Raw genomic sequence first — 72,089 nt, 5'->3', positions numbered from 1 at the left:
CAGTGGTCTCTCCTCCTGCCGGCCTTCAGCCGTTCAGGTATCCCTGCACGTCTCTCTGACAGCCTGCTCTCCTGAACCGCGGTATGCATACTTCTCATTGACTTTGCTTATGTATTGCATATCTAGCTGGACTGAGTTGTGTTCTCCTCTGGAGTCTCCTATCCACTGAGACTATTGCTACCATTGACTTTGTTTCCTATTGCCTGGATAGTTATTGTGACTTTGTATATTTAAGCAGTGCTGCTCAGTTATCATTGTATTGTGGATATCATCGTGGGATCAAGTCCTGTGTGCCCCGTGTATACTCTGCATTGCATTCATCTCCTCGTGCCCCTCCTCACTTATATATTGCAGTGGTACAACTTGCTGATGCAGATCACTGACTCCTGTTCCCTGTGACACCAGTTTCAAGTATCCTCTCACATAAGCAGTGGTACAACTTGCTAACGCAGACCACTGACTTCCCTGTTACCTACCTTCACCTGGATTCCATTCCTTCACCTAGACAGCGGTACAACTTACTATACGCAGACCGCTGACTCTCACCTCCTCCTCGCTGCTCCTGGACATTCCTCCTCACTATAGCAGTGGTACAACTTGCTATACGCAGACCACTGACTATCCTCACGTTTCCTTGTCCATCTAGTTCCTCGTGTACAGTCATCTACTCATTACCAGTGCTGCTAGTCATAGACTTTCCTCGAGCATTCTCTCACCATCTGCTGTTTCTCCTGTTCCGTTGTCACCCTGCTACCAGAGTACCATATTACTAACTATATTACTCTGGTAAGTCCATCATCTGGTGATATCCTGGGTAAAGACTCCTAGTGCCCGTGACAGAAACCTTGGGTCCTGGCATGCATGGGGATGTTACTTTGACACATACCACCTACCTAGGCATTGTTGGAGAACAAGTACACGCCTTCATGACAATGGTAATCCCTGATGACAGAGGCCTCTTTCAGCAGGATAATGTGCCCTGCCAGGCTGAAAAAAACAGTCCAGGAATGGTTTGAGGAACATGACAATTAGTTCAGGGTGTTGGCTTGGCCTCCAAATTCCCCAAATCTCAAACCGATCTGGCATCTGTGGGATGTGCTGGAAAAACAAGTCAGAGCCACGGAGGCTCAAAATCGCAACTTAATGGACTTAAATAAACAGCTGTTAACGTATTGGTGCCAGATACCACAGGATTCTTGTGGAGTCAATGCCTCAGCGGGTCAGAGCTGTGCAACTTCACAGGTCAGAGCAGTACGAGGGGGACCTACGCAATATTAGGCAGGTGACTTTAATGTTGTGGGAAACTGGTGCATATATATATATATATATATATATATATATATATATACTGTATTTATGTTTCCAAAGGGGGAAACATAGCTGCAACAAGTTTAGGTCCGTCCATCAGGAATACAAATCCTCAGGAAGGTGAAGGGCATGAAATATGCCTTTCTTTTGATTCAGACCACGGAGGGAGAATCCCCACATAAGAGGTATGTTGTTTTTGCATAGAAAGTGAGTGTAAGTGTTGATACAAGGGTAACATGAAGTGCCCCGCGTAACTCTTACCTTTGGGGAGGGCACTACCTAAGGATATGGGTTGCTGAAAGTTTTGTCATTTTACATATTGCAAAAAATACTAAAGAAACTAAGGAAATAAGTGGGGGAAAATGGGAAGTGAGCAACAGTCTGATGTGTCCTCAGTGGGTGACATGGTGGCACAGTGGTTAATATTTCTACCTCACAGTGGTGGGTAGCGTTTGTTTCTCCTCCCATGGTTGTGTTGGCTTTCTCCACCTACTCTGGTTTCCCACCACCATCGAAAAAAATCACTGGCAGGCAAATTAGCTGATGTGAATGAAGCATGAGCAGGGCCCGCTCTACCCTCTGTTGCACATCTCCTAAGTCAATCTCGTATGTACATTTTTGTTTTCACGTTTGATTTGTATTTTGTATGATTTGTCATTATGATTGTCAGACACTGCCTAGTTTCTTGGCGCCTTGCGAAAATGACTATGAATAAACATTTGGTGATTGTACAGCGCTGTGTGACATGTTGCAGCTATTTAAAATAAGGTAAAATAATGTTGGAAGGCATGATGTAAATGTTGTATATGTCATTTACATATAACATCGTAAGTTGTTTAGCATGTAACAAGTGACATGTGTATGTTGACTTCTGAATAACAAACTGCTATCCGACAAATAAAGATAAGTGAACTTCACATACCTAAAATTAAATGTTTGTGTCTATTTAAGTCAAAGGACACAACATCTCTGCACTGGAATGTACCATATGCGCAATGGTAGACATTATCTCTGAATGCAATTTCCTAGAAAATAAAATCGTACCATCATCCACTACAGATGTATTACAATTCAGTACATAACGAAAAAACTTCAGATGGTTTGAGCTGCTATATTCATACACAGATGACCAAAATCTTTTCAAACTCTCTAACCTTTCTTTCCACTATGCTTAGGGTATCACCAGCACTTTGTAATGTATTGCAGTCCACTTTAAAAGTGATTGGGTTGCTATTAATTACTGACTGACACCTTCCTTCTCTGAGTGACCTCCTTCCCTGACAGGCTGAATGTAATCTAAAAGTGATACTAACACTCATTTCCACCTGAGAGATCCCCACCAGCTCATTGTGAAATAACTTCCATGTAACCTCATCTGTTCAAAACACAGCAGGAAAGTATTACTATGTAGCCGCTTTTGGCATCATCTATCTATTAACAATATAACGAAGTCTTTTAAAATGGGTTTTCAAGGAAATGTCACCATTAACTTTTAGCTTTATTTGTTGAAGTTGTTTCAGCAAAACCTTTACTATCTGTTATGGCTAAAAAGTTATATTTTAGATTTGAAATGCTTGTGCAAAACACTTGCATGTTAGTAAATACAATCATTAAGGAAAAACTATTGAGTTTAATTTGGAAGGAAATGAAAGGTAAAATTCTCTTAACATGTATCGGTTATTTATGCTGCCCACGTATGGTGCTTTATATGAGTCCGTGGCCTGTTGAGGAACAGCTGCGTTCACTAACATACTAAACAAAGAATATACATCTTCTGTATTATATTATTAAATACTGGTGGACCATAACCACAAGAAAACACAAGTCTTTGACTATACAACTGATTTCAGTCTCTGATTAAATCTCAAAATTAATCTCTCTGATTACATCTCACAATTAAACACTTCAAGGAAAAATAGCCGTCCTGTGTTCTCTATTTCAATAAGCAATTTCTGTTCAGATGATTTCATTTAACTGTATAGATTCCAAATCTGGAGGTCATGTGACTCAACATTGCACAACTGAAGGATATCATCAGACCCCCATAGTCCTAGAGGTTATGGTCTGTCCAGCATCCACTATGACCAATGTGTGCAGTTCTTTATAGCGATCCAAATCATTTCTACCCTGCATTCAGCTGGATAGATCACAGGAAAATCCCAAATGCTGTGTGTGCCTTTAGATATTCAAAGGCATGAATGCTTATTTAATGACATGTTGCATGAGGTTTAATCAGTCCAGCTCATGATATACAAATAAAAACATGTATTATAAACATCTTGCATGGAACTGACTTTTTTAATTATATTTTTCATTTTCCATAGTGCCAACTGACAAATGGAAATAATAAAAATCAAAATTAATAGAGGTAAAATACAAGTAAAACTGAGGGCATATTATAGGTTTTATCATGGCCATTGTTACTGCTGCACAGTCCAGCAGCCTTTAAGGCACAGATTGCTGAGGAAATACAGTATGTATTAGAGCCAATGTTCAGTTCAGGCACCTGTGTCAGATAGGCATATATGTAATTAGTGCATTGCTGTTGTTTTGGAAGTCCTACAAAAAGATGCTTTTGAATGAGTATGTTCTATGGCGTTCCTCAGAGAACTCACATAATCCCTCCACACAAAGAAGTTCAAGATTCATAGGGATACTTTTTGCTCCTATTTCAAATATACTTGTTATATCAATGATCCCAGAACATGATGGGTTTCCTCGCATGTAAGATCTGTCTAACCTCTGGATGATTTCACAATAACACAAACACAACTTTAGGATGATACAGATTTTAGAAGGTGGGTTTACTTACATTTCTGCCACTTTTTCAGTATTTTACTTGAGTACTTAAGTTAGTTGAGTTGTATCTATGTGTTACTAAACATGTGGTTATATAGTACTTATGAGAGGTGCTACAGTCTGGGTTCCAAAATAATTCATTTTGTTTACACTGGTAAAGTTAGGGACAAAAGTCATCCACCAAGTAAAACAAGTATGTTTGTAGTTTACAATATAGAAGTTGCAGAGAACTCCTGTGTGCTGCCTGCAGAAGCCATTCAACAATGCAAATTTTCATTATAACTAGTGGTCGACGTGGGCCAGTAAACAGTGGTATGACATACCGCCACTTCTTTTACGCTTTTGATTCTAGAACTATCAAATTCAATTACATTTTCCATAACATAATTTCTAAATTTACACTTAGACCACTGATTAACACTTAATAGTTTAGATAGATCAGACTGAAATGGGCTCATCCATTCCTTCACTGAAATAGTGTTAATGTAAATGTTGCAATTTACACCCATAACAGCGGGGGGCAGGGTCACGATGACGGGATTTGCTGTGAATAGTGTAATTAAGTCCCACCCACTTGATTAGCAAAGTGGGCAGTCTAGAAGACCTCCTAGACAGTTGGGAGTTTCTGGGAGAGTAGACAACTATGGGTATACTTCTACCTCCTTAAATGATGTCCGATGACAATGCAGGCATACATAAGTGTAAACTGTAATTATGAAATGCCCAGTCATTGTGTGGTATTGTTAACTACACACATTTACTGTAAATACCAACAAACATTACATATGATGTCTATCATTATGCAAAGAAGATCTTAGTGAACTTATCTACATGAGATTATGTTTTGAAATTTTAAACCTGAATAAAACCTTTTCATCTCCTGTAACTGTTCCCATGCATGTAGATGCTGTACACAAAATGTAACGTAACCAAGCTAACAAAGCAGAGGATTGACAAAAAATAACAGTCAGCTGCGTTCCCAGAATGCAATTAGCTTTCTGACATGCTCTGAGGGGTTTCATTGGATGGCTTAGAACATACACATTTTGTGACTGAATTAATCTCTGCAACAAACAAAAGCAAACCAAGAAACAAACATTGCTCTTTTATGATAGGTTATAAATCTATTACAAATATATGTATAGTTATTTCATTTTATAAAGCTGCCTCAAATTTATTTCAATATACTTCCTATGACAAACATATTAGGCTCTCCAGCATGATCCCTTCCACCTGGTACATGCTCTGTAACCGGACTTCCCACTTAAAGTTATATTGCAGTTACCTGTGCTGAACCATCATTGATTTCTTAACCATTAATTAGTACAGAACAGGTAAATGTAATGTTCAATTATGAAAAAAATAAAAAACTATAACAAGAAACATGGAAAAGTGTATTTTTGCTAATGGTGCCTGTTTTACCATAAAATAAATTTAAAATAAAAAGTTATTCATTTTACAAAGCTAGTAAAAGAAAGTCCTGTAAAAAAATATTCTTGGTTTCACTAAAACATGAAATGTTGTCTAGGCACAGTGATATAAAATAAACCCAATCATGATGGGATCAAAGGCCAACTAAACTGACAAATTGAAATGTTTATACAGTAGATGATTTATAAAAGTAAAATGCTGTTAGCCTTACATTTCACTCCAGCTTTGTTACACAGTGTAATAGGATAATTATTGCCTCTCCATTACAAACAGAAATAAACAAACCACAGTTCTTAGCTACTGACAAAAAAGCTGCTGATACAGACACTGCATGTCGGTAACCTGCAGTTATATTACTGGCCATGACCCTGCATTTGAGTCCATCAAAATTAGAAAGTTCAAAAATGCACCACAACTGCCATTTACCCAGTTTTTGCATCAATTCCTCAGGTATTATGCAACGATAATTGGTTTTACAATTGAAAATGGTGTTGTTTGTCAGGACACAAAATTTTGCATCTTGTATTGGGAATAGCTAGGCAGATTGGGGTGTTCGGGATAGGCACATGAATGTGTCCTTTGGTATTTATATTGTATCCAAGGGGTAGAGAGGGCATATTTAGGTTAGGGCTCCCTGTTTAATTAAAGATGAGGAAAGAGGAAACTTATTTTGCTTAATTTCTTATGACCTTTTATTGTATAGATCATTTTGCTACCTAAACACTGCAAGTAGGTAATTAAACACAGGTTTCTACACTGCCTCACAAGTAGTAATACAAGTCAGAGAAGCTTTGTCCTTAGTCCACAACGGAATTTAAATCACCTATACAGAATGGAGGGATCCATTCCTAACAATATTGATAAGAATGTAGACTATCAATTCACAGGGTACCAGTGCTCTATGAATATTAGTGAAAAAGTCCCTCAATTATACCACAGGCTCCAAGGGAATAATATGCTTAAATATATTTCTTTTAGTATGAGGTTACTTGAAGAAATGGTAAGACTGTGATGTAGTTTGGTTTCGATAAAATCAAGATTGAGTACGAGGTCATTGAAAGTTTATAGCTGGTTGAAATGCCATTGGTGTTTGGACTACTATTCTTTAAAGTATTGTTAAGGGGCAATTTTGTTAATATCCATTATGCATTAGATAGGGATGCGATGACCAGCCTGGATGCTGGTTAATAAAATTAGAATGGGACAAGTTTGTAATGAAAAGAAATATGGCTGTCTCTGCACTATTTTATTATTATACATGCCCCTCCCTGGACTGCTAACACTTACATGATTGCATCAGGCAGATGAATGGATGAAGGTGATGTTGAAAAGTTGACAGGTACTGGCATATTTATGGGTGTGGTTTAAAGATGCCTGGTATCCCAAAATCAAGAAACAAAAAGACTGCAAAATACTTGACTGCCATCATGACACATAGAGCTCTTCTATTCAAAAGGTATATGTGTAGTACAGTGCAATGCACATTGTAGAATATAAACCTGTAGTTGAGGTTCTTTTTTTTTAAAGAAAACTTGGCACATAGCTAAGGAATTAGTGGCGAAAATATGCTAAATTGTGACACTTATAGGATTAATTTAGCTACAGTTAGGTTGGAAAACTCAACTGAAAGCATTGTCTGTGCCATGGTACACTGTTCATTACAATAAACTATATATATTATAATTGTAAATTATGGTATTCACCAAAAAGGTAGAATGGGGTCCATGAAAGTTTTGCCCCTATGCCAATTCCCATTCTATTATGCCTATTGCAGTAGGACTCTCACCATCCATAATGCTGTATTTGCTCATAAGCTTAGTCACTTTGTTAAAAGATACTTTCCCCCATCCTGTAAGTAGTCAATGTCTGAAGTACTTCTAATACAAGCAGCATGACAATGCTTCCCTGTAACTAGAATAAGTTCAGTAGAATGGAAAATGGACCTCCTCACATGTGTGACCATGTGAGGAAACCACATTCTGATCGTTTGCCACACAAGATCCTTAAACTGATTTGCAGGCTCTCAATCACCTCACTCATCTCTACTGATTGTAACGGATTATAACTTTTCCATGTATACATTATCCTGTCTAGTTCTCCCAGGAATTTTGAAATGAAAAAGAAGCCAACCAATGGGATGTGATATTTGTCAGGACAAAAAATCAACCGCATACATCCCTTTAGATAAAGCAATTAGGAACTTATACCCAATGGTCCCAATGGGTTCATCAGGAGTTTAAACTATAGTCAAATAAGTATTGTGAGTTAAATATTTTAGGTAGGAAAAAGAAGGACTGTCCTGAAAAAACTGGACACATGGGAGCCCTGTGTGCTGAAACGTAGGTGCGGAGTGGTAAAGAATTCTTTTAAGTCAGCTTATATTCTCTTTAACCAAAGAAAGTGAAACCTCAGTATGCTTCTGATGGTATTCATATTGGTGGTGCCACAGACATTGTGGGAGAACAGACATTAAATTCAAAATTGTGCACCCCCCACCTCCATTCTTTTTACAGGGAAAATGTTGGATTGTAAAAACTAAATAGCAAAATGTCAACAGGAAAAACCAATACAATTTATATAAATCAATCTATGTGCTGCCCTGTATTCATGCTAACTGAAAACTAAATAGTGCATGACTTCTTATAATGTATTATGAAACATAATGGCATAGAGGAAAACTATAGTTTCACTTTGTAACAGGATAGCTTACAGTGAGATAGGTATTGCAAAAATGCTAATATAAGCATATGATTATTTTTTTATTTAAAAAGCTTTTACATATGTGCTCATAGTTATAACAAAGTCTTATCTCATGATACTTCAGATTTTCTTAAAGCATTTGGTAACGTGCTATACTAGGTATAACTAGCATATGGTGGTTCATGTTCTGCATCTCTTCTAATCTAATCATATATATTCTATATATCTATAAGGCTACTGGCAAAATGCTTGCACGCAGGTCTTTTTCTGGAGCAGATTAATCAAACAGAAAATAGGAACCATTGTTATGTAAAAATGGGCATCGGGGCACAGCTGATGTGTAAGAACATAGCATGCCTTCTTTTGCCACATTCTCACCCAGCAATTTGTTTAGCAAAGTGAGCATGTACGCACCCTCCAGTTATCAGACCACTTTCTCCAGTCTGTCAGCCACAGCAAGAGTAAGATGAAATAAACATGCTGTCAGAACAGCTTCAGTAGAAGTAATGTACAGAATTGTGAGTAAAAACTAGTTCTGCAATTACTTTAAACTAAAGCTATGAATACAGATGGAGCAGTATTGTTTTAGAAGATGGAGTGATTTAGTGCTTGTGATGAGGCACATAATTATCAGTACCACCTATCAATAGGTAAGCTGCATACATATCTGTATGTCCGTTAGTGGATTCTCTTCACTCTGACATGTGCCCATTCTTGATGTCTGCCAAAAAGAAGGTTGTTTCACCTGCCAATAATCTTGAATCTATAAATCCAGTTTATTATGGAAAACAAAAAACATAATAATAAGATTAGCTCAAAAGTTCAAAAAAGTGCCTCAAGGATTCTTCTTGAATAAACAGACCCACATAAAGAAAATAAGTAATAACACTCCTGTTTCTGTTTTACTCCCTTTCAGAGTAAAAACATTTAATGGAATATGAAATGTAGAAGCCATGATTAGATTTAACAGAAATATTATGAATTTTATATAACCTTCAAATATAAAATATTTTATTCTTTACTTTGTCTAAAATGTGTAATTATTGTCTTATACATTTCAATAGTAGTTACCAAGATAATTCATTGTTTATGTCTGATGTTAATGAATACTTATTTGTAGTCACATCTAATTTGTAATCACAGACATAAATATTGTATCTTACATAATAATATCATTATATTGTATTAACATGGTGCAAACAACAGAAATGTAGTAAAACACTTAGCAACCTGTAATAGGTGTTCTAAGACATTTGCGGATGCCATACCTCATTGCCATACACATAGGGTAGCTTCGAACTGTGTAACACCCCCTAGTGCCATTTTAGTAAACCCTGTACCCCAGTGAATACAGGAGGGATCACCTAGAGGGCAAGCTAGGTGTTTGTAAAAAAATGAGACAAGCTGGTTGCTATGGTGACAACCCATCCCAGTCTGCTAGTGACTGAGAAGAAGGAGGGGCTGTAGAAAGGGGGGAAAAAGATTTACAGAGAAGACAGGGAGAGAAGAGACTTAGCTGAAGACCTGGGAGCTTCCTCCCAGGCTCCCCCGGTATTGCCTGGGAGTGTGGTGAGAGCGGTGACTGTGCAAGGGTAAGTACTGTGTGTCTGAATAGGGGGAGAGTCCCCAGAGCAGAGACCGTTGGAGAGAAGTGGCCGCATGCATACACTATGGGATGTAAGAGCTGCATATGTGTTGGAGATAACCTATACTGTGATTCTGGCTGTACTGTGAGTAGCTGTGGAACTACTGTGACCAGGAGAACCTGGTATGTACTGTGATAACACCAGCAGTGTGGCTGCATATACAGAGGGGAGGAGTCCCTAATCCCAGAGAGGAGGAGAACCCCATGCCACTAAAGAGAACCCGAGAGAGAGCGGTACGATTTTACATGGAAGAGACCCTGGTAGAGAGGTTTGCTGCAGGAGGCATAGTAGCTGAAGTGTCAGAGTCAGGGGCTGAGAGTACACAGAGAGAAGTTTCAGAATCCAGAGGAGAAATCATCTTCCCAGAGGAGGAGTGAGTTGCAGTTGAAAGTTACACCTGTTAGCATCCATGTGAGTGCCCCTGCAGAGAAGGATGAACTGCAGTGAAGTATGGACTACTGGAGTGTAAGAGACCTGTGAACTGTGTTATGTTACATCTAGATAACATTAAGAACAGCGCAGGAAGAGGAAGGAGCTGTATATATATATTTGTTTATTGCTGCAACCATTATGATTATCGTGCTGGAGGAAGAGAAGTGTATTTAAAGAGTTCAGTTTGTGATAGAGATGGTCTGGCGCCCAAATTATTCTGAAGTTTATTGCACTGCACCACAGACTGACATCTCCTGTGTCCCACTACTTACAAAGAAACACCCCCTGGTCATTTACACCCATGGCCATCAGCTACCCAGGGCTTGAGAAGGACGTGCACTGTGTAACCTTTGCACCCCACACCACACACAGTGACAGGGGGTTACAACTGTAAAATCCAGACAGTATATTTTCACAAGATAGTTATATTATAAGTGAAATTATTTTTGACGCTACCAGTAGTATAAATGATATTGTATGATCATTTTAGAATTTGGGAATACAATTGATCAGATGGCACCCAAAGGTGAAGGGGGATGTCCTAGGGTGCCCGGAAGGCATACACTAGCCCTGCTCTTGTGTATGAAACCACTAATTTTTGTATAGATTTCTCTTCTGCCCCTGAGTAATACAAGGTAGAGATGCACCTCCATCATAAACAGCTGCATACAGCACAAAATTGCAGCAGGTAGCTTGATGGGCAGATTTAATTAACTAACCAACTTAGTAATCAATTACACCAGGTATATTATTTAGATCAGTTACACATTTGCTCAGATACAGTATATATTCTTACCAATAGTGAATTTACTTAGAAATGAAAGACTGCAATATGTTTACATTTTTGCATAAAATTTGGGCTGATGTTAGGGTGAAAAATATGATTTTTTTTCTTCCTTTCCTTAATTCCTTTTTCCTTATGTTATAAAAATAAGGGAAGATATAATTATCACACAAGTAATTTGTATATTTCTGGTTGTTAATTTTAAGGTATCAATAAAAAAGAGATCAATTTAAAAAAAATATGACCAAAACTAGGACTAAAGAAGATCTTAGGGTCATCTGGTTTAGTCTGAGACTTCCCTCTTCCTAGGATCAAATTTACTGAGTAAATACAGACCTCCATCAGGCTACATGATATAAAAGTCCCACATCTCCTGGTGGGACCAGGACCAATGCCCAAATTTCCCTTTTCTCAAAAAGTCCTCGCAACCAATTGGACATTTGCTTTTACTGGTCTTATTTGTGTCATACATAAACTAATATGTGAAGGTTATCAGCAGATTATTACATTTTCTACCAATGCAAAATAATTACAAAACTTTAAAGGGGTTATTTACTTTCCATAAAAACAGCTTTGTGTTATTTTCCTTAGCACAACATAAATAAACACACATCTGGGAACAGAATATGTACAATCAGGCCAAAAGTTTTTAGAATGACACAAATATTACTTTTCACAAAGTCTGCTGCCTCAGTTTTTATGATGGCAATTTGTATATACTCCAGAATGTCATGAAGAGTGATCATATGAATTGCAATTAATTTCAAAGTCCCACTTTGCCATGACAAATAACTTTATCTCCCAAAACAACATTTCCACTGCATGTCAGCCCTGCTTCAAAAGGACCAGCTGACATCAGGTCAGTGATTCTCTCATTAACACAGGTGAGAGTGTTGACGAGGACAAGGCTGGAGATCCCTTTGTCATGCTGATTAAGAAGCATAACAGAATAACAGACTGGAAGCTTTAAAAGGAGGGTGGTGCTTGAAATCATTGTTCTTCCTCTGTTAACCATGGCTATCTACAAGGAAACATGTGGGGTCATCATTGCTTTGCACTAAAAGGGTTTCACAGGCAAGGATATTGCTGAAAGTAAGATTGCACCTAAATCAACCATTTATCGGATCATCAAGAACTTCAAGAAGAGAGGTTCAAGAGTTGTGAAGAAGGCTTAAGGTCGCCCAAGAACGTCCAGTAAGTGTCAGGGCCATCTCCTAAAGTTGATTCAGCTGCGAGATCGGGGCACCACCAGTGCAAAGCTTGCTGCTCAGGAATGGCAGCAGGCAAGTGTGAGTGCATCTGCACGCACAGTGAGACGAAGACGTTTGGAGGATGGCCTGGTGTCAAGAAGGCCAGCAAAGAAGCCACTTCTCTACAGGAGAAACATCAGGGACAGACTGATATTCTGCAAAAGGTACATGGATTGGACTGCTGTAGACTGGGGTAGAGTCATTTTCTCTGATGAATCCCCTTTTAGATTGTTTTGGGCATCTGGAAAACACTTGTCTGGAGAAGGAAAGGTGAGCGCTACCATCAGTCCTGTGTCATGTAAACAGTAAAGCATCCTGAAACCATTCATGTGTGGGGTTGCTTCTCAGTCAAGGGAGTGGGCTCAATCGCAATTTTGCCTAAGAACACAGCCATGAATATAAAATACCAAAACATCCTCCAAGATCAACTTTTCCCAACCATTGCAGAAGAAAAAAAAAGGGTTAACACTGGAAATATTGACTCTTTGCATAAACTTCATTTAATTGTCAATTAAATTCTTTGACACTTATGAAATGCTTGTAATTTTACTTCAGTATACCATAGCAACATCTGCCAAAAAGGTCTAAAAACACTGAAGCAGCAAACTTTGTGAAAACCAATACTTGTGTCATTCGCAAAACTTTTGACCATGACTATAAGGGTTGCATTCAAACAAAAATCACCAAGTAAAGTATCTCCTTTTTTATGTATTAAATATATAAACATATAAAACATATTCATTTGACCAAATTGTGAATTGAAAACTGTGCATATACATCATGTGGTATATAATGTGGAATATGTGTTTTGTCAAATGATTTAAAAATGTGCATAAAAATCACTAATATTATCGCAATTCTCAATAAGAAAAAAATTGTGCATTATTCATTTGGAATATAATTTTGGGGAAAAATTGTGATTAACAAAGATAAAAAAAATCTAACAATATGCCAGAACTTATCAATCTCTAGAGAGCATCTAAAAAGTACCTTTTAGATACAGATTTTTCCAGAGGGATGGGCATATGTAGGACTCTGTGTACAACATGCCCCCAACTAACCCATCAAACCCAATGCCAAGTTGACTAGCCCGAATTCCTTTCCACTATATTCATTTTAAACCTATTCATTTTAAACCACACAGCAGAGCAGCCAGGCTTAGACAGCAGACTGCATACACCTGAAAATAGAGAATCAGATACAGAATATGCTTGCACTCTCTCTAATAGAGAGTACATGTAACTGATGGAAATTAGTAATATAAAGAGGTTGACAAAGGTAGACTTTAAATTTGAAATGAAGAAAACATGTGATTGAGTGCTTTCTAAAACATCATTTTTGTGCAAAGGGAAATTATTGGTAATCATTAAGTCTGCGTAAATAAAAAAAAAATTCTAAATGCAAATGATATATACAAAGGTTTAGTGACAAACCCATTCTGTTCATTTCTATCTGTAGCATATGCTAATCAAAACCTATTGGCTGTTTCTTTCAAGACAAGTGTAGTGAACAATTTGCTTCTTCATTCATGCTGTACCAGTCACTCGTTTGTCAAAATAAATATTATGATGGCAGAGGAAGAGACTGCGCCCTAATCATTTACTATACTAGACTAATAATATTCTTAAATATGTATGTGACTGTTTCTTAGTACTGAAGATATGTGAGATATATTTATGACTGTTATTAATAGCTCTTTTATATGTAGCAACTTTCCTATAAGATTTAGTAATGCTTGAAAGAGGTCTACCAGCTTAAGTGTATTTTTCCCTTTCACAACCTCCTTCAGGGTACGTACCAGAGGTCAAAGTGGGTGTGTATACGGTGGTATGCCTTACCGCCACTTCTCTTACTGCTTTCATTGTTAAACTTTCAAATTTCATTCTCTTACATTTTCAATACCATCTTTTCTAAATTTCAACCTCAACCACTGGTGCATTGAATATTTTAATATTTGAGTACAGTCAGAGTTACCTTAGTGTACCAGTGCTAACCACTACCATGGCAGGGTCTGACATTGGTCCTAGCTGTAGGCTTTTCTGCTTACAGTATTTGGCAGAGTTCTCCGGCCATGGCTTCCATTGGTTCTCCTGACATCTATAGCTGGTTATAATGTATTATGCTTTGACTGCACTTTACAGTATAATTATATTGTAATGTGCTATCATAGTATACCACATTTAAATGAACAGTAATTGTGTCAGGGAAGCCTAGAGGAACCAGAAATAGGGAATTCAATCACATGCTTTAAGCATGGATTTGTAAATGCAAAGCTTACAGCGCTAGAGGACAAATAAATAGATATTAGCAACATTTTCAAAACTGTAAATATTTACCTGCTCCAGTATTTGGACACATTATATGCATGGTTAGCTGATGGAATGTGTCTGTAAGTTTTCCCAATCACACCCCAACCACTCCACTCGGTAGAAAATGAATTGCCCATCATCTTGCCAGCTCTATTAATAGACTCTAAATTCTTCAAAATACACAAATACTCTCCCTCTCACCTCTTAGATCTACCTCTGACCTGCGCCTTGTCTCGTCTCTGGTAACCACCTCTCACTCGCGCCTACAAGACTTCTCCCGTGCTGCTCCCCACTTATGAAATTCCCTACCACACTCAATCAGACTTTCCCACAGCCTTCAAATCTTTAGATGCTCTTTGAAAACCCATCTCTTTTTTAGATTGACCGTATAACCGATAACACTATTCACACTAGTACGCCCCCACAACTGTCCCAATCTCTACTCTGAACCACATTTGCTCCTCTTGTTTCAACTGTGCCCTCAACTTAGAATGTAAGCTCTCTAATGAGCAGAGTCCTTCATACCCTTTGTTTTCATTTCTGTATTTATTTTGTCTACCTTGTTTGTCTGTTTTATGTATGTGCTGTTTTCCCAACTGTATGGGGCTGCGGAGCACTGTGGCGCCTTACAAATCTACGATAATAATAATAATAAATATAGTGCAAATGGCCACCCAGAAAAGAGAAACTTGACCAGAACTTTGCACGTCTGTGAAATGGCCTGTTCCACTGGAAGCTTGATTCATGTTACGTTTCCTCACAACTTTGTTCATCTAAAGTTATAAGGTAGTATGACTGGTGTGGATGGATAGGGAACATATATTTATGGCCTTATTTACAGTTAGGAGTAAGTCCTGCTAGTAGTATACTTTTTCACCTTGCAAAAACCATGTTGTGCTCAACTCTAAATCAAAGTGTTAAAATAAACCTGGCCCTTATTTGCATACTACATACAGGCAGTATTTCTCCTGCATGAAAAAAATATTGCATTTGCAGTACTTGCATATGTTGTGTCCAGTTGCAAAGTTGCACCTTTTAGATGGATTTGCTCTAAACTCAAATGAGACCCTTAATGTGGGATATGAAACCTCTGAAGAGAACTGTAATGTTAAAAATTGATTTGTAAATTTACTGTATGAGTTTTACAACCTAATAAATCACTTACTTTATGATCTGAAGAATTAACAGAGAAATCCTATTTATGCAACATTTAGCCCAAAACCAAATTAGGCTTCACATAATTACTGAATTAAATCGCATATCTTCAGAATAAGTTTAGGGTATTTCTTTTTTCCAGTCCAACCACAATAGACATTTTAAAATATTGTGACTTATAATTTTATTCAAAAACTTCACTTTCTTACAGGTATTACAAACAAAACACACTGTTGTATGGCAGTCCATGTCCGTTTAGATATTAAAAAAAAAAAAAATCATTACTGCTACACTATTGATTACTTATTGATTGTGATCAGCTAGTTGGCAAGTTGGACAATTAAAATGAAAGAAAATCGACTTGTAACAAGTAAACAGTCCCTCATTTTATCGCAACAGGTATCAGTAACATCTGGCTGCAGCCCAGCCAAGTACAGTTTTATTAAATAAAAACATCAAGCTAGAGAACATGCCATCTTCTTCTGCTGCATAATAAAATCACACTGATCAGAGAAAAGGGTCTTGAGTCCTGGACTTCTGTTTCATATCAGTCTGTCTTTCACCAAGTCAGAAACTCTGTGTGCTGCATCCTTGGAATGGAACCATGTATTCTTTAATACTGCTAAAGAAATAAATAAAAGAAAACACAGTTGTAATAATTGCGTCTGTGTATAAGTTCACCTGTCTTTACCGTGGCAACTAATACTGCTGTTAATACAGAAAGCAGCAGCTATGTGATAATGATATTTAATTTACCAAAAGGACCTTTCCGATTACACCACACATGCCCTCTGCTCTATTTCTATGTTGGTCTTCTAGGGCCTGATTCATTAAGGATCTTAACTTAAGAAACTTCTTATTTAAGTCTCCTGAACAAAACTATGTTACAATGCAAGGGGTGCACATTAGCATTCTGTTTTGCACATAAGTTAAATACTGACTGTTTTTTCATGTAGCACACAAATATCAACTTTAAATTTCAGTGTACAAATAAGCTATCAAGTATTTGTGTGCTACATGAAAAAACAGTCATTGTTTAACTTATGTGCAAAACAGAATACTAATTTGCACCCCTTGCATTGTAACATGGTTTTGTCCAGGAGACTTAAATAAGAAGTTTCTTAAGTTAAGATCCTTAATGAATCAGGCCCCTAAAGTCTACAATTGTGTAGATACAATTTTCCTAATCACAGCATGTTTTTTTTGGTACTGTCATTTGTTTATTCCTTTACAACTCATAGCTTTTTAAAGGAATGTTATGACCAAAACCTTTGATTGTATATTAAACACATGTGTATGATGTAATACTGTTTTTGTATCTGTATTTTTGTATCTGTATGCAATCTAGCTAGTTTGGTGAGTGCAATATTCCTTTGTACTGCTGAAATGAGTGACTTCCTGTCATACTTTATAATATACTTTAGAATGCACACAAAAGTTTCTCCAAAGATGTCTTGGAGTTAAGATGGGGGTAGCCATTTTATGGACTGAACTTATAGTAATGAGATTACAACTTATCATTTATTAGAAAAAAACATGACATCCCTGAGGTACATCACAGTATCCTTGGATTCTATGAATTGATTGGCTGTATTCTCATTGGATCGGCCCACTAAGTGACTGCCTCCATTTTGTGTCGTGACTGGTGCACTATGAAAGCTAGAAAATTTACCTTTTAGACTTTCACTAGTTTTAATGTTTTTTCTATGTACTAAAACCAGGTAAAACTTATATGAAATATACATTTTTAAAAATGGTACTATACCCACCTTTGCATCAACATACTGGAATATCGCAGAGCATTTTATAATATTTCACATGCTGCATTTTCATGTATCCACCTGCATTTCCCAAAATGTTTACCTAACCTTATATTTAGGTGCATGCAGCAAAAACACACAATAAAGGAACTCCAGCATGGTTAGTTAAAAGACTCTCTTAGTATTAGTTTAATAAAATGCATGCAAAACACACCCATAAAGACATGCATTTTTATGCTGTTTTATTAGAAAGCACCAAAGCGTGACAGTTTAAAGAAGCATTTGCATATTTGTGGATATTGCAGAGTTATTCATTCTCAAGCTATAAATTACGATGAATGTATTAGTATTTTACCCATATAATTTCACCTCACTTAACTGGTACATAATATGAATGAGCTTAAAAGTAACAAATTATAGAAGAAGAATTATGCATACTCAGCATTGGACTGACCCACTGGTGGATTGGAGGGTCCTCCGGTGAGCCCCAGCCTCAGATGGGTCCTTCATCCCATCCATTGGTATAGACAAAGTAGAGAGAGGCACACTCTACTCCCCACAACTAATTTTACTATAGCAGCAGCTGTTCTGGCAAACTCTAATTGTTGGATTGAACTCCTGGCACTCTGATTGGTGGATTGTTTTTGCTATTCACCAATCAGTGTGCCAGGAGTAGTCAAATGGTTATAACTACTCCTGTACAATTTCCATAGAGTAGAGTATGCTGCAAGAACCAAGCAGTACCATAGGGTGCTATGAATAGGTGGACACAATGAGTGTGTTGGTAAGGTTAGCAACTAGATGTGTGTTGGTCACAATTTTGTGGGCACATTATGTTTGAACTCACTGATGGGCACAGTCTGCATGCATAATGATAATAGGGAATGTTTTACACTGTGCACATAACTTTTAAACACATGGGTGGGATCTCACAGTAAATTCCTTTGGAGGGCCCAAGATGCAGAAAAAAAAGGATTATTCCATGAAAATGCCATCATCATCATCGTTGTCAATGTTCATTTATAAGGCGTCACAGATTCCACATAGCAGTGCAGTCAGCAATACATAAACCAGAAGATTAAAACACATAGCAGAATATAAGGAAGCCTTTCCATGAAGACAAGGTGGTAAAGACAGGAGATGGGTGAAAGATTTAGGTTCATCGTGCATGGGAAATGAGAGAGGGTGACATTATCAACTGTGAGAAAGATGACAGGATGGGATATGACATTGGGCGGTGGAAAGATGACAAGTTCAGTTTTGGTTATGTTGACCTTGAGGTGGCATTCAGCCATTCAAGTGAGATGGCAAACAGGCAGTCAGATATGCGGGAGAGGAAATAAGTGGAGAGGTCAGGGGAGGAAAGGTAAATTAGAGTCTAATCAGTGTATAGATGAAACTGAAGGCTGGAGTGAATGAGTTGACCAAGACGGGTGGTATAGGAGAGAAAAGCAATGGGCCAAGAAAATAGTTTTGGGGAACTGGAACAAAGGAAGAGTAGAGGAGTGAGCACCAGAGAAAGAGACAATGAAGGAACGATCAGAGAGGTAGCAGCTACCCCAAAGACCAAGAGATTGAAGGTTGTTAAGGAGGAGAGAATGATCGACTCAGCAGAGAGGTCAAGAAGTAAGGGTAGAAAGACGTGATCCTTTGACTTAGCCAAGAGTAGATCATCAGTCATCTTGGTGAGGACAGTCTCGATGGAGTGGACAGGGCGAAAGCCCAATTTTGTAAAGGTTCAAAGAGAGAGAAATTAGTTCACAGTGGCAAAGAGGTGACAGGTAGCACTGGTAGGAGATTAGGGTTTTGAAGTAGGTCTCTTTGGTAAGTACAAACATAATAATAAAGAATTTGAAGTGGAGACTCTCAACAGAATGGATGCACCTTTGCAGGTAGTAAGTGAGATTTGGGTGCCAGTGCTGGAACTTGGGACAATGGATGTAGAAATAAACTCCTGTTTATTATTCTTTATAAGCCATAGGGTATTAAGATACAAAATTGTATACAGCTTAATATAAGTCAAAACACCATTTTGGTACATTTTACGGCACTACCAAATAGAACTCCGTTTACTTTGAAATGGCCTGTTTATATACCATAGGTTAATTTATAAACTCCAGTTTTCCTTGCTCTCAATAAGTTAATACCAACATCAAATTGTTTACCAAATTTACATATCATTTTGGTATTCACATTGCTAAATTTTTTTTTTTTTTAAAGCCCTCTCTCCCTTTCACCAACCCCACCCCCCACCTCAAACCACCCTGCCACCCTCTCCACCTTCCCTCCTGCCCCAAACTCCAAGGTGCTCTCACTCCTCCTCTAACCCTTCAACCTTGATGCACAAAACATTACTGTTTTAACCCTTGTTATTTAAATTCATTTTATTTTTTTTGCAATATTTCAGAAATGAAAAGTTGGATGAGCAGTAATGCTCTAGTATTGAGGACATTTATATAGAGCCTATTTGGGTCTTCTTAGACCATGTGGCTTTACCTTTTTCTGAGCAATCCCACTGACATTTCAAAACTTTTTCATGGATGGAGTAGCTGTCACAGCACTTACTGATCTTAAGGCTGGGAATCAACTTAATGGTTTTCTGGAGATGAATACGTATCAAGGTCTGCCATTATCAGTGTAGTTGAGACCTCATAGAATTGGACTATCCAGCAACATCATACTAACAAGAGCCAGAGCACCAGGATAAATATCACCAGTAGTTGGCAATGGGTATGACCAAAATAAAAAATAAACAAAGTACATTACACATTCAAGGTCTGCTTTACACCGCCTACTCTACTTCAGCAGATATTGGGTAATGAAGTCTTTGATGTACTCCATTTACCCGATGGGGAATGAATAGTCTGCAGTATGTATATGAACATTGTATGTTTATGAAATCTTGTGAAAGCCTCTCTCAATGTTTACTACACTAATTTCATGGATCAGCATCTACTCGACTGTTTGATATGCGTGAGTACTACTACCTCTGTCACTATGTGAATACAATATACACCGATCAGCCACAACATTAAAACAACTGACAAGTGACGTGAATAACATCAATTATCTTGTTACAATGAAATCTGTCAAGGGGTGGGATTTATTAGGCAGCAGGAGAACAGTCAGTTCTTGAAGTTGATGTGTTTGAAGCAGGAAAAGTAGGCAAACATTAGGATCTGAGCGAATTTGACAAAGGGAAAATTGTGATGGCTAGATGACCGGGTCACAATGTCTCCAAAACGCAAGGTCTTGTGGGGGGTCCTACGTATGCAGTGGTTAGTACCTATCAAAAGTGGTCCAAGGAAGGACAACTGGTGAAGCAACATCAGGGTCATGGAAGCCTAGGCTCTTTGATACATGTAAGTTCGAAGTCTAGCCTGTCTGGTCCTATCCCAAAGAAGAGCTACAGTCGCGCAAATTACTAAAAGTTAATGCTAGCTCTGATAGAAAGGTGTCAGAACACACAATACATTGCAGCTTGCTGTGTATGGGGCTGCCCAGCTGCAGACTGGTCAGAGTGCCCATGCTGACCCCTGTTCACCGCCAAAAGCACCTACAATGGACACGTGAGCGTCAGTACTGAACCATGGAGCAATGGAAGAAGATGGCCGGGTCTGATGAATCATATTTTCTTTTACATCATGTGGACGACTGGGTGTGTCGTTTACCTGGAGAAGAAGTGGCACCAGGATGCACTATGGGAAGAACGCAAGTCGGCCGAGGCAGTGTGATGCTCTGGGCAATGTTCTGCTAGGAAAACTGGGTTCTGGCATTTCATGTGGATGTTACTTTGACACGTACCTAACCAAGTACACCCCTTCATGGCAACTGTATTCCCTGATGGCAGTGGCCTTTCTCAGCAGGATAATGCACCCTGCCACACTGCAAAAAGTGTCCAGAAATGGTTTGAGGAATATGACAAAGAGAGAGAGAGAGAAAGAGAAACAGATTTATATTGTGGTTTTTTTTTTCTGCACTAAACATACTTGCCAACTTTACTGAAATGTCTGGGAAAATCACAGATTTCCAGGGCTTTATCTCGGATCCTGACCACTTCACTAGAAATGGGGGGCCTCTAGGACCCAAATCTCATCTTCTCGGTCCCAGGGGCGGGAGGGGGGGGGGTGTGGTGATTTGAAAAATTGGATGACTATAAAATTTAACAATATGATAAATAATTTATCATTACTGCTCAACCGGACATTACAGTAGTAGAATCAAGCCTTCTTTCACAGCACAGTGTGTGATTTGGATGTTCACCAAAACAGTGTAAATATGGGAAACATTTGTCTTAAATACAAGGAAACATGAATAGAAGAAAAATAAATAGCTGCAACAACACAAATGTCAGCTAATAATAATACCTAGACTAAAAGTCAACACATACTAAGATTTAGGAGTGGTTCTGAAATTACCACAGAGATTACATCTGATTGGCACCATATGTTATGACATATGAGTCATTTAGCAATGAATGCTAAGCAAGTGCATTCCTAATGTATCCCAACAGATAATTTGTGCAAATGGCTCATTCTCTGTATACTTTGTTGTCATCTGCAATCTGCTAGAATAGGTTTGAAATATGACTTTATTTGTAGATTGCAGGTTTCTTTTAAAGCAAAAAAAAAAAAAAAAAGAATTTGCCACTAGCTCCTTTGCACAGAAGAACAAATGTGGGTCACCTCTACTCAAGGCGATTTATGGGCTTTGTCTCCCTTTTAGGTGCACACTTGTGAAACTCAAAGAAGTGGTGTTTAGAAGGATTTCACAGTCTGAAATTATAAAACAATTTGTTTTGTACATCAAATACAATGTCCTCTTTCAAAGAAGCCACTGCACAATGCACAGAGATACTTTTTCTTCTCTTGCAGTATTTTATTTCTTTTTAAGAACTCCAACATAATATTTTTTCATCACATCTCAGAGAAGTGCTATTTGTGAGAGGAATAAAGGAAACTAAACAGGGAATCACTAATGCCTCTGTCAATTAGATCCGGATGTTGGCAAGGTTTAGGGATAAAGCAGCACCCCTAGATACAACATTAGCTGATAGTAGATGGTGCCAGGAACAGAACCCCCATTACTGTTGCAGCCTGATTTGGGTCAAGCCATGAAAATTTAATATGGAAAATACATCCACAATGCTTAAGATAAAAAGATAATGAAATACATACAAATATAGTGCAATTGTTTCTTATAAAATAAATGGGATGAAAGTACAGAGCATTACATACAAATAATAATCTGTATGCCTGGGGCAGGCAGGAAAGATGGACAGTCCTTCAATTAGATTGATTCCCCAAGAAGCTGACCCTTTGTCCCTCCAGACACAGGTTTTTAAGCAAACTCAAATGGGACGGCATTCACAGGGGCAGCGTGAATGCTAATGTGGGGGGCGGAAATGTCCCCTGGGTGTTACCTCAGGTTTGGTCAAACTATTCCTAAGTTTTGACCTGTTGGTAATTCTTCACAGATATAGCTCAGAGAAATAACACCCCCCTCAATAAACCGGACATATTCTTCCGCATGTTTAAATACCAAACATAATGGAATTACAACAATATCCAGTCTCATCCTGAAATACATGTGCCTATGGCTGTTCCCTGTGTAGTTGGTATCTATCTTTCAAGACCCTTGTGTGGTTTTGGCCCCTCAGTACAGAGTGGCATCCAGATTTCCCAAAATATGAAGAATGAATTAATTTCCTTTCAAGTTCACATTTCTATATACCTGTATAGGCTTTCACATGCTGCCTACCCAGGATCTCCAGCTGTGATTAGCACCACAAGGTCTATTCACGTTTCTAAAGGGAACATCCTGGAAGCTGCTAAAAGTGGCCGGCTTATCTCCTCACACTGGGATGTAAAAAGCCATCAAACACAATTACATCAGACTCTGCGTCTTTAACTGTTACACTAACTTATCTATGGATTCATTTGATACAACCTATTTACACTGCAGTTATGAATTATCCTTTAGAAATAACTGCAAGCTCTCTATGTTCACGACATATATATATATATATATATATATATATATATATATATATATATATATATATATATATATTTCCTTTAAGACTGACCAAATTGTGACTGAGATTTATAAAACCATAATAATAATCCTCAGTTCCACGTGGGAACAGGATGTTCAAAATGGAAGTTAATTGCTGGCATTACGTGATCCCCTTCAGATTTTCCTTTTGTTAGCTTGCTTTTGAATGTCTAATAATTTGTGTCGCTTTATAACTGCAGTACATTGTGCAGAGCAGAGATTTCTATTATCTCTCTTCTGCTCTAGCATACACACTGCCTGTCTGACCATACAATATTAAAAATAGTCCTATTAGATGGATATTCTTTTCAAGGAAATTACTATTTTTGAACATAGACAGAAGGAACTGAAGTTCACAAAGACATAAGTAATGCGGTTCAGTTCTCTGATCCACATTTATTGTGGTCCAGGACTTGCTAGGTTTTCTACTTTACATAACCCTTGAATTAAATCCCATCAGTTTTCAGTAAAAAATTACTTTGGTGTGTGTCATTCTCCTGTGACCCCTAGCAAACAGATACAGCAGGAATCTCAACTGATCACCTTCAGTGTTGTCTCCTTAGTAGGGGTGATCCGACATATAGGGGCATATTCAATTGTCCGCGGGATTGCCGAAATTCCCGCATACCGCGCAGGATTACCGTTATTACGGTAATCCTGCGCGGAAAAAACCGTTAATACGGTACTTTACTCACTGGATTTCTCTGCGAGCTGAAATCCGGCGAGAGATTACCGTATTAACGGTAATATTTTGTACGCGCTCGAACTTTGGAACAATTGAATACCCCCCCATCATGTCTAAGCTGAGATCCTGCCCTGAAGGCTTCTAAATGGATGTCAGACTAGCATGGAAGGTCTCCTCTGGCAACATAATGCACATGGGTGTGTCTAGCTGTTCTGCTACCTGAAGCAGCAACTGAAATGGTGTTACACAAATTCTAAAACATTTGTATATGAGTAGTGTACACCTTAAAAGACATATTGTCTCTTAATCCATTATTGCATCTGCCAGAAAGGTAAAACACATATATGAATAAATGTCTCATACAGTACATTACACTTGCCCACGCGGGAGAGCAGGCCATTTTTCCACATCCTGTGGGACTTGGATCTCAATTATGCAATTTGCAGCGAATCTAGTCATTTTGTCTCCATCCGATGACAAAAAGACACAATTTGCTATTCGACATCTTGTAATTAACAACTGTGGCTCTCTAGCTGTTGTGGTCCCTGCATGCCCTGCCAGCCAGTAATCAAAGACAGGAATTTAACTCTTAGGGATTCAACTGCTACCATGCCCAACACCCATGAGGGCCCACATCATATGCAACTCACTCGCACAATATACAGTTCTGCTTTAGTATACCATATACTATCTTGTTATGTTAATGTCATTATATAATATACTGCACATGATTGCTATACCCATTTTACTGCACTCTTCTATCATTTATACAAGTAGCAAATTTGCACTGGGGCCCTGAAATTGGTAGGTTCACCAATGGGTATTACAATAGTCCACCTTTATGTACTCCAAGGGTATATGCCAGTGTAAAAGTGAGTAAATTATGTATTGTAAATGTAGGAAAATTAATTAGTTTTGTGGCACAGCCAATAGATATAACTAACTGTCTAAATTTACTATTCAAAATATCTCTAATCTCTGTTAACAATGTAAGTTTACCATAATAAATTGTGTATTTATACAAACAGAATATACAAGACATGATTTATACTATATGGACACTATTACATAGCTCACATAACATGTACATGGTACTGTCGCTCATAAAATAAATACTATTACAGTAAAAGTGAAATTGGAGCGATGTATGCTAAGCTATTTTATAGGTTGTATTATGGATGTTATTGTTATTGCCAGTGGCTATTTTTTTACTCAATGGCTATTTGTACCACTTAATGTAGTCTATTTTGTCAATGGTAAAGTTTCTCCAGGGCAAGTTAAGAAGCACACAAGCTATCTTAGTACTTAACAGTTATTACATGATGTGTTATGTCAGCAAAATGCCAGCATCTTCCTCTATGAGATGAAACTGGTCTCAAAGTCAAGCTTTGCTTTTTAGAAGAAAATCCAAGTTTACAATAAATTAATGAGGAACATTTTAAAATAAATGTATTTTTTTTTAAATGTATTTTTTCTATTTTTTTCTAACGAAGATGGTATCTCCAGGCAACTGAATATCACTATTGCCACTTAATAGTAAATAGACACCTACATTTTGTTTTTCAATACAGCAATGGAGTGTGACTGGACTTATTATAAGAAGGTTTTCTGCACACTAGGCAGTGCATTGTTGAACAGCATCTGACATGTGATTTATGGGGCCAATCCTGAGCCTTAGTTCCAGTAATAGGGCTGTAGTAGTATATAGTCATTGCCTTGTGGAAGAAGAAAAAATTCTGTGGCTGAATCCTTAGGATGACCCCAGGTCCTATAGAGAGACTGGAACAGAGAAGAGAGAAATAGTCTACCATATAATAATTTACCATTCGGTTCAGCCTTGTATGCTTTTTATGATCAGTGTAATCTGGAGTAATGCTACCTTTACCACACCTCCTGGAGTTTTAAGTGCCATTTCCTCCATGTTATGGATTGAAAAAAGGCAGAAGAACTTCCTATAATATTATAACCTGTCAGCTTGCGAAGGTGAAAATATCCATTTTCAGAAAAGAATACAAAAGTATTCAAATCCTATTGGTTGGGAACATTTTTCAAAACACCTACAATAAGTATAATTGTATTTACAGGGCTTTATTATAAGCACAATACATCACAATTCAAAGCTATATTATTGAACATATTGCAAAATAAGTAATTCTCAACCTTGCATTTGATAGATATTCAAGATTCAACGCGTAATTCTTTATACTAAGTGGAAGCCTGGCACCAATCTACTAAAAGCTTTATACATATTCAATTTTCTATGAAACCAAATCAAAAAGCTTTTAAAAAATAGTTTATTTGACAAAAAATGAATTCAGATTATTTTACAAAATATATGATATGCACTTCGTCATGAAGGTTATTATTTAGTGACTTTATCACTGAAGCAAAAGGAGCTAGAAAACATAAAAGCTTTCAAATCAATCTTAGGTGAGTGACAAAATGCACTTAGCATCATTTTTTTATATGATGGTTAATGAATAAGTGACTGTGAAATATATGTTATGTGCTCTGTTACGACATGTAAACAGAATTTGTGGACTATGCTAACTGTGATTATTCACATGACGATTTTATATGCATATACATACAGTATGGGAGCAGCAGTAATGAGTGTAATCAGGGGTAGAACAAGAAATCACTAGGCCCCATAGCAACATTTATGGGTGGAGTGATACATGTCCATCCCACCTGGGGACCAGCATATACTCAGTGAAGCCCCATGAACGCTTCTGTTTCTGAAACTAAAAAAACGCAACAGGTCTTTAATGTGCATGTGTCAACTCCCGCACATGCACAATAAGCAGATCCGAGGCCTCTGTATGTGGATGGATCAACATCACCTGGGCCCCATAGCAGCAGCAGCATGAGCTACTCCCACAAGAGTGCCGCCACTGAGTGATAATTATTAAATACTTGCCAACCTTTGAAAACTTAATTTCGGGAGATCCCGGGCAGGGGGAAGTGGTTGGAGGGTGGAAGGGGCGGGGCGGGGCGAATCGCGTCATTTTGAGGAGCAAGTTGCCGTCTGCAGGATACTTGCCTGCTCTCCCGGGAGTCCTACCCGAATTTCTGGAGTCTCCCAGACATTCCGGGAGAGTTGACAAGTATGATTTATTGCAGGTCAAGATTTCTGTATAGAGAACACAAGCCCGAGTCCCTCTGATCACTTTGAAAATGATTTATTAACATTTGTTTTACTTATATGGTATTATAATGATCAATTATTTACATATTATACAAGTTTAATATGTCTACCCACATGCTAAGTGTGGGTTAATGCAGGGTCTGGCTGTCAAATGTTTACATGAGGGGCAAGCACACAGCACTGATCCAGACCCATCCTTAAAATGTGGTTTTAGGAATAGATCACAGGGGCACTATATTCTATGACCACAAATCCCATCGTCATTAAAATTACTGCTTCACATTGCTAGGTTTGAGGCTATTTATTTACAGCTTTTCCTGGGACAATATTGTTTATTGTCACCGGGAATCTGAAACTCGGTACATCAAATCTTCATTGGCATAGTCATTAAAGTACAAATAAAATAAAGAAGGAAATAAAAAATGCTATATGCTAGTTTTAATATAATCCATGCACAATGTAGACAGAAATCAAAAAGTAAATCATTGCTTGTCGGAGAAGAATGATTTCATTTCTATTGCCTTCTATAAGCACCAGTAGCAAATATAAGAGCATAGTGCCATAATCAGACACAAACAGTGTATGAGGATAATGCTGCTATCATGAGTGTGAGAGAACCCAACCCTCAAATACTATACTCTCTCCTCCAGAGGCAGGTACTTGTATACCTTTCAACAGTCATAGCAATTGGGACTGTCCTGACTGTCGGGTTGGTGAGGCAGTCCTCTGGAATCGGGACAGTTGGGAGGTATGTTTCTCCTTTTTCTTATTTTAGTACATGGTTTACGTTCTGTAAAGAGCTGTCTAATATGTAGACCCTGTTCAAATATTAAATAAATTAATTAATTAATAAATAATGATTGTGCTAAAAGTGTTGTTTTTTTCCAACCCCCAGGGCACCATCTATATCAGTCATTTGCTCTCTGATTTACCTATGACTTTTCCACCTTTAAATTCTTTATTGATGAAATTATTTTTTAATGAAAAAAAGTGTTTCAGTGTCTGTGTCTCTGTGCCTCTTGGTAAATGTAAGAGATGCATGGCTTTCCATAAATATCCTCTGACTGCTAGAGTAACCCTGCCCCTAATCTCATACACCCTCTGACTACTAGAGTAATCCTGCCCCTAATCTCATACATCTGCTGACTGCTAGAGTAACCCTGCCCCTAATCTCATACATCCTCTGACTACTAGAGAGTAGCCCTGCCCCTAATCTCATAGATCCTCTGACTGCTAGTGTAACCTTGCCCCATATCTCATACATCCTCTGACTGCTAGAGTAACCCTGCCCCTAATCTCATACACCCTCTGACTACTAGAGTAATCCTGCCCCTAATCTCATACATCCTCTGACTGCTAGAGTAACCCTGCCCCTAATCTCATACATCCTCTGACTACTAGAGTAACCCTGCCCCTAATCTCATACATCCTCTGACTACTAGAGTAACCCCGTCCCTAATCTCATACATCCTCTGACTGCTAGAGTAATCCTGCCCCTAATCTCATACATCCTCTGACTGCTAGAGTAATCCTGCCCCTAATCTCATACATCCTCTGACTACTAGAGTAATCCTGCCCCTAATCTCATACATCCGCTGACTGCTAGAGTAACCCTGCCCCTAATCTCATACATCCTCTGTCTGCTAGAGTAACCCTGCCCCATATCTCATACATCCTCTGTCTGCTAGAGTAACCCTGCCCCTAATCTCATACATCCTCTGTCTGCTAGAGTAACCCTGCCCCTAATCTCATACATCCTCTGTCTGCTAGAGTAACCCTGCCCCTAATCTCATACATCCTCTGTCTGCTAGAGTAACCCTGCCCCTAATCTCATACATCCTCTGACTACTAGAGTAACCCCGTCCCTAATCTCATACATCCTCTGACTGCTAGAGTAATCCTGCCCCTAATCTCATACATCCTCTGACTGCTAGAGTAACCCTGCCCCTAATGTCATACATCCTCTGACTGCTAGTGTAACCCTGCCCCTAATCTCATTCTCAGTGCAGGAGACTATTTGCAGTGGGACTTTGGTGACAGTGGGTGTGAAATGCTACAGGGAGGTGTTGGCTCTTTGCTCTCTGGCTAAGGGTGATGGTTTAAACTTTAATCCTTGGCAATCATTATTACAGGTCAAGTAGGTAGAGACTTCAGTTAGCGAAAAATAGGGGATAAAGGAATATTGAAAAAAAAGTAACTCTACAAGTACATAAGCAGGGGTTTAAATTATGTAACATGTTACCAGTTTATTACATTTGTGTATGCAGTAGCATTATATATTATGCAATGTAAAAATAGATAAATGTTTACGGTTGACACAAACATTTGTGTAAATGAGAAGTGATTGATTCCATGAACGGATGTTCTATTTATATGCAAATGAGATGCATAAGGACTGCATTACATTCTCTCTTGATAAGGGTAATGAATGGGACTAAAATCCTTGATAAGGTGTGATAATTTCAGAATTAATGAAAATGTTGCTGAAAATGTCCCAATAGATAAACTGGTACAGGTTGCATTGCTTAAATATAAGGCAAGGTCATAAGACAACACTCTTTCATGTTAGTTTTAGCTAAAACACACCATATGCAGACAAGCAGAGGAAATTAATGAATGACACTGAGAACCTTTTGCAGTACACTTTGATTAGGATCAGTCACAACTCTTTGTGACAATAGGCCAATCACTTTTATATCCGTTTTTAGCCATCCTCCTAAAAACAGGTTGTAAACTCACTTACAAAACCTTTTCAAGAAAATAATTTGTAGAACTGCAAGCACTCTATAAGAGGCACACTTTACTGTTACTGTTTTTAATATCTACAAAATGTGTCAGTTAAAATCATGTGTGTTTGTTTACACAATAATTAGGAACTGTTTAGTCTTACCATAAGCGCTGCTCATATTAAGATCAATGCACACTAAAATGTTAGAACATTTCAGACTGAATTGTTTTGTCAAATCATACATTGTATTAAATATAGTATCATCATCATCGCTACAAAAATCTGCAGTGCTGGACAGTCGCTACAGCAGATCATACACATAAAACCAAATCAAACAGAACAAGGACATGTAAGGTTGACAAAGAAGGCAGACATGAGACATATAATAGAGAGACTTGAGAGTTTGCAATCTAGGGGGAAAGCAAAATGCAGAACACTAGGAGCTAGTGGGATGGTATGGAAGCTGATGCACAGAGGGACTAGTATCAAGTGGGGGTGGTTATAGTAAAAAAATGGGTTCAGACACTGAATACTAGCTGTCCTCAGCAGGTGTGCCTTATGTCAATTGCCATTAAACGTACGAACAGCCAGTATTTTGAGATTGCCAATTATTGCTGGAACTGCTAATCACAACGAAGTCTAGAGGACAGTGTACAGTCACGATATTGGGGCTCATTTACAGTTGACCATATTTATGCCAAAAGCAAAGGCGTAAAATGTGTGTCTTAAAAAAGCACATTTACTTGTTTAATTTGAGTTACTATACCTGCAATTCTGCTGTGACATGAATGACAGGCCTGGGAGCTTAGTAGCTGACAGGCCATCCAGCCTGTCTTGGATCCGCAAGGAACAAGTCTTTGCCGTGGATAGGTTTTTTTTCTCCCCCCAAATGAATAAAAGCCAAAAGAAAGAAGAGAATCTCCAGGCTTTAGAAGATTAGTAAATTGGTAAAAGATGGTGTGTGTGGAGGAGACTGTTATTTTAATAATTACTTGTATCATGGTTTGAGAATTTTTGTTTAACAGAAAACATTTGCTCTTGTTCTACAGGTCCAACCAGCATGCTCTGTCAGCCATCTCTATGCTGGCACTTGTAATTCTATAACTGCAAGCATACCCAGGGCTTACTGGGACCAGTAGTGCACCAAGAAAAATTGCTGAAATCTATCTACTATTTATTACCCCAACACTCAGTGGGCACGGGTGTTGGAAAAAATCCTGGTGCTTTCAGCACTAGGCTGTTTTTTTCTAGGGGGGCTGTCCGCATTTTTTTGTGGGTCAGTTTCTCCTAGGGAATTCAGACCCAGGCTGAACAGTCTAGGGCTGGTTGACATTATGACAGGGGACCCCATGCGGCTGGTTTCACTGTTATAATGTTATCAGTCCAGCCTGTCATAGAATATTGTTGGTATCGATGTTTGCGGGGAGACCCCAAACTGTTCATCACCCTGCAATTGCTGTTACCAGCCCACATATTTTTTTAATTGCAAATGTTTGTACTGATGATCAACATTAGCAGCACATATCTAGACCCACTACAGATACACACCATGACAGACGTATCTGCGGCTGTTTCAACCTCTAAGTCAGGCTTGGCCAAACTGTGGCTCTCCAGGTGTTGAGAAACTACAAGCCCCAGCATGCTTTACCAGTACCTAACCAGTCGATAACTGGCAAAGCATGCTGGGACTTGTAGTTTCACAACACCTGGAGAGCCACAGGTTGGCCAGGCCTGCTCTAAGTAGTGCACAAGTATCTAAACATGCCTTTTCTGCACTTGGCCTATGCTACTATGCCCCTTTGCTCGCCCCTTTTTGCCTCTCCAGACGTTATGAGGCGCAATCAAGTATAAGCAAATAGTGTAAAATGGAATATAAAATTTCATGTGCATGTGTGGTAAAAAAAGCAACAACATATTTTAAGCATAAAACTTGACCCTGTACAGTTAATGAGCACCATTGTTTTTACTTGTTCTTATGAGACAACACTAGTGGCTAATTCGTGATTACACATGTACCCATTGTTTCCAGTATATTCAAAAGTGACAGACAATTGGAGAAGGAAAGAAGTAACAGTATAAAAGCAGCTGTATCTCCATCAATACAACATTTCAAATTTAGATTTTTACTAAATGCGTTAAAGCAAGGTAGCACAATTTCTGTCTCCATTTTGTAGTGGTTATCATTTGGGTCCATTAAAGCAATGTCAGGCATGGTTGAGATATTTCCTTTCCAGTATGATCAATAAACAATTTGAATTCAATAAGATTATTTGGGTTGGTTACCTGTGTGTTATGGTAAATGGTGGCAGTCTATTAAAATGTAATAATAATGTGTCCCGAAAATGCATACTGTACATAATAATTTACATAATACTTAAGAAAATGAAATAGAGAAGGTCTAAGTAATAAATCTCCATCTCCAGGAAATTATAAATCTGTTGTTCAAATCCTAAAGATTTATCCATACCTGAATCTTGCTAAAAAAGCAACAGAGCATGTTCATTTGGGAAAATGGCGAGGGGCTTGTAGCATGGCGCACACAGCATACCAAGCTCACTCAAGCTCACCAGATGGAAGCAGACATATTGGAGAAGACATAAGTAAGTACATGAGACGTAGCAAGCACACATGAGATAGAAACAAGTACGGAAGCAGACCTGGTGGGGTGGAGCAGATTTGGGGAAACAGACACATGGAGCAAACATAGGGACTTTTATTTCCATTTTAAGAGATTTAACACGAAGTACCATGATGCCATTTTCAAAGACCCATATGACATCATTACTCACATTTTCCTAAGGCAGCAGCAATTCTAGATGTAGTCCTAAGAAACATCAACCTTTCACAATAATTCCACAGTTTTAAACAGCATCCTTTATGTTACTGAACTGGAAACAGCAACAGCAAGAAGTCTATGGCTCAATATTTTCATACTTCATCCCATCTCGATATTATCATATAATTTGCCTATGAAAAAGTGATTATATGGCCACATCTTTGCAAAACCTTAATATACAAAGGTTTATGGAGCTACTTTACAAAATATACAATATTTTCAATGTATATTTCCTCTAGTGTCAAAATAGCCATGCTTGCAGTCCATTTCCTATGAATTTTAAAGGCTTTTCCACATACACAGAAATAATGTTTAGTTGAGTAAACTGACATGATCTAGCAACCCTCGAGACTCTGTTGATGTACAGACTAGTGCCACATTAAACTACGCCTTTAACTTTATTTCTATTATAGCGAGGCGAGCTCAGTGAGGACAGTGTGACAGATTCCCCTTGCGATAGGTTCATGCCAATACATTCTAAAAAATGTGCTACATCTGTATGTTGGAAGAGCTATACACACTATATTTTCCATCATATTTAGATGTTACTCTGCCCACAAAAAATGATGTCCTTTTGTATGTTTCAGGAGGCTGACAGAGAGTGCTGCTTTCTTTTCACTGTTCCTGGGCTTTTGGATCCATCCCCTATCACTAAACAACATAGGGCCAGATTCACTTAGAAACATAAATGTTCATACAAGATGTATTCTGCATTTAAAAAATTGTTCCTTGCATGCTCAGAAAAGGACTATACACCAGTGCAGGTGCATCCAATTCAATTTTGAACGCAAAGGACACTTCCGACTACCTACAATTTCAAGTGCGGAACGGGGGAGGGAAGGAGCGTATGCATGTAGGCAATGTACAGTATGGGTGTGTCAAGGTTGAGCACGCGCATATACAACAATTCAAATTTTTGGCATCTCTGAGGTAAGTGATTTTAAGCTGTATCACTTGCACTAGCTACAGGGCAGGTGTAAGTGCTGGGTGATAGTAAAGATGGCTGTATATACATGCTAGAACATGTGCTTGCAATCAAAAGCAACTGTAAAAATACAATTTATGTACAGTAGCATCCAGATAAATACAGTTCATGTAAAACAAAAATGAAAAAAGAAACACATTAGCATTTTTTATATAATCTATGATTATATTATTACAGGTGTTACTGTATTTAATAATTATATTTTTACTCTGCACGATCTGATGGGACTTTATATATACTGCAGCTTGTTGTGTCTGTCTGCACGCAGCATGTGCTGTATAAACAGAGCTTAATTACACCCAGAGCCGGCGCTTCCATTAGAAAGATTTAGGCAGCTGCCTAGGGCGCCGTGCTCTGGGGGGCGCCACTGAAGCCATGTAATAGTTAATAATGTCTTTAATACTATCGGCAGCCGCGGGCATGATTAACTGACCTACAATGCCATTAGCCGCCGCGCATATTATGATTTGTCCAGGATCTGAAATGGAGTCATTCAGTGACTCATTGCACAGCTGTGCAGCAAGGCACCCTCCCCTTCACAGCTATTCTCCGCCCACGGAGGAGGTACTGAAGGAGCCATGGCGCCCAAATCCTCACCCCCGGATAGCTACTCGCAGGTCACAGCCAGGGTGACATGCAGCTACTCCGGGTGTTATCGCTGCGTGGGTGCCATTGCAATGTCGGAGGCTGCAGGAGTAGATTCCGGCGGGAGGCTTGATTGTCTGTGCAGCCAGTGCACCCCATTAATCCCCGGGCTTGGTACATTCAGATGCAGCAGAGAGCTGAGAGTCCGGCAGTGGAGGTGCTGTGGCAGCGCTGCTTAAAATCACTGTGAAAAGGAGCAGCGTTGTTCAGTCCCCTGGCCTAAGAAACTGGAGAAACTTTGGTGACCAAGGTAAAGAGAGATGTCTATGTGATCCATTGATAGCAATTCAGAATGACAACACCATGACACCCTCAGGTTCCTGTGTCCCCCTGCCCATGTGTCCCCCTGCCCATGTGTCTCCCTGCCCATGTGTCCCCTGCCCATGTGTGCCTGTGTCCCCCTGCCCATTTGTGCCTGTGTCTCCCAGCCCATGTGTCCCCCTGCCAATGTGTGCCTGTCTCCCCCTGCCCCTTTGTGCCTGTGTCTCCCAGCCCATGTGTCCCCCTGCCAGTGTGTCTGTTTCCCCTGTCCATTTGTGTCTGTTTCCCCTGCCCATTTGTGCCTGTGTCTCCCTGCCCATTTGTGCCTGTGTCTCCCTGCCCATTTGTGCCTGTGTCCCCCTGCCCATTTATGCCTGTGTCTCCCTGCCCATTTGTGCCTGTGTCCCCCTGCCCATTTGTGCCTGTGTCCCCCTGCCCATTTGTGCCTGTGTCCCCCTGCCCATTTGTGCCTGTGTCCCTCTGCCCATTTGTGCCTGTGTCCCCCTGCCCATTTGTGCCTGTGTCCCCCTGCCCATTTGTGCCTGTGTCCCCCTGCCCATTTGTGCCTGTGTCCCCCTGCCCATGAGTCCCCCTGCCCATTTGTGCCTGTCTCCCTGCGCCTGTGTCTCCCTGCCCATTTGTGCCTGTCTCCCTGCGCCTGTGTCTCCCTGCCCATTTGTGCCTGTGTCTCCCTGACCATGTGGGCCTGTGTCCCTCTGCCCATGTGTCCCCCTGCCCATTTGTGCCTGTGTCTCCTTGCGCCTGTGTCCCCCTGCCCATTTGTGCCTGTCCCCCTGCCCATTTGTGCCTGTGTCTCCCTGCGCCTGTGTCTCCCTGCCCATTTGTGCCTGTGTCCCCCTGCGCCTGTGTCCCCCTGCCCATTTGTGCCTGTGTCCCCCTGCCCATTTGTGCCTGTGTCTCCCTGCCCATGAGTCCCTCTGCCCATTTGTGCCTGTCTCCCTGCGCCTGTGTCTCCCTGCCCATTTGTGCCTGTGTCTCCCTGGCCATGTGTCCCCCTGCCCATATTATTGATTAAACAAGGTTTGGGGTATATTGCTTTTCTACCTCATGTTCAGTATTCTTGTGTTATATGCCAATAAATGTGTGGAATTCAGTCACTTATCATTTACCTCATTTTACAATATAGTGAATATTTGTTCATTTAGGCACCATGGAAATGTGAAATGTGAATGTTCCTCTACTAGTAAATCAATTGCATTTTAAATTCCCTTTAATCTGACTTGAAGCATTTAGTTCTCTTCTTGATGAGTTTGAGTATGGGTCGAGGGTGTTGGTGGGGGGGGGGGGGGGGGGGGGGGGGGCAGGGGCGCCAGGCTGGGGCTTTGCCTAGGGTGCCCAGAAACCTTGCACCGGCCCTGATTACACCCGTATTTAGCTAGAAACATTTCTTGAGATCCTTCTCTTGTTGAATACAGGCGTACCTGCTTTAAATTTTCTTTCCTTTAAAAAAAAACCAAAAATGCAAATTTCGTTCACTTTGTGTTCCTCAATGAATTAGGTCCCATGATGTGCAATCTAGTGCAAATGCACATTCAGGGCCTCATTTAGAGTCGGACACAATTTACACTGAAATAGAAGGTGTAACTTGCATCCCGTAATTTACACAGTATTTAGAGTGGCACGGATCTTTAAATACATGCGACTTAGAATACTGTGCAAATTGTACAAACACGCCTCTTTATCTACCTTATGGGCCAGCATACAAGTGTATCATGCACAGCGCCCTCTGTAAAGCAGATAATTAAATAAAAATAAAAATGTAAAAAATAAATAAAAATTGCTCTCCCATCCCCAAACAGCACAAGGGTTGGTTAGGCTCTTTGGGAGGGTGCACACTTTTTTTTTTTTATTTAATTCTTTTTTGCTTTGTTTTTTAATACATCAAGGCTTCTTGCAGCATCTAAATGCACCCGCAAAAAAAACGTCTCCTGGAGACCTATTTGCGGTTGCTTTCAACTCAAAATAGCATGTAAAGAGTGCGCGGACACACCTTTACATTGCTAGACTCACCCACTGCCTCTCTAAGCGCAGAGAGGTGCAACGTGGAGATCCGTCTCAGTTGGAGTGAAAACGGATCTTTAGCCAAAAGTGCTTTTTGCACTGAACAAAAGGACTTGCGTCTGACTCTAAATGAGGCCCTCAATCCTAAACATACTTGCTTTCTCTCCCAGAATTTCCGGGAGGCTCCCAAATTTCAGGGAGCACTCCCAAACTCCCAGGGAAATTAGGCATCCTACCGGACATGATGGAAGCAGGGCTTAATGATGCGATTTTGTATCATTAAGTCCCGGCCCCTGCTATGAAATGCTGCAAATTTTAGTTTAGTTTTGAAAATTTGGCAAGTATGATCTTAAAACTTTATTAGAGAACCTGACTCGAGGAAAAATGTAAACACTTCTCTTTTTTCAGGATGGTACCATTTGATCAAAATATACTGTATATGATGTTATAAATATACATATGAAAAAAGAGATCTGGTTATGCTTAATTAGAGCATGCAGATGTATCTGCTAGAATTTAAAGACCACACGTAAACTCCAGCAAGCACATGGCATCCTGAGCTAATGGTTTGTTATATAAGGATATGAGCAAAAATAAGTAAACTAGTGACTGGTTAGTAAATGACCAAAAACAAACCAGAAATTCAGCTCACTAATCCATAGCCATGCTTTATTATATCCCTAACAATCGCTCACAAAAAAAGTATGTTGGTGGTGTCACAAGCCTGCTTTTCCACAAGGCTATTAGAGAAAGTACATGCATTTTTGGTCCTAGATATTGAGATGAGGCACAATTACTGGGGCATTATCGTCTTTGTTGGAAGCCACACATTTTTTCCCTCTCTGTGAAAGCACCACCTATGCAGTCATACAGATTAGGGGCTAGATTTACTAAACTGCGGGTTTGAAAAAGTGGGGATGTTGCCTATAGCAACCAATCAGATTCTAGCTGTCATTTATTTAGTTCTTTCTACAGAATGACAGCTAGAATCTGATTGGTTGCTATAGGCAACATCTCCAATTTTTCAAACCCCCAGTTTAGTAAATATACCCCTAGGTCTCATCTCTATACTTATATTGGGGCACATTTTCCCGTTCCATTTCTGTAGAAAAACACATTTTGTAGACACTCTTCAACCAATGTAATAAATATCTTCAAATACTCAAAAGAGACACATGTAATAAAGACTGTCTCTTCACTCCGATTATTAATTTGACACATAAATGAAGCTAAATTGAGGAGTATTTTCAGGAGAAAAATTAGGTGTACTGTAAATGTCATGTGAAAGTCCTACTGCCTACCCCATTAGTACTACACCTATCAAGTAAATAAAGGTTTCCATATCTCTCCTAAAATATTTCTTGGCTTATGCTTATTTATGACTTAAATAAATCATGGGAGTGAGGGACATTGGGACTTTTTATTACATGTGTCACTTTAGTGTATATGAAGGTTACTGGGTTGCTTGAAGTGCATTTGTCTGCTGAAGATCTATATTTATTAGACCTATTTAGCGGTGAATTACCTTTACAAGTGCACTTGCCACTGTTAAAAACAATCGCCCTCTAGATTGTTCTGTGTAAAAGCAATAAATAAATAAGAAACCCCCACCCAAGTGGTCCCAGTATAATGGACATGAGTCCCTAAGACCCTACGGGGTATATTTATCAAGCGGCAGTTATGGAAAACCACCGAATCTCTGTGATTTTCTGTAATTTTTTTAAAATGCTATTTTTTTTTATAGACAAAGCCGGGTGGCCTTTTCCTTTAATAAAATTGCTGTTTAAAAAAAAAATTACAGCAAACCGTTAAGAATTGTTGGTTTTATGTAACTGCCCTTTGCTACATTTACCCTTAAGACACCTGACCATTATACCAAAAGAGTTAAAGAAAAAATAGACACATGCACGATTTTCCCCAAATCCTCTTTCATCACTATTGAAAAAACGAATTAAACTTGTTTACTTTCTTCAGGAGTCACAATACAAATGAAAAAACAGCAGCAAAATATCTCCAGGAGTAATAGAGACTCCATTCAACGCTAGCTAAATATGTTTATGATTGGTTGATGGTGAAGTCTTGGGGAATCCTGGTTTGATAATCCCGTGTCGCTTTTATTTAGATTTTTCTGTTGTTGTTTTTTATTTTATCCCCCTACTTGGACTATGACAAATCACGAAAGAAAATATTTTATTGTTTATTTAATTAAGGATTTTGGGGGGGTTGTTTATTCAATTAAAGTTTATTTGTGCATGTGTTTATTTGTTTTGTAAAATTCTTTTGTAGACAGGGTTTCTAGGGGGTCCTAATCTTGTTCATTACCTCAGCGCCTGCAGCCTAGAGGACTCAAGAGGAAAGGAGCCTATGCATAATCAGTCATATGCTGAACAGCCTGGGACTGGTTTGTATTATAACAGTGGGGGGCACATTCTTGGTCTCCCTGTTACAGTAGATACCAGCCCAAGCTGTCTAACCTGGAGCAGGTTTTTACTATGGAAAAGGGACCCCATTCTAGTGGTCTCCCTGGTATTGTGGAACTGGGTTTGGTTGAGGAGTTAGGCACACTAGCACACTGCCTGTTTTTTTAATTATGCATTTATTTTGATTACACGGTGCTCTAGCTGGTGCTGAATTCAATAACTGGAAGAAGTGTAATGGAAAAGCAGGGTCTCTTTATTTCATTACAGTAATCTTACTCTACATAAAATGTAATCTCATTTCTGCACTGATCAGGCAAACAAGGCAGACTGATGCGCCTCTTCTGTACAGCAGTGGGAATGCCTGCACTCCACTGATCTCCTACCCCGCAAACGCTTACTCCTCTACAAATTCACCAATTTTAGGCCCCAAACCTATGGAGATCCACATGCATGTGTGCAATTCAAGGTGTACAGTGGTGCAGCTGTTTTGCTCTTCATATATTCTTTCCTCTTTGACTTTATTTGTGGGTAACAATTGATCTCTTTGTGCTGTTTTAGTAAAGCTAATTTATTGTCTAAATCCAAACTCTAGCTTTGGTTTGGATTACCCATCATGCAGCTCTCTCAATACGCGTCAGCAACATGCCATCGTGCTGACAAGGCTCATTAGGTAAGAGGGGTAATTTATTGGATAAACCATATCACAAGACACAAACACAATCTACTCGCTAATGTCAGCGCTGATTGAATGCAGGAAGGAACTGCCATGATTTAAATGAATAGAATCTTATTTAGACATAACTGAATCTCCTCCTGTGTTACCCAAATAACATATAATGCTGTGCATAGGCTACTTCTACACAGCCAATTCTATGGTATTTTGTCTTCCTTGTGAATACAGATAGGAAAAAAAAGTAAAAAGATCTGTTTTGTTCTTGTCGTCTAAAAATAATTTTTTACACAGTTTATCATCTAGTGGCCTGATGTTGACAGTTTTATTTTTCTTGCTGTTTATATTCGTGAAAAACATTTTGGAGTTAGAATTGTTATCTTTTGCTATCTGTCTTTGCTAACTTTATTTCCTATCTACATATATTGTTACATTTCTTTTATTTCCATAATGAATTTTCAATCCCTTCTAATTTTAATAAATGAAATGTTCTGATACTATACTACCTTATTTAGCCACCTTTATTCATAGGAATGTTGTTGCCCAACCGTATGCACTTATGCAAGAGTCTTTATTAAAAATATTTTTAAAAAATCACATTTGGTTGCTATGATTCTATACACTTCCCCAGTCTACAAACGTAAATGCTTCTGTGAGTTTATTAAACTATACTATTTTAATATGTATAGGTTTTGTTCCTCACAAAACACATTATTGAAACTCAATGCAAATGTTACCATTTGTGATCACTATTCCCTGAATGTCCACTCACTTGTACATTAAATATATGTTCTATAAGAAAATACCAAGCCAGGAAATCCCTCTATAGGAAAAGGTAGATGTCTTTTAGAATAAAAAACATAAGCTGTCTTTGATAGAAGTAATAGTTTTATTGTCACAATTGATACCTGAGTAGTAAAAATCATCTATGAGGACCACATTTTTCTTTACTGCCATTTCAATTTGTACAAATAATTGAATGGCCATACGTAGATTTATGTTAGGTGGCTTATAACAACCCCCAATCAGCAGAGCCGTAACTAGATATGTGCCAGCTCCAGTGTGGGATTTGGGGAGTTCTATTTTTTATAGAGAGTTGTTGGCCCTACCAGCATATTCTATGGAGCCTTCTTAGTGGTTGGTATTGTGTTTGCTAAGGGGTAAGTAACGCGGATGAAGTAATGTAGTACTGGCAATATGTTCAAGAGATACAAAATATGTAAACAAATGCAGTTTCTGGCACTATTAATTAATCATATTATAATATCTGTTAGGTCACTTAATGAAAATATGAATATGAACAAGCTGGAGGTTTTCAATGAGCTATGTGTTGTATTCACACACACAAAGCAGAATCAATCAAGTGTAGTACTGGCAGCAATACTTACCTCTGAGTCCTTAGACAGATGAGTCTACACTGACAGTTTGCCTGTATTCTCTGCATGATATTCCTCCACACATGCTCCATGGAAAAGTAAAGACATTCTGGACATCCCAGAACTACAGGATAAATGCAGCAGGTGCTGTCACCTTAATGTAACGTGTCTAGAACTAGGCTGTGCTCTCAACCTACACACATTTCAGCTTTTACTATGATAACATTTGTATTCAAGCAGGGAATGTTAGCTTTACATTTTGTAATATATGTCAATTGAGAAAATGGTGTTGGAAAGTTCAAAGGCTAAGGAAATTGGAAGCCACTGTACTATATACTAAAATAGCTGTAACTAGCGGGGGTGTGACATGTTTTGGGGGTGAGTGTTCTCTCTCACTGAGGGCACTAAAATCTCTAGTTACAGCTCTGCCAATCAGTACTTGTATTCATCTGTATGTATATCTACCCATATGTACTCTAAGGGCTTGAGTCATTAATGAGAGCAAAGCAAAAAAAAAAAAGAGTAACTTTGCACACTGGCAAAACCATGCTGTATTGGAGGGGGAGGCAAATTTAAAATGTGAGGACAGATTTATAGTTGGGGTAGGGCATATCCTAGATCAACTTTAAATTTCAGTGTAAAAATAAAGTTATCAAATATCTGGGTGCTACATGAAAAAGCAGACAGTGTTTATATTATGTGCAAAATAATAAACTAATTTGCACCCCTTGCATTGTAACATGGGTGGTCCAGGATCAAATTTGCTCCTTTTTTTGCCTTACTTTCCTTAATGACTCAGGCCCTAAATTGGCAAATTGTCCTCATCTATCCTTCCTCTCGACATGTCTTAAACAAATTCTTCTATACATTCAACTTCCCATTTGCAATATTTGCAAATCCTTCTAAATTCACATCCCAGTTATGACTTTTATCTGGCAAAGTCTCAGTAATAGCCACTATATCATACTTATCATGCAACACAATTATTTGTAATTACCTTTTGTTTGGAAGACTCTTAGCATTTGTTACCATACATTTGATATTTCTACTGCCACTTTTAATTTTATACACTTCTATCTCCCCTCTGCTAATCCTTTTTCCCAATCTATTTCCCCTGACTAAGCCCTACACTATCTTGCACACTACTTCTCTCCACACCCCCATATCCAATATTATAATCTCCAGTCTTCAAGTCACCTTGTCCCCAACACAACTGCAACTTCCCTACTAAGTTGCAGCCCGTCCCTACTGTAAAACCCTGAGATGAGAGAGCAATAATCTCCAAAATCCCTAAATCCTCTTTCCTACACCAACTTTTTAGCCACTTATTAAACTCCCTAAACTTCCACAGTCTTTCAGGTGTAGTACATGGCACAGGATACTACATTGCAGACCCTTCCTTTAGCCTAATTCCTTTGAATCATTTTGAAGACTATCAATCTACTATTAGACTGTCATAGGAACCCATATGTAATGTCATAGCTGGGTGTTCCCAAGTTCCTCCCAATCTATCAACCCAATTCATCATATGCCAAAAACAAGCCCCCAGGAGACACGAAATTATTTCCCAGTTCTGGCAACAGGTTACTATAACTTCCCATCACCAGTGTCTGTCTGGCATTTACTGCATTCCCAATCCCATCCTTACTGAAGCAGTCATTCTCCTGGTGGCTAAAAGAATAGTCCTCCTCCAGCACAAATATCCACAATATCAGACAATTTGGTATATTTACTGTGGTGTAGCCCTGGACTTACCTCCTTAACACTCTTCCCTTTTTCTCTTCTTTGACCTATGTCTTATCTACTTAACTCTCCCATATCTCCACCCCCTTCTACACTGGCCCCAGCATGTACCTGCTCAGTTAGCAAATATTCATATCCATGTTACCAGCTGTTTATTTATAGCTGAAGGTTCAGACGGGTAAATCGCTCACATGTTATGACCACATGGTCCAATAAAATATGGTTATTGCAGCTTCCCATAAAGTCCTACAGCTCATACCCCGCTCTGTAGCCATTTTAAAAAGGTGAGCAAAAAACACATTTGTGGGGTGCCTATACAATAAAAACAGAGGAGCCCCTGGAAAAAAACATTAGCAGCATGCAGTTCCTGTGGCTTCACTGAAGGAAGGCGTCACGGCAGTGAAAATTGACAAAGTAACTGTGATTTCTGCATTAAGCTGTATGGGGATACTTATTCTACAACGAAAGTACTGAACAATAGCTAAGTAGAACTAATTAATATAATATGAGTGTAGTAATGCCAAGTATTAATAATGCAGTGTTAGAGTACTAATAGATTAATTACAGCTAAGTAATATTTTTAAATAGATTAGAAAAAACAAGGAGTACAAAATGAAACCACAATCAAACTACAGAAACTTATCACAAAGGAAAGAATATCTAAATATGCACTTTGCTTTCCTTGTGTTAAACGATGTCCTTGCATAAACTATGCACTTATCAGTACAAATCCACTTATCAAGCAGTTGCCAGGAAAATGAAAAACTTGCACAGCTCAGAAACTTTGCTTGGTTTTGGCACTAAAGATGTAGCCTCAGTTGTGGAAACTTATGGTGATATAGCTACAGTATTCATTAATGTTAGACTACTCATCTGTGTCCTCATCAGATTAGTGATTAGTGACCTTGAATGCCAGAAGAAAACACATTTTATGAATGTCACGGAATGGAGTCCTGCTGCCACAATGCTAACCAAAGATATGTTTGTCTTATATGATAATCACCAGCTTCTGTGTATACACAGACAGCACATTCCTTAACACGCATTTAGAATCCAATATAAGCCGCAGTGAAACCATTCCTGGAATGTGAAGAAATACAGTACACTCCACTAAGTCACTGCTACTATATGTTAATACTAGAATGAGTGATTACTTGTTTAGCTCTAAGCCGAAAATAATTTGGATAAAATTACTATCAAGATTTGACATTTCATTGGTCTAGAAATAGCTATTCAGATACTTGTGGGACTTCCAAATGAAAAAAGGTCATATAATGTAAACTCATTCACATTCTAATTAGAAGTCCTGATCCTCACCTGCTGTGGTATGTGTGTGTGATTTTTTTTTGTCTAGACATGAGAACTATTCTCAAGCCAATGATAATCAATCCAGGTCACCTGTTTTGCCTATGTATATCAACACTGAGGTATAACAGTTAACCACATTAAATAAATACATATTTTAACCAATCACAGGAAGCCACCCATCAAGTATGTGTTAATGCATGAACCAATACATATATATGTGTTTCTGTGTGTCTATATATAAATATATATATATATATATATATATATATATATATATATATATATATAACTATAGATATAGATATATAGATATAGATATACATATATAGATATAAATAGATATGAACCGATATATATATATATATATATATATATATATATATATACTTCGACTGGCCGACTCCAAGTGAGAGCACCTTTATGATAGAAGGCAGTTGTTTTATTCATTTTTAACAAACATCTATAGGCAATGTCAAATATAGGTATAGGAGAATTGGTGAAAATGGCATTAACTGGATAATGACAAACACTAGTTTCAACCAAACAATTAACATTTTTTTAATTTATCTTTATCTTGTGCTTGCATGTCACTGGTTGCTTGCTATCATTTGTTAAATAGCTGCATGCTACTGTTTTTTCAAGGACAGGCTTGTCTGTGCCTGATGTGACAGCACTTTTCCCTGAGGTAAAGCAACACTAATCTCTGTGGCAAATGAAAGTTACAAAGTCAATTAGACTTAAAGGGGCCGATTCAATTCGGCCACGTTATTCTAGGAATAACGCGGCACTAAAAGTATTACCGTTAATACGGTAATTTTAACCCGGATCTTTGCTCGTTGTCCCGAGGGCGTTAAAATTGCCATACTAATAGTAATACTGCGCACTTTTACCGTAGAAACGGTAATAGTGCGCAGGCCGCATTATTCCCACAATTGAATTCCCAATTGTCAACAGACCCCAAAGCCCGTGCCAAAATAACCTGCTGAGGAATAAGTGAGTGGATGGGCATATCCAATGCTGGTGGGAGAGATAGACAGACTGTATTTAACTGTGATAGAGAGGAATGGTGGCTGTGGAGACATATAGCTGTAAAAAAAAGTCAACACAGCACACTTAAGTGTGGTGATTTAGTAAATTTTCATAGGTACTAATGCCAAGTAGGAGATCAAGGAGTGTAAAGAAAGCAAGATATTATTTGTGGTTACTAGATAATCATTTAGGGTAACAAATTAGTAATCATGCAGGATCTTTACAAACTCTATCATGCCAGTGTTTCCTGGTGTTAAGTCAAATAATAGTATATCAGTTCATAATACAAACATATAAATACATCAATCTTATTGTACTTAACCTTTTAGGATAATAATTTAACTTGACAACATTTACTGCTGCTTTTATATAAGATCACCTACAATATACCTATGTACCTGCCATTCAGAAGCCAGTATGAAAACTTATCTTACAGTAGTCTAATACTATAGCATATAAAGTATTTTTTGACTTACAATTATTTATAACAGGAATATGCCAGTGTCCACACTGACCTATACATACCTATACTGGATGCAACTTTATATCATAAACAGAAGTTCTAAATAGCACAATCTAACATTCCAACTATATTATTTCCACAAGTATATGTCAAATTTTATATTGTAGTATACTCTATGACGACATATGTAGTGCTCACATTTTATGTGGACATATACAAGAATATTGAATACATATGTACACTATAATATGCATTCCAGTTCCCTAACAGAACTATATATAACTTTGTGAAACTGTTGAGAATGACAGAAAGCCCTGCTATGACTTGTCATCTTACTTATGTCCATTGTCTTACCTTTTTGGAGAAAGGCGGCTTACTGAGATTGACCCCATCCCGAATGAGTTTATCCCTTATCATGATCTTTAACTTCAGTTTTGGATACGTGACCAAGTTTTTGCTCAGTTGTCCAGTTTTAATACTCCTTGGAACCGGTTTGTGACCCTGTGCTTCTTTCCATGCTTTGGTTTCGTACTGTTCCACCAAGTGGCTGGCGTAGATATCAGGTGTAGGTGAATCTACCTGGGGTTCTAAGGTGAAATATAATCCACTTGCAGCCTCTTTTTCCTCCTCCCTCAATCTTTGGACGGCATCATGGATCTTTTTACGATGCTGGTGGATCATCACGCCAATGGCATCCAAATCAGGGTCCCCAATCTGCTTGCACACCTCCAAATCATCATACCCATTATCCACAAATGATTCTGCATACTGAGAAAGCTGCAACGCTTTCAGCCACTCATACACTATGTTTGAACACATGGCAAGTAAATATTGGAAGCAGGAATACGAATTGCTTACTCACTAAAAAATAAGAATAAAATATCCAAAAGTAAGAATTACAAATAGTGTCTAACTGAAAAAACAACAACAACAATATCTTGAGATATTTTGTTGACTTTCTACAGGTGAACAGTTCTCAAATACCAATGAAATAAGGTGTAGCACAGATACCTGATGATGTGTGTCATTCTGCAGCCAGGAGGAGACTGTATGTGCACTGGAAATAAAAATCCAATTTGTTCAATCCTGAGGACAGAAAACAGACTGTCTATGTAGATAGTTCCTGTGTTCTTTTCTTCAATCAGATCAAGAGTAAACTGATTACACCTCAGCTTCCTCCTGCTTTTTACATCGCGGATACAGTGCCGGAATGACCCAAAGCAGGCAACACCCTTATGCCATGTTACTAAATATTTTCCAAACAAGTTAGTATTGAGCAGCACGCTGTCACTTTTTTATATCCACAATGTTCAGCATTCCACGCTACAATAGCAGTACAATCCAGTGAGGCTCTGTCTCCCACTCTCTTCTTAACACTTTGCCTCTGTCCTCCCGCTCTGCCTTCATCTCTGGGATGCCAGACACACTTCTCACTCCTCCACCAGTCAATACACTAAAAAAAAAACCCCTCAATATTTTCTCAGGTTAGCTGGCTGCTTGTGGCTTTCTGTCATCCTCTAGCCCCACCTTCATTTATTATTACAACCTGGGAAAAACAGTTCCTTTTAGTCTCTGCTAGTTTCCTTTCAGAATACTGGCTCTACACTATTTTTATTTATTGTTCCAGATTACATTTGCATGCGCTTCAGAGAGAGAAGATTACAAGTGCAGTTCAGCCGGCAGCCTCTGTTGTGTATGTGTGTGTGGGGAGGGGATTTTGATTCAGGATTAATCTGCAAGGCAATACAGCAAGCAGTTTGGCTACTGGCTGTCTGTCTTCCTTATGGTTATGTGTGCCTTTCCCTCTTCTTTAAAACATAACCACTCTTTCAGCTCCTTTTAACATGTGTTTCATTCACTATTGAATGCTAATTATACTGTACATTTCCCATATTCTCTGTCATACAGGCAAGGAACCTTAAACCCTTTACTGAAACGTTTTAATGTGCCAGTTGTCCTTCATTGACGAGGAAAGCAGGAATAGCAAGGATGTGGTTAGAGCAATAACCTGTTGCAAAATTGTTCTGACACCGGCTGTGTGATACAACCCGAAGCTGACATCTTCACAACCCCAGCATCTCTTGGCTGCTTAATTGGATTAATGAATGCATTCTACAATAAATAATAAACAGGTAGCTATTTGCTGACACAATAAACAAGCTTTTTTCAGCTTCTTTAAATATTTTTAATTTGTGTGTTAAGGTAGACATATATTATTTTTTTTTGTTGCTAAGAGCAATGCTGACATTGGCATGCTGATAATGGAGGGTGTAAGTGGGTAGTTTTTATAAGTACAAAATTAACCTACAAACTAATTTATAAGCTCACATTTTACAAACCCTAATGTTATACCTTCAGTAGAGTTGTTACCTAATAAACAAATATTGTTAATTTAATAAACAATACCGCTTAGTGGAACATTGTAGTTTTGATCTATCATAGATACAATAATATATTGCATATTTTTCTCATACATGGAAATCAGGAGTATTCCTCAAATTAAAATTATGTTATATCTAAGTTCCTGAACTCATGTCTGTCTTATTGGTTCATACCTGTTCCCTTGTATATGCATCATAATTATTCATTATATATGTAAATTGTAAGGATAATTGGTACAGGTAAAATATCAGCCAATAATACAATAACTTTCACAGAATAAATGATTCAGTTTTAGAAAAAGTCTATAAATGGACACAGGCTATGATTCACACTTTACATCATGTTTTTGCCTCTAGGATCAAAGGACATTGTATTTCATAGTATTTATTTAGGTGGACTTGTAAAAGTTTTATATCTTCTACATTCTTTTTAAGTAAATTCTGCATGAAACACTTTCTGAGGATAAAAGACATGACATTTGATTGTGAACTTGTAACTGTCAATAGGATGCCTTTGACAAGAGGTACAGGATATTTTATTTACTGTATAAATCTAACAAAGCAGGTATTGTTAGAGGAAGACATGCCAGCAGCAGGGACCTTTTTGTTATTGTATTTGATAGTGTCACTGTACAAAAATGCCCAGTCAGAGTCTAGACACTTCCTTCTTTATCCCATTCATGCCCACACTCATCTATTTGTTAATGTAATGTGGTGCTGTCACTGCATGCAGCATCATTGTGGGCAGTATAATACGGCATTAAATAATGTGTCTAGCTGCAATGTGGCCTCTTGCATACAAACATTTCTGTCACAGTTGTCTAATACATTATACTGTAACAAATAATGTCACATAAAAAACATGTTTCACTGAAAGTTCTGTAGACCTGATCTTCTCTAAACTGGTGTTTTCAATTTCTAAAGGCATTTTCCCAGTCATTTCCTTATAGCAGTGTTGGCTAACCTGTGACACTCCAGGTGTTTGTGAAACTACAAGTCCCAGCATACCCTTTCAGCAATAAGCTGCTATATATTGGCAAAGCATGCTGGGACTTGTAGTTTCACAACACCTGGAGTATCACAGGTTAGCCAACACTGCCTTACAGTGTGTCAGAACACTGTATCATACTTGTCACCATTAAAATACAATGGCCACGGACACTGCTGTAACTCAGGTTAATATGTACCTGTAACATGACCACTGGACATGATTAAACAACTAGTACATGGTCCAGAAATAGAACATGAAAACCATCTAGCATGACGTAACCATTAGACATCATCATAATAGTGTTCTGCTACACTCTAAACAGGCATAAAAAACTACAACTATCCATGATATGACCACTAGACATTATGATGATACTATTCTATTGCACCATAAGCATTATATGACACCATATCTATCCAACATGACAATAATAACATTTTTTTTTTAATAAACGCTTTACTGCACAAAACCAACATATCTTGACCATCATGATAAAATTCTTCAAAATCTGGGACTGTCCCTGGAAAATAGAGATAGTTGGCACATATTCTGTACATTGTCAACATATATAGTAGTATCCATAAAATATTTAACAGTTTAATTAGTTTGACACATTACTCATATGTATATATAATTCTTCTTTGTTAAATTATATTTAGTAAATATTTAGGTTTGAGTTATACAGCGATCTATGTTTTCTCACCAACATTCCTTCATTAACAGCTTTTTTTTTAACATGATTTATACAATATTCATTAATGAGGGCTAGATTATACCATAAGGAAGCACATAGCTTCCTCCTGTGCCCTGCAGCAGGGCTCAGTTCTCTCACACACAATGTATTATGGCAATATTTCTACATCCCTCAAATAAAACCTAATTTCTGTGTCTCTGTTTTTACAGACATTAATAGAAGGAAGGGATCAATATGTAAGAGGCCAGAACTCACTTTATATATTGAGATCATACTGCATTGCCAGATATGGTGTTATATAATTTAATTTCACCTTTATACACCATGCAGAAATGTTCTGATATTGCTCATTTAGAGTCGGATGCAAAGTCCGTCTAAGAAGTGTAGGAGTGGGAGTGTGCCGCAGCTTGGTAGGGTATTACGAGTGGCAGGCAACCCCAGTTGCGTCCCACCCGTAATACCCTATCGAGCTGCGAGCAGTTCCTGCAGCTAGCTAACGCTCGCTCCACCTAATTCCTGCCGCACAGCTTTAGCCCTGTTTTGACGTGTGTTGCGTCTGTACCTCACTGCGACTAGGATGTATGTACATAGTCACGCCTTCACAATTCCACGTTCCTCCCATTCTCTCGTAGTGAGTCGCAAGCTGTCACAAGTGGTAATTGCGTCCAAGATGCAGGCGGATTTGGTGCTTTCTGCACATGCGTGGTAGTGTTTTTTGGTTAGATGCGCCTAAAATGGACTTTGCGTCCGACTCTAAATGAGGTCCTTAATGCTCAGAAGTAATTCTTGGTGTACATTTTAACAAGGTTAGCTTTTTTTAATCAGGAAAATTGTACTAAGATATTTAATTCTGCGTATACACACCTTGTATAGTTATTTATCATTCAGTTTTTTTTAAAGAACTTTACATTTAACAAACTAAGTTATTTACATTTATTTGTTGTTTTCATTTGACAATTTTGGAAGCACATAACATTGTGTAAAAGATAGTCGTTCCAGCTGCTTTGGAGCTACAAGTCCCAGCATGCCCTGCCAGATTTGTAGCTGGATGAAAATCAATGGCTGTGACATTCAAATGTGTTGCATTCTGACCACAGTTGTCTCTATGGTAGAGAAATTAGTTTCCACTGCCATGTTGTAACAAACACACCTATACACCTTCCTAGGTTATCATGTCATTGTGATTAGTTCACATACTGTATAATGTAGGTGGTCACTGACTAAATCGTTTTCTCTGTTTGCAATGATAATGCACCTTCGAGTAACAATATCAGCTAATGAAGTCAAGATCAAAGGTTAAACTTAATATTTTATACAGTTTGTCAGGGTTTGAAATGAAGTCCAACATTTCTGTTTAATAGATATCAAAGCAAAAACAATATAATTCTGAGGAGCAGATCCATTTGTCTGTGAATGCTTTTATATATTGTTAATAAGCTTTAATTTTGATTAAAAAAAAATGAAAATGAAAATCTATCGCCTTGTGACATGCTGTAATTCAGTCCCACCAAACCTCAATCCCCAGGAAATGTCATTGGGATTTATTATTTTACTCCATGATTCTCTATATTCCAGCATAGTCTGTTTATCTCCAAGTCAAAAGCATAAAACAAGCTTATAGTGCCCTCTACTGACCAGCACAGAGTCTGTTTCATGTTTGAGAATTGTGAATCCTGATGCATTTGTCCTTTCACTGTGTACATACAGTATATAAATTAGGAGAAATCTTGATTTGTAACATCAGGATGAAACACGTGTTCTATCATGAAGCTAGTTACTAAAGGGAAACATTCTAAACACATTGGAATGCAGGACAATGAAAAGTAAATTATTCTTGGTTGTTTAAGGAACTAAGTATTGTGATGGTTTAAACACTAAGGACCTCATTTGGAGTCGGACACAAAGTCCATTTTAGGCGCATCTAACCAAAAAACACTACCACGCATGTGCAGAAATGCAACTTGGACGCAATTAACACTTGTGACATGCTTGCGACTCACTACGAGAGAATGGGAGGAATGCGGAATTGTGAAGGCGTGACCATGTAAATACATCCTAGCCGCAGTGAGGCGCAGACGCAACACACGTCAAAACAGGGCTAAAGCTGTACGGCAGGAATTAGGTGGCGCAAGCGTTAGCTGGCTGCAGGAACTGCTCGCAGCTCGATAGGGTATTAAGAGTGGGACGCAAATGGGGTTGCTTGCCACTCGTAATACACTACCAAGCTGCGGCATACCCCCACTCCTACACTTCTTAAACGGAATCGCGTCCGACTCTAAATGAGGTATTAAAACATGTATCCATTTCCTTTTCTTATAAGATTACCAGGTCATCTATTTAAAATGAAATACCTAGGAAATATAAATGTCGAATGGCTTATAAAAAACCTAAGAATTAACAAATTGTTAACAGGTCTCCAGATGAAAAATCCTAAACTTGTATGCTTACTATTGGATCCAGACAAATCCCAGTGAAGGATTACCGACAAAATAACATGACAGTGAGAACAAACACAGAGAATGTATACAATTGCTTCCTGCCCACTCATCACCATTTTTCTAGCGGTTGATGTGTCACTCTGACCACTGTAACCCTCAGCACTAAAGGACAAGGTATGTATTAGGCCTGGAAGTTAGAATAAACTCAATCCATCACATGGTAAAAACAAGCAAGCATATAATTACGATTGAATGTAAACCTATTGGTTTCTAGTTATCAAACTGAAAGAATGAAAATTCACTACCCTATCCCAAGACAGTAATTAAACTGCTTCCACAGGACCATTATTAGATAAATGCAATGAGAGTGATGGTATAAAATGCTTGCCACCAATGGGATCACTCTCCCAATGCTCATTTACCTTATGCTTCTTATTAATTAATATGCAGTAGTGAGTCGCATGCTGTGCACAGACTTTTATTTAAGTATATGGAAATGTGAGGCTGCAATACTCAGATGGCAGACAAATAAATAGACACAAAGGGGCAATGGCCAATATGAGGGCGTATGCCCTTCAGAACTACAGGTTAGTCTCTTACATCTGCTGGATATTAAATCAGTTCCTTTACCAGTTTCTGCCAGGTTTATATTTAATGTCATGTCAAATTGTATTGCTTATAATAAAACACCATGATTATGCTTAGGAATGTGCAGTTTAACAATACACTTAAAACTATGTAAAGGCAAATATTTTACAACTAGATATACATAATAACTGGTTTCTATTAGAAGATGCCGTAAAGGCTCTTATAAATAACAAATGCTCCATCATAGTCATACACAATGCCTCTTTGGGGATACATCCTGCCTATTTTATTGCCATTAGCCAGCAGTTGATACACTAATAATAGTAAACCAGGGGATCTATTTATCACGCTAGGGCTATTAACAATCTTCAGTGTGTTAGTGATTAAATATAGCATCATCAAAATTGGAAAAAGTTTTTTTTGTCTTTTAAGCACGACTTAGAAATTATTGGATTTTTCTGTAGCAAAGTTCTTTTATTACAGAAATTTGAAACTTATGCTAAAAGTGTAAAATATCTCAAATTTGTCAAGTGCCACAATGTGAAATCGGATTTAAATCTGGAAATAACAGAAGTGCATTATTTTAATGGATACATTTCTCCTGGCTAGGGGTAAGTCAATATTTTGTATACATTTATTTGACGCCATTTCTCGTTGCACTCTGTATAATTCATTAAATGTTATAACCTTTTCCTGTCTATAAAGACATACTCTTACAATGTACCTGAAAGGCAGAAAGCAAAGTATTGGCCCACTTACACAGCTCACTTGAGAAACTGGGAACAGGGCATAACACTAGGTATAGATGTAAAACTCAGAGCCAGTGCCCACCAGTTCTAGGGGGCCAGGTCCCGGGAGTTTAAAACAGGACAGTGTGACAGTGGGCAATCCAAAGCTGTCTCGAGGACTGTAAACTACACATCCTAGTATGCCAGAGGAGTGGAGAAGTGAGAAGTGACATCAGATACTGTCAGTTACAGAGAAGACGTTTGGGAGTGTGGCCACAGAGAAGGTAGGTTTGGCCATTATTGAGTCCACAGCCTCACCAACTGGAGCCAATGGAGAGAGGAGCGCAGTGCAGCTAATTCCACTGTACCTGCACCAGGGAGCACAAGAGTCTCAGTGGGAGTGAGAACTGTGGAGGAGGATGCTTCAGGGAGAGGATGGGACATAGAGAAGTAAACAATTACAGTAAGATTAAAGTTGATAAGAAGGGCTACAGATATAGTCCAGAGTTCCAGAGGGAGTCCAAGTCTGGTTCAGATGTCCATACGCAGTTCAGGTCCAGTGCAGAAGTCATCCAGAATTGTTCTAGTTGTTCACAGTGTATCCTAATGTGTTCCAGGTGTCTGCGTGTGTTACTATTTCCACAATACAGCACATTGAGGAGAGCCACTGTAGACCCAGGCCTTTAATCTGTATTACAAGAGCCTATCAAGGATCTAGAACTGGTCAGTGTCAGAGTCACTGTCAATGTCACTGCCAGGGCCGCCGAGAGGGGGGGGGAGCGGGTACAGTTTACCCGGGCCCGTCCATGCCAGGGGGCCCGGGCCGGGCCCTCGCTGCTAATTAATTTTTTTTTTTTTAATTTTTCTGTCTTGCGCTTTTTTTTGTAACTTTTTTTTTTTTTTTTTTTCCCGCGGGGGGGGGGGGGGGGGGGGGAGGGGGGGTCTTGGGAGCTGGGAGGAAGAATAAATTAAAAAAAAATAAATAAATACTCACGTGATCGCGCGGCGCCGTGTCCCTCCTCTCCTCCATTCACACTGACTGCCGGGCGTGACGTCATCAAGTCACGCCTGTCAGTCAGTGAGGAGCGCCGCAGCCAGCAGGAAGAAAGAAGACAGAAGAGGAAACAGAAGAGCAGAAAAGAAAGAAGGTGACAAAAGGTAAGTAAAGAAACGGAGAGGCAAGGGGAGGAAAACAGAGAGGGACAGTACTATAAAGAAAGGGGACAGAGAAACAGAGGAGGAAAAAAAGGAGAGAGCCTCAGAGGAATAAAAAAAAATTGGGGAAAGAGGAACAGAGGAGGGAAAAAAAGGAGAGAGCCACAGGGGAATAAACAAAAAAGTGGGAGAGAGGAACAGAGGAGGAAAAAAAGGAGAGAGCCACAGAGGAATAAAAAAAAATTGGGGAGAGAGGAACAGGAGGAAAAAAAGGAGAGAGCCACAGGGGAATAAAAAAAAAAGTGGGAGAGAGGAACAGAGGAGGAAAAAAAGGAGAGAGCCACAGGGGAATAAAAAAAAAGTGGGAGAGAGGAACAGAGGAGGAAAAAAAGGAGAGAGCCACAGGGGAATAAAAAAAAAAGTGGGAGAGAGGAACAGAGGAGGAAAAAAAGGAGAGAGCCACAGAGGAATAAAAAAAAATTGGGGAGAGAGGAACAGAGGAGGAAAAAAAGGAGAGAGCCACAGAGGAATAAAAAAAAATTGGGGAGAGAGGAACAGGAGGAAAAAAAGGAGAGAGCCACAGGGGAATAAAAAAAAAAGTGGGAGAGAGGAACAGAGGAGGAAAAAAAGGAGAGAGCCACAGGGGAATAAAAAAAAAAGTGGGAGAGAGGAACAGAGGAGGAAAAAAAGGAGAGAGCCACAGGGGAATAAAAAAAAAAGTGGGAGAGAGGAACAGAGGAGGAAAAAAAGGAGAGAGCCACAGAGGAATAAAAAAAAATTGGGGAGAGAGGAACAGAGGAGGAAAAAAAGGAGAGAGCCACAGAGGAATAAAAAAAAGTGGGAGAGAGGAACAGAGGAGGAAAAAAAGTGGGAGAGAGGCACAAAGTAAAAAAGAAGGGGGAAAAGCAGCATGGAGGTCGCAGTGTGAGCATAAGGGGGCACAGTGTAGTTGTGATGAAGGGGCACAGTATTGTGTGTGTAATGGCACAGGGGGCTTGTTGCAATGTAGTGTGTGTGAGGTAGGTGGCAGCTAATTAATGGGCGCTATTTTGTTTGTAGGGTGATGGTGAGGCAATTTAATAGTAGGGACTATTAATTTAAGATGGGGTGGTTTGGGGGCTATTGAATCTTGGGGTGAGTTTAGGGAGAATGAGGTCTATTTATTAAATGTGACTATGAATTATTTAATGGCAGTGATGGTTGCGGGAAATAGGTATTGCTGGGGCTGTTTGCAGGAAGGGAAATAGGTTTATTTATTTAATGTGAATAGTATTATTTTAATGTTGGGGCTGGAGGAAGGCCTAATTATTAATCGTGGGTGCTATTGATTTAACGTTGGGGCTGGCTGTAATTTTCTAAATGTAGCCATTTTTTTTTCAAAATAGGTCCTTCAACATTTCTGGATCCGGACAAGCCACAACTAAAGAAAGCAGCAGCCACAGGTGGAGAAAGTGAGAAGAACAGGTAGGAGAGAGCAGCACAGTGTGTGAAATGTTGTGATTCTAGTAGGGACAATACCAATTTTTGGTGAATGTTGTGTCCAATGTAAGGTGTAGGCCAAGACTGAACTGTTTGTGTACACACTGCATTGTTTGTATACTACCCTGTGGTGGTAGATGTCCTGAAAGTCAGGAGTGCTTGAACATATGTGACGCTCCGGCGAATTGAGAGCCTAGTGGTTTTTATGTTAGCCACGCCCCAATGGCACGTTTGCCACGCCCCCAAATGCATGACCGCACCTCCCAAAATTTTTGCACTGCCGTTTGGCTAGCCACGCCCCTGAATATATGACCATATACCTAATCTTTTTTGCGCCGCCGTAAGGCGGCGCAAAAAAATTTTGGGGCTTACTTCACTATGAGAGGGGCCCCATGAATTTGTTGTACCCGGGCCCTGAATTCTTCTTGGCAGCCCTGGTCACTGCCGATGTATGCCATTGTGATTACTGATTTTGTTTTATCATCATCAATGTTATTGCTGATTCTCCTACTGTATGTTATTACCAAATGCCATTATTGCATGCCATCATCACTGTGTAATTTTCAGTTAATCCTTTGCAATAAAATCGTACTATTGTCTTATCACATACTTACTTAAATTTTATGGTTACTCAGCTACTTTTTTGGTCAAGGACAGAGTTCTTTTCCATTACACCTTATTTATTAAGTTACTTGCCTCTCGTGTACCCGTCAGATGCCCTCTGGCTCCCAACCCAGCCACAACAAACTGCACCAACACGCTCAACCAGCTTTATTTCTACCTGGATAGGCCGGTACACATACAAGAAGCTCATTCATTCCTACACATTACCTCAGGGTGTAGCTCGTAAAGGATGAATCCCCAAGTTTATTTGTAAGACATGTCTTTACTGAAAAATATTTTTCACCAAAGGGTATATTGTCACAATAGCTATGTCTCCTACCTGTGAAAAGGTGTTTCATTCAAAATGACTTACAAATAATTTTATTATATGCTGATCTAGTTTATATTCATGTTTATAGAAAGCACTATGATAAAACCATGGTCTTTTATAAATATCACAGAAAACTAGATGTGCTCTCTGTATGTGTGTAAAACACAATATGATTGCTTTGACTTGCTTTACTACGCTTTTCAGATAACAAGCTGTATTTATGGCTTAAAAATGGTGGGTCAAATCAAATTCTTTTCACTTCAAATAAAGACCACAAATCATTTACATTATGGATCTGAGAGCTTCTTTATCTGATCTTTTATACCTTTTACTCTCTGTGATTTTCTTTATCAGTGTACTTGTGAATACAGATTCTATGTCAGTGATCTAATAAATAACAATGTGAATAATCAAACTGTCCAAACACAGCTCTCACACACAACAGATGGCTATTTGTTTGTTTTAGGAACACTTTCTTATGCTTATCAAAGTCACTTTGCTGCATTCATGGTTTTATTATTGCGGTACTGTAAGTGATGTTTGAGACAACAAGTGAGATAAGTTTCTGGAGAGAAAAGCGTCCCCCCTTTCCCTCTTCAAAAGAACAGTTATGCAATTTCTGCAGACAAAAGACAAAGCATTGTGGCCAGTGACAAGAATAAGGGCCTGTAAACATAGGTGTCTTTTTTCTGCTGTTTTTCAGTCAATTTTTCTGTGAATTCGGACACATTTTGGGCAGATATATGATCTGCAATATGCTTTCATGTTTGATTAAACTAGGGATGTGCACCGGCGACTTTTGAGGTCTCGTGTTTTGTGTTTTGGATCCGGATTTTCATTATTTTTGGGGTTCGGATTTGTCTCGCAAAACACTTGACGAAAGGTCTCGGTTCGGATTTAAGGTTTTGGATTCGGATTTTTTTTGGAAAAAACATAAAAAGTTTAAAAATCAAGTTTTTGGGCTTATTTTCACTCCTATGCTATTAGTAACCTCAATAACATTCAATAACAAGCATTTCCACTAATTTACAGGGTATTCTGAACACCTCACAATATAGTTATTAGTCCAAAACGTTGCAACGAGGTATCTTTCTGGACTGCGTAGAGGAGTGGGTCACCACAATATATATAATAAGAAAACCATCAACTTGTATGATTCGCACCAATAAATGTACCTGGACTGCGTAGAGGAGTGGGTCACCACAATATATATTAAAAACCCTGAACTTGTATGATTCGCACCAATAAATGTACCTGGACGGCGTAGAGGAGTGGGTCACCACAATATATATTAAAAACCCTGAACTTGTATGATTCGCACCAATAAATGTACCTGGACTGCGTAGAGGAGTGGGCACTGGGCACCACAATAAAATATATAAAAAACCTTCAACAGGTCTGCATTACACTGCACATACGGCTGCTCCTCCATCCTCTCCATCATATACATGTTGGAGTTTTAGCGTGTGACAACCTCTTGTTTTTGATAATGTCAGTGCATTTTGAATATTTTTCAATTTGCCCCACACCACTGAATGTACTTTATCTATGATACGCATCTATCTATCTTGACTGCGTAGTGTGGTGGCCCCGGTACACAATTTGGTACCGAGGCCACAATATAATTAAAAAATTGGGCATCAACTGTCACCGTAGTTTAATATCTGATACACCTAAATATGGACTGCACAGTGGAGTGGCCCCGGTAGTAAATTTGGTGCCGGGGCCACAATACCTCCTCCAACTTCCAAGTGTAGTGTTTATAAAGACAGACAGCGTCGAAGTGTTATTAGTTGACTTTCTTAACCCTAAAATTGTCCCTGTTGCAAATATTCGTGCAATGGACAGTTACTTTTTTATTGAAAGACTCAAGCTTTCAAGTGTAGTGTTTATAAAATATAAACAACAATACAGTAGTTTTAGAGCACGTCAATACCTCTTGTTTTAAATTATGACAGGGCATTTTACTTTTGGTTTAATTTCTTGAATTTGTTTAAATTTGGTTTTACTTTTTGAACATGGCAAACGACTGTTGATTGGTCATATAATGCAAAAAAAAAAGTTCCAAGATGGAATTGTCCTTGGGCCCTCACACCCCACCCTTATGTTGTTGAAATAGGACATGCACACTTTAACAAACCAATCATTTCAGCGACAGGGCCTACCAAACAACTTTGGAGAAATGATTGGTTTGTTTGGGCCCCCACACACCAAAAAAGCTATTCATCTCTCCCTGTACAGACTAAACAGGCTCTACTGAGGCAAGATGTCGTCCTCATCCTCAACCTCTGATTCCTCTCCCCTACAGTGTGTACTTCCTCCTCATCACACATTATCAATTCGTCCCCGCTGGACTCCACAACCACAGGTCCCTCTGTAGTATCTGGAGGGCAGTGCTGTACTTCATTGAGGAATTGATTATTCATTTTTTATAAACATAATTTTTTCAACGTTATGAGGAAGCAACCTCCTTCGCCGCTCACTGACCAGGTTCTCCGCTGCACTAAAAACTCTTTCCGAGTACACACTGGAGGGGGGACAACTCAGGTAAAATAGAGCCAGTTTGTACAGGGGCTTCCAAACTGCCTTTTTTTCCTGCCAGTAACAATATGGACTGTCTGACATGTCTACTTGGATGGTGTCAGCAAAGTAATCATCCACAATTTTTTTCTATTGTCACAGCATCCAATGCAGCGAGAGTAGACATGTCTGCAATGGTTGGCAGGTCCTTCAGTCCGGACCAGATGTTATCAGCATCCCCGCCAGTGCCTCTTTTGGGAAAACGGAGCTTTTTCCTCGCAGCCATAGATGTGGAAGAAAATGAGGGTGGAGCTGTTGGCATGTCACGGTCCTCTTCAGAGGACAATCTCCTGACCAGCAGGTCTTTGCACCGCTGTAGACTTGTGTCCGCCGGAAACAGAGACACAACATACGCTTTAAACCGAGGATCGAGCACGGTGGCCAGAATGTATTCCTCTGACTTTAAAAGAGTGACCACCCTCGGATCCTGGCAAAGCGTACGAAGGGCTACATCCACAAGAGCTACATGCTTGGTGTAATCGCAATGGCTTACCAACTCCTCCCTCACTTTCTCCAGCTGCTTCTGCAACAGCCTGATCAGGGGAATGACCTGACTCAAGCTGGCAGTGTCGGAACTGACTTCTCGTGTGGCAAGTTCAAATGGCTGCAGAACCTTGCACAACACGGAAATCAGTCTCCACTGCGCTTGACTGAGGCGCATCCCCACTCCTTTGCCTATGTCGTAGGTGGCTGTGTAGGCCTGAATGGCCTTTTGGCTGCTCCTCCATCCTCTGCAGCATATAGAGGGTGGAGTTCCAGCGCGTCACAACCTCTTGTTTGAGGTGATGGCAGGGCAGGTTCATGCTTTTTTGATGTGCCTCTAGTCTGCGGTAGGCACTGGCTGAATGCCGAAAGTGTCCAGCAATTTGCGCGGCCACCGCAAGCATCTCCTGCACACACCTGTCACTCTTGAGGTAATGCTGCACCACCAAATTAATGGTGTGGGCAAAACATGGGACGTGCTGGAAATTGCCCATATTTAATGCCCGCACAATGTTACTGGCATTGTCTGACACCACAAATCCCCATGAGAGTCTAAGTGGGGTAAGCCACTGGAGATAATTTCCCTCATTTTCTCTAATATGTTGTCAGCGTTGTGCCTCTATTAAAGCCTGTAATACACAATGTTGCCTGCCTTTGCACGAGCAGCCATTTTGTAGTTGCTGCTACTGATGCAGCTGTTGCTGTTGCTGCGGAAGTCATATAGTCCTTCGTTTGCCCAGAACCACTTGTCCACATGTCCGTGGTTAAGTGGACAGTGGGTACAACCGCATTTTTTAGAGCACTGAGGACACTTGATCGTACTTCTCTGTACATTTTTGGTATCGCCTGCCTAGTGAAGTGGAATCTCGAGGGGATTTGGTACCGGGGACACAATACCTCCATCAACCCTCTAAATCCCACTCCACTGATGGCGGACACCGGGCGCACGTCTAACACCAACATTGCAGTTACAGCCGCAGTTATACGCTTTGCAATAGGGTGACTACTATCGTATTTTGTGGTCATGGCAAACGACTGTTGGACGGTCAATTGTTTTGTGAAAGACTTAGCGGTCTTACGACTTCCCCTCTGGGAAGATGACCGGCTAACAGCAGCAACAGCAGCAGTGGCAGTAGTAGGCGTACCGCTGCAGGATTCCTCGGATGAATCCCGTATTGAGGAGGACTCAGTCTGGCTGCTGACTTGGGCTGCAGGACTGAATCTGATGGAGATTGTGGAGGAAGTTGACGAGGAGGGTGTTGCTGGTGTGTATCCAACTGGACCACGGGATTTAGGGTGTCCCTGTACCGATGAGGGTCTAGCCCCAGTTCCTGAACTAACCACTGAACTATGAAGGTTATTCAGGTGACGTATAAGGGAGGATGTTCCTAGGTGGGCAAGATCCTTACCCCTGCTTATTTGAGCTTTACATAAGCTACATATGGCCATACATTGGTTGTCTGGATTTGGATAAAAATAACTCCAGACCGAAGAGGTGCATTTTTTGGTCTTCTGACCAGGCATGACGATGGGCTTTTTCATCCCATGGACATCAGCTGTTTCCCCCCCTGGTGCCTCATTTACAATAACCACATCACCATCCTCAATCATCAAGTTCCTCCACAGCGCCAGCTACATCATCAATAGCCTCCTCCCGAGCCACCTCTTCCCGTACAGTGATGGGAAGGTCAGGCTTGACAACCACCAACATCCTTGGACTCGCCTTGTGGATTTGTGATAATTTCTCTTTAGAAGGCAGAGTTGTTTGCTGTTTTGTTGCTGACAGCATAACTCTCTTCAATTTTTTGTAGGGGGGGGGGGAGGAGGAGGAGGGCTAAGATCCGTGGGTGAAGCTGAACCACTAGTCATGAACACGGGCCAGGGCCTAAGCCGTTCCTTGCCACTCCGTGTCGTAAATGGCATATTGGCAACTTTACGTTTCTCCTCAGATGATTTTAAGTTTCTCTTTTTGCTACTTTTTCTTAACTTGGGCTTTTTGGATTTTACATGCCCGGTACTACGAGATTGGGCATCGGGCTTGGAAGACGACGTTGATGGCATTTCATCGTCTATGTCATGACTAGTGGCAGCAGCTTCAGCATTAGGAGGAAGTGGGTCTTGATCTTTCCCTACTTTATCCTCCAAATTTTTGGTCTCCATTATATGTAGCACAAGATACTGCAGAATGTGTGAACTTGGTAATATTGCAGTACCAATGGACGTATACTGCTGGATTGGTTTTGCAAATTTGGTTATAATTATATATATTTTTTTTAATTTTTAATTTTTTATTTTTTTTTACTTTTTTTTTATTTTTTAAAAACTTGGGAATAATGGGGAAATAACTATGCCCTTAGAAGCACAGAGCACAGGACACAGCACCACTGGACTGAACAGGACACGGCACAGGACCCAGCAGCACTACGGAACTCAGCAGGACAGAGCACAGGACACAGCACCACTGGACTGATACTGCAGAATGTGTGAACTTTGTAATATTGCAGTACCAATGGACTTATACTGCTGGATTGGTTTTGCAAATTTGGTTATAATTATATATATTTTTTTTAATTTTTAATTTTTAATTTTTTTTTACTTTTTTTTTATTTTTTAAAAACTTGGGAATAATGGGGAAATAACTATGCCCTTAGAAGCACAGAGCACAGGACACAGCACCACTGGACTGAACAGGACACGGCACAGGACCCAGCAGCACTACGGAACTCAGCAGGACAGAGCACAGGACACAGCACCACTGGACTGATACTGCAGAATGTGTGAACTTTGTAATATTGCAGTACCAATGGACTTATACTGCTGGATTGGTTTTGCAAATTTGGTTATAATTATATATTTTTTTTTAAATTTTTTATTTTTTTTTACTTTTTTTTTATTTTTTAAAAACTTGGGAATAATGGGGAAATAACTATGCCCTTAGAAGCACAGAGCACAGGACACAGCACCACTGGACTGAACAGGACACGGCACAGGACCCAGCAGCACTACGGAACTCAGCAGGACAGAGCACAGGACACAGCACCACTGGACTGATACTGCAGAATGTGTGAACTTTGTAATATTGCAGTACCAATGGACTTATACTGCTGGATTGGTTTTGCAAATTTGGTTATAATTATATATATTTTTTTTAATTTTTTATTTTTTATTTTTTTTTACTTTTTTTTTATTTTTTAAAAACTTGGGAATAATGGGGAAATAACTATGCCCTTAGAAGCACAGAGCACAGGACACAGCACCACTGGACTGAACAGGACACGGCACAGGACCCAGCAGCACTACGGAACTCAGCAGGACAGAGCACAGGACACAGCACCACTGGACTGATACTGCAGAATGTGTGAACTTTGTAATATTGCAGTACCAATGGACTTATACTGCTGGATTGGTTTTGCAAATTTGGTTATAATTATATATATTTTTTTTCATTTTTTATTTTTTTTTACTTTTTTTTTATTTTTTAAAAACTTGGGAATAATGGGGAAATAACTATGCCCTTAGAAGCACAGAGCACAGGACACAGCACCACTGGACTGAACAGGACACGGCACAGGACCCAGCAGCACTACGGAACTCAGCAGGACAGAGCACAGGACACAGCACCACTGGACTGATACTGCAGAATGTCTGAACTTTGTAATATTGCAGTACCACTAGACTTTTACTGCTGAATGTGTGAACTTGGTAATATTGCAGTACCAATGGGCTTATACTGCAGGATTGGTTGTGCAAATTTTGTGGTAATTAAAAAAAATTAAATTAGTTTTTGGTATTTTTTTAAATAACTTTTTTTTATTTTTTTAAACACAGGGGAATATTGGGGAAATAACTATGCCCTTAGAAGCACAGAGCACAGGACACAGCACCACTGGACTGAACAGGACACAGCACAGGACCCAGCAGCACCACTGACCTCAGAAGGACAGAGCACAGCACACAGCACCACTGGACTGATACTGCAGAACACAGCACAGCACAGCACAGAACTAAACAGCACAGCACAGAACTAAACAGCACAGCACGAGATCTACCAGGACAGAGGACCACCTAACACACCCTCCCTCTACCCTGATCAATGCCCGAGTGAAGATGGCGGCGACTAGCGGGGAATTTATAGGATCCGAGTATCGCGAGATCCGACAACGGGATTATGAGTCAGAGCCTCAGTTTCAGATTTGAATTTGGCGCCAATACCCGGATCTGTCTCGGATCCGACTCGGATCGGCAACGTTCGGGTGGGCTCGGATTTCAGAAATCCGAGTGCGCTCATCTCTAGATTAAACATGGATAGATTCTTTTTTTTAAAAAACATCTGTTTATTAAAGTCAAATGTGACAAACAGCAGACATAATAGAAAACAGTACATTGGGATTACACAGTACAAAAAATGAATCAAGTGCAGTGTCAGGGATAAGCCCCTCTAGCTACTCCCTGATTAGATATCTTATCTTATATTCTAACAGTCATACAATATATCACCTCTATTCTGTCAGGAAACCGCTCCTGAACCCCTTTATCAGTCACAATCCGTCCTCTGCGCACTTGTGACTTGGAAGTAGAGATGAGCGCACTCGGATTTCTGAAATCCGAGCCCACCCGAACGTTGCGGATCCGAGACAGATCCGGGTATTCCCGCCAATTGCAAAACTGAAACCGAGGCTCTGAGTCATAATCCCGCTGTCGAATCTCGCGATACTCGGATCCTATAAATTCCCCGCTAGTCGCCGCCATCTTCACTCAGGCATTGATCAGGGTAGAGGGAGGGTGTGTTAGGTGGTCCTCTGTCCTGCTATATCTCGTGCTGTTCAGTTCTGTGCTGTGCTCTGTGTTCTGCTCAGACCAGTGGTGCAGTGTCCTGTGCTCTGTCCTTCTAAGGGCATTGTTATTTCCCCATTATTCCCAAATTATAAAAAATTTCAAAAAAGTTATAAAAAAAATAACAAAAAAAGTAATTATAAAAAAAATAAAAATATCCCAAAACAATCCTGCAGTATAAGTCCAGTGGTACTGCAATATTACAAAGTTCACTCATTCTGCAGTATAAGTCCATTGTTGTTACTGCCATATTACTAATTTCACTGATTCTGCAGTATAAGTCCAGTGGTACTGCTATATTACAAAGTTCACTCATTCTGCAGTATAAGTCCAGTGATACTGCAATATTACAAAGTTCACTCATTCTGCAGTATAAGACCAGTGGTACTGTAATATTACAAAGTTCACTCATTCTGCAGTATAAGTCCATTGTCGTTACTGCCATATTACAAATTTCACTGATTCTGCAGTATAAGTCCAGTGGTACTGCAATATTACAAAGTTTACTCATTCTGCAGTATAAGTCCAGTGGTACTGCAATATTACAAAGTTCACTCATTCTGCAGTATAAGTCCATTGTTGTTACTGCCATATTACAAATTTCACTGATTCTGCAGTATAAGTCCAGTGGTACTGCTATATTACAAAGTTCACTCATTCTGCAGTATAAGTCCAGTGGTACTGCTATATTACAAAGTTCACTCATTCTGCAGTATAAGTCCAGTGGTACTGCAATATTACAAAGTTCACTCATTCTGCAGTATAAGTCCAGTGGTACTGCAAAATTACAAAGTTCACTCATTCTCTAAGTCCAGTGGTACTGCAATATTACAAAGTTCACTCATTCTGCAGTATAAGTCCAGTGGTACTGCAATATTACAAAGTTCACTCATTCTCTAAGTCCAGTGATACTGCAATATTACAAATTTCACTCATTCTGCAGTATAAGTCCAGTGGTACTGCAATATTACAAAGTTCACTCATTCTGCAGTATAAGTCCAGTGGTACTGCTATATTACAAAGTTCACTCATTCTGCAGTATAAGTCCAGTGGTACTGCAATATTACAAAGTTCACTCATTCTGCAGTATAAGTCCAGTGGTACTGCAATATTACAAAGTTCACTCATTCTGCAGTATAAGTCCATTGTTGTTACTGCCATATTACAAATTTCACTGATTCTGCAGTATAAGTCCAGTGGTACTGCTGTATAACTCCAGTCCAGTGGTACTTTCCTGTGCCGCATATAATTTTTAAAGGCTTTGCCGAGTGTGTGTGGCTTCGGGGTACACTCTCTTGTGCTACATATAATGCAGAACAAAAATTTATAGGATAAAGTAGGGAAAGTTCAAGACCCACTTCCTCCTAATGCTGAAGCTGCTGCCACTAGTCATGACATAGACGATGAAATGCCATCAACGTCGTCTGGCAAGCCCGATGCCCAATCTCCTAGTACAGGGCATGTAAAATCCAAAAAGCTCAAATTCAGTAAAAGTAGCAAAAAAAATAACTTAAAATCATCTGAGGAGGAACGTAAAGTTGCCAATATGTCATTTACGACACGCAGTGGCAAGGAACGGATTAGGCCCTGGCCCGTGTTCATGACTAGTGGTTCAGCTTCACCCAAGGAACTAAGCCCTCCTCCCCCCCCTACAAAAAATTTAAGAGAGTTATGCTGTCAGCAACAACACAGCAAACAACTCTGCCTTCTAAAGAGAAATTATCACAAATCCCCAAGGCGAGTCCAAGGGTGTTGGTGGTTGCGAAGCCTGACCTTCCCATCACTGTACGTGAAGAGGTGGCTCCTTCCACCATTTGCAGCACGCCCTCTGCATATGCTGGAAGGATCACCCACAGTCCAGTTACAGATTTGGCTAATGAAGGTGTGAATGTTATACACCGGGAGGAGGATATTGATGTAGCTGGCGCTGAGGAGGATGTTGATGATTATGATGCAGACAGATACCAAATTGCCTTTCTCAATTTCTATTTATATTCTAGATTATATAACGGCTGAATAGTTTTCTATTTTACTCCTAGTGGAGAGGGGATCTGATGCAGACATATACCAAACTGCCTTTGTCCATTTCTTTGTATATTTGAATTTCTAGTTCTACAGTCTATGCAGGCTGCTTTTTTTATATTCAACTACAAGTGTAGGGCGGGGGGGGGGGGGGGTCATAGATAGCCACCAAAGTAACGTGGTCCATTTAATTTCACTTTCTAGCTCCACAGTCTGTGCAGCCTGCTTTTTTTTATCTTCAAAGTATTTACAAGCCTTGCAATCAAAATTAACAAGAGGTAGTGACATGCTAGAACTCCACCCTCTATATGCTGCAGAGGATGGAGGAGCATCAAAAGGCCATTCAAGCCTACACAGCCACCTACTACATAGGAAAAGGAGTGGGGATGCGCCTGAGTCAAGCGCACTGGAGAATGATTTCCGTGTTGTGCAAGGTTCTGCAGCCATTTGAACTTGCCACACGAGAAGTCAGTTCCGACACTGCCAGCTTGAGTCAGGTGAATCCCCTGATCAGGCTTTTGAAGAAGCAGCTGGAGAAAGTGAATGAGGAGCTGGTACACCATTGCGATTCCACCAAGCATGTAGCTCTTGTGGATGAAGCCCTTCGTACGCTTTGCCAGGATCCGAGGGTGGTCAGTCTTTTAAAGTCAGAGGAATACATTCTGGCCACCGTTCTCGATCCTCGGTTTAAAGCGTATGTTGTGTCTCTGTTTCCGGCGGACACAAGTCTACAGCGGTGCAAAGACCTGCTGGTCAGGAGATTGTCCTCTGAAGAGGACCGTGACATACCACCAGCTCCACCTTCATTTTCATTATTGCCATTGCCATTTCTATTGCTACCTTCTTTCTTTCTGTATTTCCTATGCCCTGTGGTCTGTTCTGCTAAGGGCATTGTTATTTCCAAGTTATCCAAAAGTTCAAAAAAAACAAATTTACTTTTATAAAAAAAATTATAAAAAATTAATTAAAAATTTTTTTTAAAAAAAAATAATAAATTTTTTTCCAAAAATAATTGGAAAAAAATCTAGCTTGTACTGCTATTTAAAAGTCTAACTACGATCATTCACTGTTGCTGTACCCAAAAATAATAGGTACTGCTATTAAAGTAAAGTCCAGTGGTACTCTCCTGTGCCGCAGATAATTTGTAAAAGCTTTGCTGAGTTTGTGTAGTTATGTATCACAGGTTTTAAGAAGAGGCAGTGACAACCTGTTAGAGAAACTGAGGGAAATAACCTCTCTGTGGCTCACCCCACTTAGACTCTCCTGGGGATTCGAATAACTGCCATTTCTATTACTACCTTCTTTCTATATTTAAAACAAAAAAAACCCTGTAATTTCTATTACTACATTAATTGTTTGTGCAGTCACAAAAAGAGGAACTGCGCCCTTAACTGCTATGTTGGTTTTAGACGTCCATCCGGTGTCCGCCATCTGTTCCCTGGAATTCAGACCAGTTGAGGGTTTTATAATTATTATATTGTGGCCGCGGTATCAAATTGGGTACCGCGGCCACTCCACTACGCAGTCCAGATACTTGTTTGGTGGAATTCAGACCAGTTGAGGTTTTTTTTATTATATTGTGGGGACCACTCCACTACGCAGTCCAGATACTTTTTTGGTGGAATTCAGACCAGTTGAGGTTTTTTTTATTATATTGTGGGGACCACTCCTCTACGCAGTCCAGATACTTTTTTGGTGGAATTCAGACCAGTTGAGGGATTTTTTATTATATTGTGGCCCGGTATCAAATTGGGTACCGGGGCCACTCCACTACGCAGTCCAGATACTTGTTTGGTGGAATTCAGACCAGTCGAGGGTTTTTTTACTATATTGTGGGGACCACTCCACTACGCAGTCCAGATACTTTTTGGGTGGAATTCAGACCAGTTGAGGTTTTTTTTATTATATTGTGGCCCCGGTATCAAATTGGGTACCGGGGCCACTCCACTACGCAGTCCAGATACTTGTTTGGTGGAATTCAGACCAGTAGAGGGTTTTTTTATTATATAGTGGGGACCACTCCACTACGCAGTCCAGATACTTTTTTGGTGGAATTCAGACCAGTTAAGGTTTTTTTTATTATATTGTAGGGACCACTCCACTACACAGTCCAGATACTTTTTTGGTGGAATTCAGACCAGTTGAGGGTGATATATTGTGGCCCCGGTACCAAATTGTGTACCGGGAGCACTGCACTATGCAGTCCAGAAAGCTACCTCGGTGAAACGTTTTGAACTAAAAACAATATTGTGAGGTGTGAGGTGTTCAGAATAGACTGGGAATTAGTAGAAATGATTGTTAATGAATGTTATTGAGGTTAATAATAGTGTAGCGTATCAAAATAAATCCGAATCCAAAACCTTAAATCCGAACCAAAACCTTTCGTCAGGTGTTTTGCGAAACAAATCCGAACCCAAAACCTCAAGCAAATCCGAATCCAAAACACAAAACACGAGACACCAAAAGTGGCCAGTGCACATCCCTACTTGGAAGCATACTGTAAGGGAACACAGGATTCCAGACCCAAATCTCACACTCACCTCTTTCTCTAAGGCTACAGATTCTGCTGATCCCGTCCCAACACAAACGCAGGCTTCACACCTCTCAACAACTGCCACCAGCTACGAATAAGGCCCGTAGCAAGCCTATGACTTAATCACCCAATTGCGCATCCTCTATGCACCGGTAGCTAAATAGTTAACTCTTCTCACTCTGGTATCTAAAGAATTAATCCAGCCAAGCAACCTATCTCTTCTAAACAGGCAATGGATTCGTTTAGAGCAAAAAGGACAGAACTATTAAATTTTAGATTTAATATACAAAAAGTACAATGCTTACAGATAATAAAAACAATTAGATAAAGATTTGACATACAAATAAAAAAATTGCAAACAGTTATAAAAACAAATGGGATGAAAGTACAGAGCATTACTTACAAATAATAATCTGTATGCCTGGGGCAGGCAGGAAATATGGACAGTCCTTCAATTAGATTGATCCCCCAGAAGCTGACAGTTTTTTCCTTCAAAACACAGGTTTTTAAGCAACCTGAAATGGGATGGTCTTCACAGGGACAGCGTTTAATAATAATCAGGGGTTGTGTCCTGGGACACTTTTTCAAACCAAATGTACATGTTGCCAGATTTACTAACCAATTCTACCATGTGATATATTTTTTCTGGACAGCGTTACATCGATCCAATTTTATCATTAATAAATCCCCTATGACTTTGTCCATATTTTGATATCAAACATGCCTAAGTACAGGGCATTCGCAGAGCTTACACTCCTTTTCTTCATTTCTCTGTGGGACAGAATTCTTAATTTAACATATGAGCTGCCCTTCATCATGCTATTGAGGAATATGTGGTTGATCACTACTTTTATTGATTTTAAGTGGCATATTTTAAAACTGAATTATTTTTGTCTATACAGTATTACATATAGGCTATGTCAGCACATGGGCTCTTAGAGCCAGACCACATGCTGAGCAGTACCTAAAAGTCTATTCAAGTGTCACAAATAGTCTAGATCTCACCCCAGGGGGTAAATGTATCAAAGTGCGATTTTGCAACTCCAGCGATTTTCTTGGGAGAGTTGAAACTCGCAGATGTGTGAAGCTGAGATTTAATGCAAAATCGCCAGAGTTGTGCTTCTGTCAAAATCGCTATTTGCAAAATCGCCAGAGATCAAACTCCCGACTATTTGCCACTGCAGCTATACAGCTCTCAAATGTATAAAGCTGCGAGTTAGCAAACTCAGGAGAGTTTGCATCAAAACACGCCAGATACAACACGCTGCTTGATAGCAGCATGTTGTAGAAACACATCACTGTTACACTGCCCTGGCAGTGTTAAAACTGTAAAGAATAGATAAAAGTAAAAAAAAAAAAAAAAAAAGCGTGGGGTCCCCCTCTATTCCAGCTTAACTCTAGTGCTGCCTGACTAGTGTGCCCCCCGATTTTCACTTTACCAGCACTAGGCAAACCAGCCAGGGTTGGCGGCACTATAGCAGTGGGACACACGGCAGGGGTCCCTCTGCCATAATGACTAACCAACCCTAGACTGTTCAGCGCTGGGGTGGATTCCCTAGGGAGTGGGTTCCGCCAAAAAAAATGAGCCACATAGTATTACCCTCAATTCATATTTGGCCATGCAGTACTGCCCACAAATCATATTATGGCACAGTAGTGCCCCCAAATCATATACCATAAAGTTGTGTCCTTAAATCACATACCATACAGTAGTGCCAACAAATCATATTATGCCACAATAGTGTCCCCAAATAACATTATGCCATAGTAGTGCCCCCAAATAACATTAGTGCCCAGACAAAAACTCATTCACAAATAAAAATTGGTACAGCATATCAGACTGAGAGTGTGAGTCCCAGGAGCAGCTTAATACACCATTTACAATGCAAATAAAAATAGATATATTGACAGATAAAATTTATGACAAGCAATGTTTTTTCCTCTTAATTAAAAATCTCTGTACAGATAAATATGCAAGAAACATTACAGCGCAATAATAAGCAATAAATAGTGTTTTAAACGTCATTGGATACACAGTAGTGCCCCCAGTGCAACAAAGGATGGTTAAAAACACATTGCACACGAGAAAATATATGAACTTACCTGATTATGGCATCCTGTGTTCTGTTATCCTACTGGGCGCGCTGGGCGAGGAGGGATCAGCAGCTGTCATCTCACACTGCCAGTCGGGAGCAAGGACAGAGGGCAGTGGTCGAAGTGGAAATTTAGAAGTGGGGGTATGGAAAATATAAGTGAATGGAGTATGAAGGCTTGATTTTTTTTTTAACACTTGTCCCCTC

General features: G+C 39.4%; 1 protein-coding gene across 2 annotated transcripts; it reads right to left on the bottom strand.

Annotated features, from left to right (window-relative positions):
• Positions 1-15,981: 15,981 nt before the first annotated feature.
• Positions 15,982-47,656, bottom strand: SAMD5 (sterile alpha motif domain containing 5). 2 transcript variants are annotated; one of them, XM_075200679.1, is made up of 3 exons: positions 46,962-47,655; positions 46,305-46,811; positions 15,982-16,436 (listed from the first exon to the last, which is right to left on the bottom strand). In XM_075200679.1, the coding sequence occupies exons 2-3, from the start codon at positions 46,767-46,769 to the stop codon at positions 16,428-16,430; spliced, it is 474 nt and encodes a 157-aa protein (XP_075056780.1). In that variant the 5' UTR covers positions 46,770-46,811; positions 46,962-47,655; the 3' UTR covers positions 15,982-16,427. The 2 variants fall into 2 exon arrangements, with proteins under 2 accessions (XP_075056780.1, XP_075056781.1); XM_075200680.1 differs by having other exon boundaries at positions 15,982-16,433; positions 46,305-47,656.
• Between the last annotated feature and the right edge of the window lie 24,433 nt (positions 47,657-72,089).

Source organism: Mixophyes fleayi, chromosome 3, assembly GCF_038048845.1.
Source record: "Mixophyes fleayi isolate aMixFle1 chromosome 3, aMixFle1.hap1, whole genome shotgun sequence".
Taxonomy (NCBI): Eukaryota; Metazoa; Chordata; class Amphibia; order Anura; family Limnodynastidae; genus Mixophyes; species Mixophyes fleayi.
The sequence above is the reverse complement of the archived record's forward strand: the minus strand, read 5'-3'. Positions and strand labels throughout refer to the sequence as shown.

Excerpts from the sequence above, each read along its gene's own strand:
- SAMD5 (XM_075200679.1), bottom strand. The coding sequence starts at position 46,769 with ATGTGTTCAAACATAGTGTATGAGTGGCTGAAAGCGTTGCAGCTTTCT.